A 69,088-nucleotide genomic window follows, 5' to 3' on the forward strand; every position below is an offset into this window, starting at 1 on the left:
TATCTGCTTAATAATTTCTACCTCCTGTATCAATATTGATGTGTAGAGGACAGAGCACAGGACTCACAATAACATCTTATTCAGAAAATCTTCCTTAAGCATCTTGAATAAGTCACTTAAACTCTGAGCATACATTTTCTGTTATATAATTATGGTAATTCTTATTTCGCTCTTGGTTGTGAGAATAAAATGTGATGATGGTGATGAGATGCTTAGCATAGTGCTTGATTGATATAAGCACTTTGTGAATTCTTAGAATCTAGAGGATGAGGTTTCCAAATTACAGTATGCCTGTGTCAATACCATACCAAAGCATCTAAATAAAAATATTTGCAAAATTTACTTAAATTTTAATCTAAATATTGGGGGTAACAGGCAACCAATATATTCTTTTTTGTACATTCTTAGAATGAATCGGGGTAAAATTAAGAACTGTAGTGTAATTCTGCAATGGGTTATTCTTGCCCACTTCCCAGAAAAGCCAGTACACTGAGAACAGCAGATTTTTTTTCAGTAGAGGAAGTTTACTTAACATAGAGCTAGCCAAATGAAAGGACAGGAGTTTGTTACTCAAATCAGCCTCCCTGAGAACTCAGAGGCTGGGGATTTACAAATAATCTGGTGGGCAAGGGGCTAGGGAATGGGTGTTGCTGATTGGTTAGAGACGAAATCATAGAGGTGTGGAAAATAGTCCTCATGTGTTAAGCCCAACTCTGGATGGGGGCCACAGGACCAGTTGAGTCATGAGTCATTCCTAGAGGTGTCAATCAGTTGCCAGAATGCAAAAGTCTGAAAAAATAAAACATTTCAAAAACCCAATCTTAGGCTGTACAGTGGCGATGTTATCTATAGCAGCAATAGGGCACGTCACAAATATTGTGACCTTTGGCCACATGAGTCCCCCGCTGTGAGGGATTATAAAAACTATGCCTATATATTAGCAGAACGCATGCCCCCTTCCTTAGTTCTAATCTCATGGCCCTTTGTGTCCGGAATTGGTGGGTTCTTGGTCTTGCTGGGTTCTTGGCCTTGCTGACTTCAAGAATGAAGCCACGGACCCTGGTGGTGAGTGTTACAGTTCTTAAACATGGTGTATCTTAAGTTTGTTCCTTCAAATGTTCAGACGTGTCTGGAGCTTCTTCCTTCTGGTAGGCTCCTGATCTCGCTGACAGGAGTGAAACTGCAGACCTTTGCGGTAAGTGTTACAGCTCTTAAACCCAGCATGAATCCAGATAGAGAAACCACAAGATTTTTGCAAAGCCTGAAAGAATAAACCTTCCACAGCCTAAAAGTGAACCTCTCGGCGTTACCGCTGGCTTGTTCAGGCAGCCTGCTTTTATTCCCTTATCTGGCCCCACCCACATCCTGCTGATTGGTCCATTTTACAGAGAGCTGATTGGTTTGTTCTGACAGAGTGCTGATTGGTGCGTTTACAATCCCTGAGCTAGACACAGTGCTAGACAGAAAAGTTCTCCAAGTCCCCACTAGGTTAGCTAGATACAGAGTACTGATTGGTGTATTTACAAACCTTGAGCTAGACACAGAGTGCTGACTGGTGTATTTGCAATCCCTTAGCTAGACATAAAAGTTCTCCAAGTCCCCACTAGACTCCGGATCCCAGCTGGCTTCACCTAGTGGATCCCGCACCAGGGCTGCAGGCAGAGCTGCCTGCCAGTCCTGTGCCGTGCACCCGCACTCCTCAGTCCCTGGGCGGTTGATGGGACTGGGCGGGTGCTGCAGAGCAGGGGGCCGTGCTCGTCCTGGAGGCTCGGGCCTCGCAGGAGCCAACTGTGCTGGGGGTCCGGGTGGGCGGGGAGGCATTCAGGCATGGCGGGCTTCAGGTCCCAAGCCCTGCCCCACGGGGAGGCAGCTGACGCCCTGCGAGAACTGGAGCGCAGTGCCAGCTGCCCAGCACTGCTGGGGGACCCGGTGCACCCTCTGCAGCTGCTGGCCCGGGTGCTAAGTCTGTCACCGCCCTGGGCCGGTGGCTCCGGCAGGCCCGCCGAGCCTGCGCCCCCACCCTCACCCGCGGGAACTCGCGCTGGCTGTGAGCGTTGGGTGCAGCCCCGGTTCCCACCCGCGCCTCTCCCTCCACACCTCCCGACAAGCAGAGGGAGCCAGCTTCCGCCTCCACCAACCCAGAGAGGGGCTCCCACAGTGCAGTGGCAGCCTGAAGGGCTCCTCAAGTGCCACGAGAGTGGTCGCCGAGGCAGAGGTGGCGCTGAGAGCAGGGCTGCTAGCATGTTGTCACCTCTCACTTTAATTAGTTTTACAAAGGTTGTTTTGGTCCCTGAGCAAGGAGGGGACCACTTTTTAGGGAGGGACAATTATCATCCTTACTTCAAAGTTAAACTATAAACAACATTCCTGCCATGGTTAGCTTGACCCACACTCAGGAATGAGCCAGGAAAGCCAGCTTGTGAGACTAGAAGCAAGATGGAATCAGTCATGCTAGACTTCTCTCTCTGTCATAATCTTTGCAAGGGTGGTTTCAATTGGCTTCAGAGAACTGGTAAGGAGACTGTATTAGTCTAATATAGCTGTATAACAAATTTCTACAAAATTTAATGGCTTAAATAGCACTAATATTATTAGCTCATATTTCTGTCAGTCAGAAGTTCAGGTCCTGCTTGACTAGAAGCCCTGCTTTAGAATCTCTCTGGATTGAAATTAAAGTGTTGGCTGGAATTATGTTTTTGTTTTTTTTTTCCAGGAATTTTATTTTATTTTTCATCTTTTAGTTTTCGGGGGCACATGTAAGTTTGTTACCTGAATAAATTGTGTGTTGCTGGGGTTTGGTGTAAAATTGATTTTGTCACTCAGGTAATGAGCACAGTACCTGATAGGTAGTTTTTCAATCCTTACTCTCCTTCCACCCTCCACCCTCAAGTAAGCCACAGGATCTATTGTTCCCCTCTTTGTGTCTACTCAATATTTACCTCCCACTTATAACTAAAAACATGTGGTATTTGGTTTTCTGTTTCTGTGTTAATTTGCTTAGGATAATGGCCTCCAGCTGCATCCATGTTGCTGCAAAGAACATAATTGCATTCTGTTTTTATGGCTGCATAGTATCCCATGTATATGTACCACATTTTCTTTATCCAATCCACCATTGATGGGCATCTAGGTTGATCTCATATATTTGCTATTGTGAAAAGTACTGTGATGAACATATGCATGCATGTGTCTTTATGGTAGAACAATTTTTATTCTTTTGGTTATATAACCAGTAACGGAATTTCTGGGTTGAATGGTAGTCTGTTGTAAGTTCTTTGAGAAATCTCTAAACTGCTCCCATGGCAGCTGAACTAATTTACATTCCTGCAGCAGTGCATGAGTGTTCTCTTTGCCTCACAACCTTGCCAACATTTGCTATTTTTTTTTTTTTTTTTTTTTAGTTATTAGTAATACTGGCTGGGAATTTGAGTCTTATTTGGGACTTGCAGTCCTCTTCCTAATCTCACTGATTATTGGAAGAATTTATTTTCTCAGTTGTAAGACCAAGGTCCCCATTTTTTGATAGCTGTTGGCCAGAAATTGCTCTAAGCCTTTAGAAGCCACCTTCAATTCCCTGAAACTTGGCTGTCATGGGCAAGTTACAACATAAATGCTTGCTTTATTCCAGGCCAGACTGAGTGTGTCTTTCTTACTTCCTCTTCTGCCACCAGTTGGAGAAGATTCTCTGCTTTTAAAAGGCAAGTGTGATTAAGCCATGCCACTTTGATAATCCTATTTTAAGGTCAATTGATTTGGACATTTGATTACATCTGCAAAATTCCTTCACAGCAGTACCTAGATTTGTGCTTGATTGAATAACTGAGAGAAGGTCTGTGCAAATCAGGAGCGAGAAATCTTGGGGTCATCTTAGAATTCTGTTTACTGTAGAATCATAATCTTAGTCTTTTTTTCCCCACATGTTCTACTGTTTTTCTCTGGGTAAATTTAGATAATTTTTTTTTTCCTTGGGTATTAGCCAGGGCTCTTTTAGATACAAGTGGCAAAAGAATTCCACCTCAAGAAAGCAAGGGAATTTTTGGACATTCATAGATTGGAAATCTAGATCTGTCATTCTGTTATGAACATGACACTATCCAGTGGTTCACACAGTGTCTTCAGGGCTTTGCCCTTGCCTTTTCTTTGCATTTGGCTTTTGTCAAACGCGTCTTGCAGATGCATTATTCCATGGGGCTAGGGAAGATGGTAGCTGGCAGCTAGAACTCACACTCTCAAAGGGAGAGAAACCTTCTCTCTCAGCAGGACTAATACAGCAAATTATAGGGAAGCTCTAGATTGGCCCAGTATGGAATAGATGCCCTTTCCTGATCCAGTATCTCTGCCCTGGGGCTAAAATACTCTGACTGGCCAGCCTGGGTCATTGTGCAGCCAGAGTTATGATTGGAGTGTGAGGCATAGTGGTAGAATTCTCAAAACCAGATGGAAAGAAGGGGAGTTTCCCAAAGGCAAAGCAGAATACTGTAATCTTGGAACTCAAATTGGGTACTTGTTGTGAAGAGGTTATCAGGGTGAGAATCATCAATATGATAGTGGCCTTTCTGAAGTAGAAATTATTTCAATTCCTACAAATGATGGATCCATCGTGGTTGGAATAGTCTTGGAAATGATAAACATAACTGGTAGATCTAGAGTTGGCAAATGTATGACTATAAAATAAACTGTCATTAACTATTATGCCCAAATTATAATGGCTAATGTAGCCATCCTTAATTTCTGGTCGTCAGTGCTCCTGCCCTCTCTCCTCTGTGAACTATTTCCCCAGTTACTTTTGTAATGGTAGTGGTTAGAAGTGGTTCCAATCATCTATATTTCACGTTTTCTTGCAACAGGTACCGTATGGCTTATTCTTCCTCTCCAAGTTTGTCTCTCTGGTTGATGTCCATGTCCATAAGCTCCCTAAAGGGGAGCTGTCCCTATGGGACATCCACTTGTGAGATCACCAGCATCCACATCACAGGGGCTGCGTCGCAACGTACCTATATTACCAGTTCCCAGGATACTAGAGCAGTGCTGGCTCTGTGCAGCTGTAGCAAAATGACCCCGTTGAACTGGACCCCAAACCACCCTTCCCTTAACTGTGCTGAGAGAGTTACAAATGCAAAGAGTTGGCTTCAAATCAAAGTTTTCTTCCTTTGATTGATCATGTTTCCAAAAATGATTTTCTGTAAACTTTAAACACGTGATAACAGCATGCCAGGAACTTTGCGATCTGGCCCCTTCCTGCCTCTCTGGCATCACCTCTTGATATCTGCTCCCTTCTTCTCCCTTTTCATATAATTAACCTCCTGTCATTCTGAACTACCTTGATATCTCTCCTTCTCTGCGCTTTTTCCTATCGTGATCCTTTTCCCTTAGCTTACCTCCTTTCCTTTCCATCCTCAGTTGCCTCGCTAAATATGTGAAATTCAAGATTCATATCAAGCATTATACTTTCCTGCAAGACCTCACCAACATCCACCTTCTCTTACCGTTTCCCCTCCACATCCTACCAGATTTTGTGCATTTTTTTTAAGGCTTTCAGAGCTAAGACAGGATATTGCAATGGTGAAAAAATACAGGCTTTGTGGCTAGACTGCCTGAATTGAAATCCTAGTTCTGCCATTTATTATGGGTATGACTATGAAAAGTTACTTCTCACTTACCTGTGTTTCCTTATTTGTAAAATGAGGACAGGAATAATACCTACCCCACTCGATTTCTTTTATATGCATTATTTTAAATTTCAGTGCTCAATTTTCCCCAAATTTGATCAGCAGGCAGGCTCCCTGTGTCTTTGAAATATGTCCATCAGCTTTTTAAAACCGTTTTATTGAGATACAACTTACATATAATGCAATGCATCCATCAGCATTTCATTTCTTTTTATTGCCAAATAATATTCTATTACATGAATGTACCACCTTTTTTTGTCCGTTCATTGGTTGATGAACATGTCCGTTGTTTCCACTTTGGAGATTTTGTGAATAATGCTTCTGTGAACATCAATGTACAGGTTTCTTTTTTTTTTTTTTTTGAGACAGAGTCTCTCTGTGTCGCCCTGGTCAGATCTCAGCTCACTGCAAGCTCCGCCTCCCGGGTTTACGCCATTCTCCTGCCTCAGCCTCCCGAGTAGCTGGGACTACAGGCACCCGCCACTGCCCCTGGCTAGTTTTTTGTATTTTTTAGTAGAGACGGGGTTTCACCATGTTAGCCAGGATGGTCTCGATCTCCTGACCTCGTGATCCGCCCGTCTCGACCTCCCAAAGTGCTGGTATTACAGGCTTGAGCCACCGCACCCAGCCAATGTACAAGTTTCTATGTGGAAATATGTTTTCATTTTTCTTGAGAGTATACTTACAAATGAAATTTTTGAATCATGTGGTAACTCTGTTTAACATTTGCAGGAGCTGCACCCAAACAGCTTTCCAGAGCAGCAGCACCATTCCATAATCCCACCAACAGTCTGTTAGGGATCTGATTTCTCCCATCCTTGCCAGCTCTTGTAAGTATCTGTCTTTTTGGTTTTAACTACCACAGTGGGTGAGAAATGGTATCTTGTGGTTTTTATTTGCGTTTTCCTAATGACAATCTGGAACATTTTTTCAGGTGCTTATTGGGTGTTTTCTTTAGCATCTTTGGAGAAATGTCTATTCAAATCCTTTGCCTATTTCTTAATTGGGTTACTTCCCTTTTTGTTTTGAATGTTAAGTGTTCTTTATATTTTTGGATGCAAATTCCTTATCAGATACATAATTTGTAAATATTTTCTCCCACTATGTGGTTGTTTTTCACTTTATCAATAATGTCCTTTGATGCACATTTTTAATTTTTATGAAGTCCAATTTCTCCATTTTTTCCTTTAGAAATTTGTACTTTCAGTATCATATCTAAGAAGGCTTTGTCTAAGCCAAGATCATGAAGATTTACTATTATGATTTCTTCTAAGAGTTTTGGAATTTTAGCTCTTACATTTAGATTTATGATCCACTTTATTTTTTATGTATGTTGTGAGGAAGCAACTTCATTATTTCATATGTGGATATCTAATTGTCTCAGAATCACCTTTGAAATTCATTTTTTTTGTGAGAATAACAATATTAATGCATTTAAAGCACTTAGAATAACACATGAGGATGCATAGCAACACTGAGTATATATTAGTTATTATTTTATCATTTATTACACTAAGTTGTCATTATATGTATACTTGTCTATCTTCCTCAAGACACTATTTTAATCTTTGTACCTATGTGCCTGGTCTAATGTCTGACAGATAGTATTATATATGGTGAGTAGGTTTTGTTGAATGAATGCGTGATGAATAGTCCTTCTTTGCTGAGGCAAGCAGTGGTAAGCACAGGGCAGATGCCAATCTTAATGCTGATATGCTACTGTGCTAAATTTGGGTTGCAACCCAAGGATCTCTCAAACATTAGAACATGTTAATATTGTCTAATTTTCCCAGTGAGCATAGCACACAACTCCTGGGTACAGATTATCCTGGAGATCTAGAATTTTTTCAGTATGTTTTTCATTCTGGTGTTGCCATGCTTACCTTTTTATTTTCTCTTTCCCTTGTCCCTGAGTATGAGCTCAGGGAATGGAATTCCTCTCTAGTATCAGTCTCAGCCAAATCTCCTTTGCAGGGAGGGTCTCTTGGTTTTCAACCCCCAAAAGTTGAAGGTGCAAGACTTGCTCTCAGCCTTTTTGCAGTCTCCATCTATGTTCTTTCCCTAGATGATCTCATCTAGTTTAATGGCTTTAAATACCATGTAAGTGTAGATGACTCCCAAACCTGTTCCTCCAGCTTTAACTCTTCACTGGAATCCAGATTTACATTTCAGTTGTCTACTTCATGTCACAACTTAGAAATCTGATAGACATCTCAAACTTAATATGACCAAAACAGATTTCGCCCATCAATATATTCCTCTCTCAGTCTTCCTCATCTCAGTAAATGGCTCCATAAAATTCTTCAGGTTACTGAAATTAAAAATGTAGAATCTGTCCTTGATTCCTCTTTCTCTCACCTCTCTTTATTGTGTAAATTCTATTGAATTCACCTTCAAAATATGTCAGCATCTTATCACTTTTCATGACCTCTAGCGCTTCCACCAGAGGACAAGCTACCATCTCCTTGTACATGGTCTAATGCAGTAGGCTCTACTGTTATCTTCCACCTTTACCTCTCCCTAGTTCTATTCTCTATATAGACAATAGAAGATCTGTTTAAAACCATAAATTATATCATGTTACTCCTTACAGTGGCTTATGCCTGTAATCCCAGCACTTTGGGAGGCTGAGGTGGGCAGATCACAAGGTCAGGAGTTTGAGACAAGTCTGGCCAACACAGTGAAACCCCATCTCTACTAAAAATACAAAAAATTAGCTGGGTGTGGTGGTGTGCACCTGTAATCCCAGCTACTTGGGAGGCTGAGGCAGCAGAATTGCATGAACCTGGGAGGCAGAGGTTGCAGTGAGCTGATATCACACCATTGCTCTCCAGCCCAGGTGACAGTGTGAGACTCTGTCTCAGACAAAACAAAACAAAACAAAACACCCCAAAACAACAACAAAAAACCCTCCAATACTTTCCATTACACTAGAATAATATCCAAATTTCTTTCTTTCTTTCTTTCTTTCTTTCTTTCTTTCTTTCTTTCTTTCGTTCGTTCGTTCTTTCTTTTTTTTTTTGAGACGGAGTCTTACTCTGTTACTCATGCCAGAGTGCAGCAGCACGATCTCGGCTCACTGCAACCTCCACCTCCTGGGTTCAAACAATTAATTCTCTGCCTCAGCCTCCCAAGTAGCTGGGCTTACAGGTGTCCACCACCACACCCGGCTAATTTTTTTTTTGTGTGTGTATTTTTAGTAGAAATGGGGTTTCACTATCTTGGCCAGGCTATTTTTGAACTCGTGACCTTGTGACCCACTGCCTCAGCCTCCCAAAGTGCTGGGATTACAGGTGCACACCACCACACCTGTAACAGCCCAGAATATCCAAATTTCTTATCATGATCAGCATGACTTGGTTGATCTTTCCCTTTAAGTAACAGATGGTAAAAGTTCAGATTTTTTTTTTAAACTAAGTACAACTATTTAATGATACGAGATTTCAAAGTGAGCTGCCAGTTCACTATATTCAGATTTTCAAAGGAAATGGACATAAACCTGTTTTATAACTTTTGAAACTCTTTGATAAAGTGAAAGAGTTTAGATAGTTGAGGAAAGAGAATTTTATGAGAGTAAATATTTAGAAAAATTCATGCTGTGTGTCCCATCTGATATTCCATTGAGGAGGATGAGAAATCTTTTCCCTTCACCGCAGGAGCTTCAGTGAGGCCACTCACGAAGCTTACCATGCTATTTCTTTAGTTGAGAGGCATAGTAAACTGGCATCTTGCTTCTTCCTGGCAGATGTAGAGGATGAAAGGCAGACTGACTAGCTAACTTTTGGGAAGAGGCAAAAGAATGTGGCTACATTAGGACTGTTGGAGCAAGGTGAGGAGACCAGCTGTGGGTCATTAGAGGGTGCTATGATCTGAATATCCCCACAAATTCATGTACTGAAACTTAATCATCAATGTAATAGTACTGAGATGGGGCATTTAGGAGGTGATTACGTCACAAGGACTCCACCCTGTTAGGTGACATTAATCACATATAAAAGGGCTGGAGAAAACTAGATAAAATTTTTTTTGCCCTTCTGCCTTCTACAATGTAAGACTGCAGCAAAGAGCATCATCTTTGAAGCAGAGAGTAGCCCTCAACAGACGCCAAATCTGTTGGCACTATAATCTTGGATTCCGCAGCCTCCAGAACTGTGAGAAAAATACGTTTCTGTTCCTTATAAATTATCCAGTCTCAGATATTTTGTCATAGAAGCACAAATAGACAAAGGCAGGGAGAGAGGGTATGTGTGAGGCTGTCTTGAGACTTGACTGATAGAAATGCCTGGTGGAGTGTAAAAGTTCCAGCAGCAAAAATTTCGTGGCATATGCCTAGGGGCTGAGAAAGGAGTCACAAAGGATCAACCCAAATAGAGATGCTTTCTCTCTAATGAATAGAACTGCAGGAGAGAGGGCGCAGCAGGAATCATCCAGAGCTCTGAAAATTTCACATGAAGGAGAAAGTCAGCACTAAATAATTACCAGGCCCAGAAAGCACAAAGCCATATTCTTTTTGTACTAGTCCAAGTGAGACCTTTCCTATCCCTTTTCCCATCTCCTTATGCATTAGCCAATCTCAGAGTGGTTGAAGCTACTGTTATCTTGTTATTTTGTATTCATAAACTGGACTGGAATCTCTAATTTTTGATTTGAGGCTGTTTTGTTACTTGAAGTGATCTTGTGGCTTGAAGTACTCTTGTAACAATCTATTTGATAAGAGTGAAAAAACATCACTCATCCTGCTGGAATTCTTATTCTTTAGCCTGAGCAGTTTCCCCTATGAATAAAGTTTGAAGGAATGGTGGAGGAGAATGAATAAAATTATGATTTGATAGTATTTTCAGGGAAATACATACAAGGCAAAGGCTCTAATTGCTCAACCCACATGTCGCCTCCTGAGAAAGCTGCTTTCAGCTCTCAGGTGTATGGGGGCAACATTTTCTTTTCCAGTCAGTCTCCAGAAATCTAACCCTTCTATTGTCTTCATAGAATTGATTATTATCTGAAAGTATCTTACTTTTGTTTTTGCTTATTGTCATTTACCTTCTATTGGACTGCAAGTTCCATAAAAGCTGGGATCCTGTCTGCCTAGTGACTAGAATAGTGTCCAGCAAATATAAATGCTCAATAAATATTTGATGAATGAATGAGTGAATGAATGAAAACAGTAAAAGAAATATACACCTGAAGTGAGAAAAATGCATATACATTCAACGTCAATGAGATCGCTCTCTCTCTCTTTTTTGTTTTGATGGAGTTTCGCTCTTGTCGCCCAGGCTGGAGTACAATGGCATGATCTCGGCTCCCGCAACCTCTGCCTCCCGGGTGCAAGTGATTCTCCTGCCTCAGCCTCCCAAGTAGCTGGGACTACAGGCGTGCGCCACCACATCTGGCTAATTTTTGTATTTTTAGTAGAGATGGGGTTTCACCATCTTGGCCAGGCTGGTCTCGAACTCCTGACCTCATGATCCACCTGCCTCAGCTTCCCGAAGTACTGGATTATAAGCGTGAGCCACCACACCCGGCAGATCGCTCTCTTTTTTTTTTGTTATGTGTTACTAATTTTAATATGACTATACATTTCTGCTGTGGTAGTAACAACTTTCACATTATTTGTATGACTAATTTTCTCAGTTGACTCTTTTATAACAAAGGCACAGTTCAAAACGATACACTAACTTTAAAAACAGTTTTAAACAAATGTGGAGAAAGAATATATTTGAAGTATTAAGTAGAAAACATTTAAATGTGGATCAACTGGAATGTATTTTCATTCAAGAAAATATTTTTGGAGCAAGATGGTCAACCAGGAGTCCCAATTTGTGTCTCCCTACGAAACAACAATTTAAAAACCATCCACTGATGAAAACAGGAGAGCTCTGGAATACTATGAAGAAAATGCAGCAACCTAGTAGAGCATAAATGACTAGGATGGCTACACAGAAAAGCACAGGAATCATTTTACCTTGTCAATCCTTCCCACTGCTTGGCACGGCGCAGTGCCAAAAGGGACATATTTACCTGCAATCTTTCCCCATTGGGGTAAAGGAGAGAAGGAGGATCTCAGCAACCTTCAACACTGAGGACTCCAGCAGCTTTTGCTGTAACCACAGACACCTGCAGCTTTTCCCAGCAAAGACCCTTGCAGTTTTTGCCAATGACGATTCCAGCTGATGGAGCTATCCAGAGTCCATATCATGTGATACTCCGCTCTTACACTGGGCCTGAATTTACCATACTACCTTGAAGCTGGAGCTACCATTTCTCCTACACCCATGTGGGAACCGCTGCATGCCACCCTGCCAGCACCCTAAAACCCACCCATATATAAAATTCTTTCTCCACCAAAACCAGTTTTTAGAGTTTAGAAAAGGTTACTGCTCCTTCAAGTGTGCAGTCATCAACACGAGGCTAAAAGGAACATAAAGAACCAAGGAAACATGACATCACAAAAGAAACACAGTAAATTTCCAGTAACCAACCTCAAATAATTGGATATATACAACCTACCTGACAAAGAATTCAAAATAATTATTTGAAAGAAGCTCAGTGAGCCACAAGATAACACAGACAATGCAACAATATCAGGAAAATAATACATAAACAAGTTCAAAAAAGATCCAGGAATCATAAAAAGGAACCATACAAGAATTCTAGAGCTGAAGAATATAATTAATGAAATGAAAAATGTAATGGAGAGCCTCAACAGCAGACTTAATTGTGGGAAAGAGAGTTTCTGGGGTGCCAGTTGAGTTGGTCTCCCCTGTGTGAGACACCCATGGGAAGCCATGGGCTGCCTCTGAGGAGAAAAGTCTCCTTATTGCCTTCATGTCTTTATGCCCTGAGAGCATAACCGCTCAGCGGCATTCCACAGGTTTCTCAGGGAGATAACACTCCCTGGAAGCAGTGGAGTATAATCAAACATCCTGGCTCCTCCTGAAACCTGCTGCCACCTGTTTCAGTCCTGATAAGTTAAAGATCTTAAGTAGTTTAGATACACGCCTTTGCTCAAGGAAATTCACAGAAACCGCCACTGCTATACATCTTATCGAATGACTCACAAGTTCTCCTTCACTGATTAATCCTTTTCCTCATCACTTCCTCCCCCTCCCATCTGCCCTAAGAACAAAGAGCTTGTAAGCCAATAAATTGGGCCAAGCCGAGAGCTCTGGGCGGTGAGCAAGCCTCCAACTGAGCAAGCCTCCGATGATGCTCCGGTCCCCTGGACCCGCCTTTTAAACGCTTATTCTGTCTCTTTCTAACTCCTTTGTCTCTGCCGGACTTGGGGTACCCGCTGGGTAGTGTGGGGCTGGTTTCCCCAACACTTAATCAAGCAGAAGTCTGCAAACTTGACAGATCATTTGAAGTTATCCAGTCATAGAAGAATATAGAAAAAAGGAATGAAAAAGAGTAAAGAAAACCCATGAGATTTATGGAACACCATCAGGTAAACAAATATATACAGAATGGTAGTCTTGGTAGGAAAATAGAGAGAAAGAGAGAGATGACAGAAAACATATTTAAGTAAAGAATGGCTGAAAACACCCCAAATCTTGCGAAGGAAACAGACAGCTGGATTCACAAAACTCAAAGAACACTAAAAAATTTTCACCCAAAGAGGACTACATGAAGACAAATTATAATCAAATTGTTAAAAGTCTAGGACAAAGAGAATTTTGAAAGCAGCAAGAGAAAAGCTATCATACTTAACAGTACACCCATAAAACTATCAACAATTTTCTTAGCAAAGGTCTTGCAAGCCTGAAGAGAGTTGGATATGTTCCATACACTGGAGAAAAATTCCAACTAAGAGTACTACATCCCACAAGACTATTTTGTTTTGTTTTAAATGAAGAAGAGGTAAAGTCTTTCTCAGACAAATACAAACTGCGAAGTTTCATCACCACCAGATCTGCCATACAGTAAATGCCTAAAAGAGTTCTTCAAATTGAAATAAAAATGTGCTACACAGCAATGAAAAAATATATGAAAACATAGATAGCACCAGTAAGGGCAAATATGTAGACAAATACAGAATAACATAACACTGTAATAATGGTATAGAAATTACTTTTAATTCTAATATAATAGTTAAAAGATAAAAATTTGTTAATGGATACACAATATAAAAAGAAGCAGGCTGGGCGCGGTGGCTCACGCCTGTAATCCCAGCACTTTGGGAGGCCGAGACGGGCGGATCACGAGGTCAGGAAATCAAGACCATCCTGGCTAACAAGGTGAAACTCTGTCTCTACTAAAAATACAAAAATTAGCCGGGCGTGGTGGCGGATGCCTGTAGTCCCAGCTACACGGGAGGCTGAGGCAGGAGAATGGCGTGAACCCGGGAGGCGGAGCTTGCAGTGAGTGGAGATGGCGCCACTGCACTCCAGCCTGGGTGACAGAGCGAGACACTGTCTCAAAAAAAATAAATAAAAAAAATAAAAAATAAAAAGAAGCACACTGACTACAAAGGCACAAAGTATGGGTGGGGGAAAGTAAAAATGTAGAATTTTAATATGCAATTGAAGTTAAGTTGTTAACATAAAATAGATAATTATAACTACAAGGTATTTTATATAAACCTCGAGTTATCCACAAAGAAAAAAACCTATAAAAGATACACAAATATAAAGAGAACATAAAAAATGAAGAGTTAAAGCAAATCACTACAAAAATCATCAAATGACAAAGCAAGACAGCAAAAGAGGAAGAGAGTAACAAAATAACAGCAAAACAAAGAATGATTATTGCCGTATTTGCTATTATTGCAAAAGGGTCCTCAGCTATCAATAATTACTTTAAATAAAAATGGATTAAACCACCCAATAAAAAGGCAAAGAGTGGCAAATCAATTAAAAACAACAAGATCCAGAGATAATGCTGTTTATAAGATATCACTGTAAGACACAAATAAGATGAAACTGAAGGGATAGAAAAGATATTTCATGCAAATAGTAACCAAAAGAAATCAGGAGTGGTTATATTTATACCCAACAAAATAGAATTTAACTAAAAAACCCTCTCTAGAGGCAAATAAGTCATTATATAATAATAAAAGGGCCAATTCAACAAGAAGATAAGACAATGATAAAAATATATGTGCTCAACTTCAGAATATATAAAGCAAATACTGACAGTTCAGACAACATTAATAGCAATACAATAATAGTAGGAGACTTCAATAACTGACTTAACATAATGAATAGAACATTCAGACAAAAATGAATAAAGAGTTTGCTTGAACAACACTATAGACTAAGTAGACGTTTTCACCCAATAACAGCAGAACACCCATTCTTCTCAAGGGACATGCAACATTCTCCAGGATAGGTCCCATGTTAGGTCACAAAATAAACCTTAACACATTTAAGAAGACTGAAATTATTCCAACTCTCTGTTCTGACTACAAAAATTAAACTAGAGGTCTATAACAGTAAGACAACAAAAAAATTCAGAAATACATGGAAACTAAACACATTTTGAATAATTATTGAGTCAAAGAGAGAATCAAAAGGTAATCTGAGAAGTATTTCAAGACAAATGAAAACAAAAACACAACATACCAACACTTAGAGGAATGCAATAGTAGAGGGAAATTTATAGTGATAAATACATTAAAAGAAGAAATAACTCAAATAAACAACCTACTTTTACACCTCAAGGAACCAGGAAAAGAACAAACTAAGCCCAAAGTTAGCAGAAGGAAGGAAATAATAAAGACTAGAATACAATTAAATGATGTAGCAATAAAAAACAATGCAAAAATGAAATAAAACTAATTGTCAGGTGTTTTAAAAAGAAAAACACAATGGATAAGCCCTTAGCTAGACTACCTCAAAAAAGAGAGAGGATTCAAATGAATAAAATCGGAAGGGAAGGAGGAGACGTTACAACAATTCATCAGAAAGGAAAAGGATGGCGGAGTTGCATTACCATCACGGTGGAAGAGAAAGCTCCTGACTCTCCCTCCACCGTGGATGCACCAAGTACACTTCTATCCACAGATCAGTTTCCTCTGAGAGAAAGTCAGACACCAGTTGAGTGACTTCTGTCCACTGGACAACTGAGAAAACATTCATATTGAACAGGTAGAAAAGCTGTAGGTACACTTGAGCACGGACCCCAACCAGGCACTGTGCCATACAATCAAGAAAGGAATCCCCAACACCCAGCTACTTTCTGTGCAGAGAAGGGTTTAGACTTCATATATGACACCTTAACTCTAAAGTTCTCTGTGGTTTGACTCTTAATTCACCAACTCTGTGAGCAGAGGGGACTAGACACACATGAGTCTCTCTAACCATGTGTTGATTTGATATGGGTACTCAGACATTCCAAGGGGCTTTACTCCCTGGGAACAGTGCAGAGACTGGGCTTTAAAAAAATGCAGTTTTCTTTTTCTTGTTAGAAGTGGTTTACAATATATTCTTTCAGTGGCTACTTGTTGGCCTGGCTTCTAACTAACTTGCACTGGGGAGTTAAAAAGGGAGACAAATATTAACCCACTGCTGCCAACCTGAGAAGTAGATATGTACTTGCTTCCAGAGTCTTCTCTCCTGGTTCACATCAGTGATAACTCCAGGTCTATTAGTCCTTCCTGGAAGAAATGTGTGTCTGTCCACACATTGAGTGTCCCAGCTTTTATAGATTCCATCCAAGGGACTACATTCCTAGCTCTGGGAGCAAGGAGATGGTCATATGCATGTTTGTGTAGACCACAGGAAAAAAGTGGCAGTTTTATGTGGGTGCACAAGCACTTACAGGCACTTCTTTCCTCAGGAGCAGTACAGAGAAAAGGCTTGAAAAATGCAGCCCCATTTCTCCCTGGAAGGGGCTTATGATAGTCTTTCAGTGGCTACTTGCTGGCCTGGCTTCTAACTAACCTACACTGGGGAGTTAAAGAGGAACCAAATGTTATTCCTCTGGCAGTCCGAGAAGCAGTTTGGTACTTCCTACAGGTCATCGGAGGGATAACTCCAGGTCTATTGATGTCTTCTGGAAGGAGTTTGTCCATACATTGAACACCCCAACTTTTACAGCTTCTAACCAAGGGATTGCATCCTAAACCTCTTAGCTCTGGGAGAGGAAGGGACTAGGCATATATGAGTATCCCTAGATTACAAAACAGAGGTGGCTTCAAACAGGCATACAAACACTTCTGGGAGCTACGCCCCCTTGGAGCAATGCAGAAAAGGAGCAGGAATGTGCCGTTTTCATTTTCTCCCCAGAAGGGGCTTATGAAACACATTTCCAGTGGCTATTTGATAGCCTAGCTTCTAAAAAAATTGTATTGAGGAAGTAACAAGAAACACTAAAATAGCCCTCCTGCAGCTGGAGCCAGAGCTTCACAGGCTTCTCTCTGGCTCCCCCACTCCCGTAATAAATCCAGACTTACACATTCTTCCTGGAAGAAGTTTGGTCTTACACTGAGTGCCACAACTTATATAGTTCTCACCTAAGGGACTGTCTTTTTAACAACCTCGCTTTGAAATTTGATGGAGCTCTGCATTTCTGAGTGACATTAGACCACAGAAAACAAGGAAGTGGACATACATATGATGGACCTGTTTCCAGCAGCTATCTTCGTGGGATCAGAGGGTGCAGCTTGAATGTGAGTACCGGCATTTGCCGTAGATTCTGTCCTTGACTTACTGCAGAAAGAGTGGGAGATAAATGCCTGTGCTTAGCTTCACCATGAAGATAGAAAGAACTGAAACACACACCCAATAGCCCAACCTTTCCAGCTACATCTAGAGAGTTTGGCTCCTACTTTACTGGTCTTGGGCTATAACCCAAGCCAGGGTTCATTCTTGGGTTCATTCTAAGCCCCAGGGGCCTACCAAACACAGAGATTTAAGAAATAGCTTAAAATATCTCTCCAGATGGATTGGTATTGTACTTCTACACAAGGCCTTTGTGATATTTCTACACAAGATACTTTTGACAAGACTTGGAGAGGTAGTTATCTTATCTAATGCGTAGAAACCAACAGAGAGTCATTGAAAATGAAGAAACAAGGAAATATATTCCAAATAAAAGAACAAAATAAATCTCCAGAAACTGACAATGAATGAAGGGAAATAAGTGATTTACTCAACAGGAAGTTCAAAATAATGGTCACAAAAATAGTCACCAAGATCAAGAGAGCAATATAAGAACAACTTGACAATTTTAACAAAGAGATAAAAACTATTAAAAAGAATCAAACAAATCGTAGAGCTGAAGAATAGGGTAACTAAACTGAAAATTTCAGTAGAGGAGTTCAACAACAGAATAGCACAAGTAGAAGACAGGATCAGTGAACTTAAAGACAGATCATCAGAAATCATACAATCTGAGGTGGAAAAAGAAAAAAAGAGTAAAAAAGGGTGAGGATAGTTTAAGAAACTTGTGGGACACCATCAAGTGTAACAACTTTTGCATTACTGGTGATTCAGAAAGAGAAGAGAGAGACAAAGAGACAGAAAACATATTTAAAACATAATGGCAGAAAACTTTCCAAGCCTCAGGAAGAAAATAGAAATCCATATTATGGAAGCCCACAGGATACCAAATGAATCTAAATAATGGACCAATATGGAGACATATCATAATAAAATTGTTGAGTCAAAGACAAAGTGTGTTTTGAAAGCTGAAAGGAAAAAGCAGATTTTTATGTGCAAGGAAATCCCCATATGATTATCAGTAGATTTTTCAGCAGATATGTCACAGACCAGAAGATGGTGAAATGATATATTCAAAATTCCAAAAGAAAATAATTGGCAACCCAAAATACTATACCCAGCAATATTAGCTTTCACAAATGAAGGGGTGATAATAACTTTCTCAGACAAACAAAAGCTGAGAGATTTTATTACCACTTGCTCTGCCTTATAAGAAATGCTAAAGGGAGCTCTTTGAGCTGAAAAAAAGTGGGCACTAATTAGCTACATAAAAACATATAAAAGTATAAAATTCACTGGTAAATATATGTACATTGTCAAATTGAGAACACTGTAATACTGAAATGGCAGTGGGAAAATAAAATATATCTCTATTATAATGGTTAAAAAGCAAATATATTAAAAATAAAGCTGTAATAATTTGTTAAGGATGCAGATTATTTTAAAAATTTAAATTGTCCACCAAAACACAAAATGTGAAAGGAGAAGGAGTAAAAGTGTAGAGTTTGTGTGTGAAATCGAAATTAAGTTGTCACCACCTTAAACTAGCCAGTTATCAGTATAAGATGTTTTATGTAAGCCTCAGGGTAACCACAAAGCAAAAGCCTGTAATAGATAGAGAAAATATAAAAATAAAAGGATACCACTAAAGAAAGTTATCAAATACAAAGGAAAAAAGCAAGCAAGCAAGAAACAAATGATCTACAAAACAAAAAAAAATTATAAAAAATAATACTAGTAAGTTCTTACCTATCAATAGTTACTTTGAATGTAAATGGTTTAAATTGTCTAATGAAAAGGCAGAGAGTGAGTGAATGGATTTTAAAAAGATACAACTATATGCAGCCTACAAGAGACTCACTTCACCTTAAAGGAAACTCCTAGACTGAAAGTGAAGGTGTAAAAAAAGATATTCCAGCTGGGCACTGTGGCTCACACCTGTAATCCCAGCACTTTGGGAGGCCAAGGTAGGTGGATCACGAGACCAGGAGATTGAGACCATCCTGGCCAACATGGTAAAACTCTGTCTCTATTAAAATACAAAAAATTAGCCAGGCATGGTGGTGCATGCCTGTAGTTCCAGCTACTCGGGAGACTGAGACAGAGGAATCTGTTGAACCCAGGAGGTGGAGATTGCAGTGAGCCAAGATAGCACCACTGCATTCCAACCTGGCAACAGAGTAAGACTGCATCTCAAAAAAAAAAAAAAAAAAAAAAATTATATATATATATATATATCTTCCATGCAAATGGAAACAAACAAAAAGAACAGGAGTAACTATACTTATTTCGGACAAAATAGACTAACTTTAGGTCAAAAACTATATAAAGAAACAAAAAAGGTCATTATATAGTGGTAAAGAGATCAATTTGTTGAGAGTATATAACAATAGTAAATATATATGCATCCAACATTGAAACACCTAAATAAATGAAGCAAACATTAATAAATCTTGAGGAGACATATAGCACAACACAATAATAGTAGGAGATTTCAATAACCCACTTTCAGCATTGGACAGATTATCCAGACAGAAAATCAAAAAGGAAACATTAGACTTGAACTGCACTTTAGATCAAATGGAACTAACAGATACACAGAACGTTCTACCCAACAACAATAGAATACACATTATTTTCAAGTGCACACAGAAGATTCTCCAGGAGAGACTGGATTGTATGTTAAGCCACAAAACAAGTCTTAACAAATTTAAGAAGATTGAAATTATATCAGGTATCTTTTCTTACCCCAATGGTATGAAGCTAGAAATAAATAACAGGAAAAATCATGGAAAATTAACAAATATGTGGAAATAAAACAATGTGCTCCTGAATAATTATTGGGTCAAAGAATAAATTAAAGGGGAAATTAAAAAATGAGAGAAATAAAAATGGAAACACAACATACTAAAATTTATGGAATGCAGAAAAAGCAATTCTAAGAGGGAAGTTTTTAGCAATAAATGCCTACATCAAAAAAAGAAAAAGAGTCAGGTGGTGATGATGTGTGCCTATCATCCTAGTCACTGTAGAGGCATGGGTGGGAGCATTGCTTGAGTCCAGGAGTTTGAGACTAGCATAAACAACATAGCAAGACTCCATTTCAAAAAGAAAAAGAAGACAGATGTCAAATAAACACTTTATTAGTCTGTTTTCACACTGCTATAAAGAACTACCTGAGACTGGGTAATTTATGAAGAAAAGAGGTTTAATTGACTCACACTTCCCCAGGCTTAACAGGAAATATGACTGGGAAGCCTCAGGGAACTTACAATCATGGCAGAAGGTGAAGGGGAAGCAAGCACATCTTACCATAATAGAGCAGGAGAGAGAGAGAGAGAAGAAAGGAAGTGCCACACACTTTCAAACAACCAGGTATCATGAGAACTCACTCACTATCATAAGAACAGCAAGGTGGGGAGTCCAGGGTTGGTGATTCAATCACCTCCCATCAGGCCCCTCCCCTGACATGTGGGAATTACAATTTGAGATGAGATTTGGGTGGGGGCACAGAGCCATAGCATGTCCACAACCTAATGTTACACCTCAAGGAACTAGAAACAGAATAACAAACGAAGCCTAAAGTTAGCAGAATGAAGGAAAGAAAATAACAAAGATCAGAGCAGAAATAAATAAATAGAGAATAGAAAAGATCAATGGAACTAAGAATTGGTTTTTTAAAAGGTAAACAGCTGGGCGTGGTGGCTTATGCCTGTAATCCCAGAACTTTGGGAGGCTAAGGTGGGTGGATTACTTGAGGTCAGGAGTTTGAGACCAGCCTGGCCAACACGGTAAAATCCTGTCTCTACTCAAAATACAAAAATTAGCTTGACATGGCAGCATGTGCCTATAATCTCAGCTACTTGGGAGGCTGAAGCAGGAGAGTTGCTTGAACCCAAGAGACAAAGGTTGCAGTGAACTGAGATTGCACCATGGCACTCCAGCCTGGGCGACAGAGTGAGTCTTCATCTCAAAAAACAAAAAACCCAAAAAATGCAAAAAACAAACAACGAATTTCCAAACCCTTCTCTAGACTAAGAAAAAAAGAGAAAAGAGTCAGATAAATAAAAGCAGGGATAAGAGTCATCACCATTAATAACATAGAAATACAAAGGATCATAAAAGACTACTATAAACAATGTATTCCAATGAATTGAGCAACCTAGAAGAAATGGATAAATTCCTAGAAACATATAACATAACAAGACTGAGTCATAAATAAATTGGAAATATGAATAGGCCAATAATGAGTAAGAAGATTGAGTCATTATTAAAAGTGTCCTGTCAGAGAAAAGCCCAGGACCATATGGCTTCACAGCAGAATTCTACCAAATATTTAAGGAGAGCTTTTAACAATCCTTCTCAAGCTTATTCAAAAAATTGAAGAGGAGGAAATACTTCCAAATTCCCTTTGCAAGGTGAGAATTACCCTAGTACCAAAACTAGACAAAGACAATACAAAAAAACTACAGGCCAATATCGCTAATGAACATAGATGCAAACATTCTCAAAAAATACTAGCCAATCATATTCAACAGCATATTCCAAGGATCATTCACCATGATGAAGTGGGATTTATCCTTGGGATGTATGGTTGGTTTAAAATACAGAAATCAATACATGTAATTCACCAGATTAATACAATGAAGGCTAAAAATCTTATGACCATTTCAATAGTGAGTCAGACAAAGCATTTGATAAAATTTAACATCCTCTCATGGTAAAAACTGTCAACAAATTAGGTTTAGAAGGAATGCTCCCACACCCGGCTAATTAGCCAGGCATGGTGGCAGGCACCTGTAGTCCCAGCTACTCAGGAGGCTGAGGCAGGAGAGTGGCATGAACCTGGGGGGCAGAGCTTGCAGTGAGCGGAGATCACGCCACTGCCCTCCAGCCTGGGTGACAGAGTGAGACTCTGTCTCAAAAAAAAAAAAAAAAAAAAAAAAAAAAGAGAAGGAATGCTCCTCAACACAATAAAGGCCCTATATTATAAGCCCACTACTAACGTCATACTCAACTGTGAAAAGTTGAAGGCTTTTCTTCTTATATCAGGAACAAGACATGAATGTCTTCTCTTACCATTTTTGTTCCACATGATACTGGATACCCTAACCAGATCAATTAGACTAGAGAAAAATAAAAAGCATTGAAATAGGAATGGATGTAGTGAAATTTTCTCTGTTTGCTGATGATACAATCTTATGTATAAAAAATCCTGCAGATACCACCAAAAACTATTAAAATGGAATGAATTTAGTAAAGTTGCAGGATATGAAATTAGCTTACAAAAATCAGAAGCATTTCTATGCACTAGCAATAAACTGAAAAAGAAATTAAGAAAAAATCCTATTTATAATAGCATAAAAAATAAAATACTTAGGAGTAAAGTTAACCAGGGAAGTGAAAGATCTGCATACTGAAATATAAAACACTGATGAAAGAAATTGAAGAGGACATAAATCAATGGAAAGATATCTTATGTTCATGGATTGGAAAAATAAATATTGTCAAAATATCCAAACTATCCAAAGTAATCTACAGATTTCATGTAACTCCTATAAGAATTCCAATATCACTCTTCACAGAAATAGAAATAAAATCCTAAAATTCATGTGGAATCACAAAGGACCCTGAATAACTAAAGCCATCCTGACTGAAAAGAACACAGCTGTATGTATCACACTACTGGATTTCAAAATATATTACAAAATGATAGCAATCAAAACAGCATGGTTCTGGCAAAAAAAAAAAAAAAAAACAGACACATTGACCAATGGAGTAGGATTGAAAACCTGTATATAAAACTACACATCTGTGGTCAATTGATTTTTGACAAAGTGACAAGAATACACAGTGGGGAAAAGATAGTCTCCTCAATAAATGAGGTTGGGAAAACTGGGTATCCACATGCAGAAGAATGAAATTTGATCCTCTTCTTACACCATATGTAAAGTTTTTTGTTTTTTTTAATTTTTAAAATTTATTTATTTATTTATTTTTTTGAGACCGAGTCTCGCTCTGTCGCCCAGGCTGGAGTGCAGTGGCTGGATCTCAGCTCACTGCAAGCTCCGCCTCCTGGGTTCATGCCCTTCTCCTGCCTCAGCCTCCCGAGTAGCTGGGATTACAGGTGCCCGCCACCTTGCCGGGCTAGCTTTTGTATTTTTTTTAGTAGAGACGGGCTTTCACGGGGTTAGCCAGGATGGTCTCGATCTCCTGACCTCGTGATCCGCCCGTCTCGGCCTCCCAAAGTGCTGGGATTACAGGCTTGAGCCACCGCGCCCATCTTATGTAAAGTTAAATCAAAATATATTAAATATTTAAATGCAAGACCTGAAATCATAGAACTCTTAGAAGGACACATAGGAAAAGAGCTTCTTGACACTGGTTTGGGTAATGACTTATAGAAAATTACACCAAAAGCACAGGCAAGAATTCAGCTAAATAAAAATAGACAAATGGATTGCATCAAAATAAAAAGCTGCAAAGCAAAGAAAACAACCAGCAGAATGGAAATTGGGAGAATTCCATTCTCTCAAATTCATAAACCACATATGTAATAAGTGTTAATTTCCAAAATATATAAGGAACTTTGGCTGGGTGCCCTGGCTCACACCTGTAATCTCGGTGTTTGAGGATGCCAAGGCAGAAAGATTGCATGAGCCCAGTAGTTTGAGACTAGCCTGGGCAACATAGTGAAACTCTGTCTGTACAAAAAACAAAAAAAATCTAACTGGGTGTGGCAGTGCATGCCTGTAGTCCCAGCTACCTAGAAGGCTGAGGTGGGAAGATTGGATCATCCTTCCTACCTTGAGGCTCCAGTGAGCTGTAATGGTGCTACTGCACTCCAGCCTGGGTGACATAGTGAGACCCCATCTGAAAAAATAAATAAATAAATAAAACAAATAAAAATATAAGGAACTTATTCAACTATATTGCAAAAACAAACAAAAAACCCAAATAACCTGATTTTAAAATGGGCAAAGGACCTGAATAACATCTCTCAAAAGAATACAAAAATTGTATGAAAATATGTTTAATATCACAAATCAACTGAGAAATGCAAATCAAAACCACAGTGAGATATCACCTTACATGTGTTAGAATGGCTGTTACCAAAAAGATGAAGGATAACAAGTGTTGGCACAAATACAGAAAAAAGCAACTCTTTCACTCTGTTGACAGGAATATAAATTATGGAAAACAGTGTAAAGATTTCTCAGAAAATTAAAAACAGACCTACCTTATGTTCCAGTAATTCCACTTTTAGGTGTATATTCAAAGGAAATGAAATTAGTATCCTGAAGAGATATCTGCACTCCCACGTTCATTGAAAATTATTCACAATAGCCAAGACATGGAAACAATCTAAAAGCCCATTAACAGATGAATGAACAAAGAAAATGTGGTGTGCATACACAATGGAATACGATTCAGTCTTAGAAAAGGTGATTCTGCCATTTGCAACAACATAGACAGAACTGGAGGACATTATGCTGTGTGAAATACTCCAGACAGAAATACATGTATTGTATGATCTCACTTACTTGTGGAATCTAAAAAAACAAACCCACAGAAGTAGAGAGTAGATTGGTGGTTGCCAGGGTTGGGGAAGGAGAAATGGGGAGATATTGGTCACGGGGTATGAAGTTTCAGTTATGCTAAGTGAACATGCTTTGGAAACCTAATGTATGGTAGTATGAGTATAGTAAACAATACTGCACTGTATACTTGAACTTTCATCAGAGGGTAGATCTTAAGTGTTCTCACTATACATGAAAAAACTGAAAACAGAAAGTATGTGAGGTGGTAGATATATTTTAAAAGGAAATACTTTTACATTCAACATGGTCTTATAGGGACCTCTTTTTGATGTTGGTGTTAGACTCACATATGCCTTGGGTACCTCAGGGTGGCAGACAGACTGTGAAGTGGCCCCGCCTGTCCCTCAACCCTGGTATTGGGCCTTTGTGTAACCTCCTTCTTCTGAGTGTTGTTGGTGACTGTGACTTGCTTCTAGCCAATAGAATATGGCAAAGGTGATAGACTGTCACTCCAGTGATTGTGTTATGTTATTTAAGACCCCGTCGTGTTAGCAGACTCCCTTTAGAGACTGCTGACTTGACGTGAGTGGCCATGCTGAAACAGCTCACTTGGCAGAGACTGTGAGAGGCCTCTAGGACCAGAGAGCAGCCTCCCACCAACACCCAGCAAGAAACAGGGGCTCTCAGTCCTGCTTTGGAAGGCCCCTCAACCACAGGATAAGGAATTCTCTCACTGGAAATACAAAACCCGCTTAAACCATTATCATTTACGTCTCAGGATTCATGGAGGATCTAAATAGAGATTTGGATGGAGAGGTAGAAGAGGTATTTGATTTTGAAGGGATTTGTGCGCAAAGGCAGCAAGGTAAGCGTGGATGTGTAACAGGGAAGTGCTGACACAGAATTCTTTGGTGTCACTATTTTTCCTAGGTATCTCCTATACTTGTCTCCATATTTAAAGTCTTGAGAATGTTCTGATGGGAAGAGGAGCGTTCATATGGCCTGAGGATAGAACTCAGTCACAGAGACCCAGACAAATCATAGACATTGATACTAACCATGGCAGCATGCAGGCAAAACGGGACAAGGCAAATTAGAGTAGTTTGCAGGCCTCGTGGTAACTGACACTAGGAGAGATTTGCATCCTGTCTGAGCCAAGAGCACACCTTTCCTCTTTAGCCTGAGCATCCTCCTCTTTAAGTGAGCTCTGGTTCAGATGCAGAGCCTGACCACTCTTTAGCACTCCTAGGAAAGATTAAAAGCAGGACTGTGGCTAGGGGCAGGGAGGAGGCCAGGGACCAAGGCACTCAAGTGGGGACTGCAGGAGGGGTCAGAATGCAAGCAGCACTGAGGGCCTTCTTCATGTTGCTCTTTAGCCTGCTGAGTCTTCTGGGGATTGCAGCGAATGGCTTCATTGTGCTGGTGCTGGGCAGGGAGTGGCTTCGATATGGCAGGCTGCTACCCTTGGACATGATCCTCCTTAGCTTGGGTGCCTTCCGCTTCTACCTGCAGTTGGTTGGGATGGGGCACAACTTCTATCACTCTGCCCATGTGGTCCAGCGCTCTGGGGTTCTCACTCAACAGTTCTTCCATCTACACTGGCACTTCCTGAACTCAGTCACCTTCTGGTTTTGCAGCTGGCTCAGCGTCCTGTTCTGTGTGAAGATCGCTAACATCACCCACCCCACCTTCCTGTGGCTGAAGTGGAGGTTCCCAGGGTGGGTGCCCTGGCTCCTGTTGGGCTCTGTCCTGATCTCCTTCATCATAGCCCTTCTGTTGTTTTGGGTGAACTACTCTGCATATCAACAATTTTTAATTAGAACATTTTCTGGGAACATGACCTACGAGTGGAATGCAATGACAGAAATTTACTATTTCCCGTTCGCGCAACTGGTCATCTGGTCAATTCCTTGTTCTGTTTTTCTGGTCTCAATTATGCTGCTCATTAATTCTCTGAGGAGGCATACTTGGAGAATGCAGCACAACAGCCACAGCCTGCAGGACCCCAGCACCCAGGCTCACACCAGAGCTCTGAAGTTCCTCATCTCCTTCCTCATTCTTTATGTTCTGTCCTTTCTGTCCCTGATCATTGATGCCACAAAATTTATCTCCATGCAGAACGACTTTTACTGGCCATGGCAAATTGCAGTCTACCTGAGCGTGTCTGTCAATCCCTTCATTCTCATCTTCAACAACCTCAAGCTTCAAAGTGTGTTCTGGCAACTCCTGCTGTTGGCAAGGGGCTTCTGGGTGGCCTAGATGGCATGGTCTCCTTATCTAGACCCCCGGAAAAGAAAGGTGAGGATGGCAGAGCTGTGGCCCACCGACATGGAGGTGTTTTCATAGGTAGATGAATACTGGGTCGTGCTATAGGGTTCCTCCTCTGGGAAGCGGAGGAGACAAGGAAATCTGGGAACTCTCAGCATGCTTCCCTTCTGTGGAATATTATTAAGATGCAATCCCATGGATTCCAGAGAGCCAGTCTTGCTCAGAAGTTCAGAAGATGTTAATACCATGCCATGCTATCTTTTTATGTTTGTACCCCTTTGTTATGTGGAAGGCTTCGGTTAAAAGTGTTGATTAACTGTGCCATTCCATCTCCACTGCCTTTCAGAAAGTTAAGAGCAAGTATTTGTCTCTATGGCTGAACTGAGATGTGGATAGGGAAGCGACAGCCTTCTTGAGGACAAATGTCATGGTTACTATGAGAGTCCCAAGGGACAGGCAGTTGTGGCAGGCAGTGGCCTGGGCTGTGAGTTCTGATTGCCCTTTACTGCACGAAGATACTTTGTCTCCACACAAACTGGGATAATCTGGTTTTAATTTTATTAAGTGTATTGGAAGATTTCTTTATACCACCCGGTCTCTTTTCTCATTAACATTTCTGACTTCAATTTTCTCTTCTCTGAAGTCTGAGTAGTAGCCAGACTTTTTTCTTGTTTATCATTCCTTTAGAGAAAAGACACATTGTAGCTTTCTTTTCTTCCTTAAGCATATGTCACAGAGTCACATCTGCATGGAATAAACATGTACTTTTCAATCTGAAAAACAGACTCAGGAATTTCATTAGACTGGGAGTGGTGACGTCTGTAATCCCAGAACTTTAGGAGGCTGAGGCAGGCAGACTGCTCAAGCTCAGGAGTTCAAGAGCAGCCTGGGCAAGATAGTGAGACCTCCTCTCTACTAAAAATTCCAAAAAAAAAAAAAAAAAAAAAAAGATCAGCCAGGCGTGGTGGTGGGCACCTGTGGTCCTAGATACTCGTGAGTCTGAGGTGGGAGGATCACTTGAGCCCAGGAGATAGAGGCTGCAGTGAGCTGTGATCGCAACAATGTACTCCAGCCTGGGCAACAGAGTGAGACCCTGTCTTAAAAAAGATCATTAGTTTGTATCTAAAAACTACTTAAATGTCGTTTTAAAAGGAACCACCCTGTTCAAAATTTTACGTTTAAATACTGTTTTAAAATAACTTTCTCCAATTACTATGCAAATGATTTTAGAAATAATTTTGGAAAAAATTTATTTACAGATGAGTGCCTCTAAGATAGCTTAAACGTTTTTGCTAAAGGACATCAATGTGCAAATTTCAGAGACTAGCTTGCAGCTGAATTCCTGTTAGAAAGAAATTGTAATTTCCTCTAAGAGTGAAGGTTTCCTTATTGATTAGGGGATGCACCGATGAGTGGATGAATACTCATGAACAGTAATCTTTGGGCACATGGCTCTACATTTTTAATTTAAGCATTTAGTTTTAAAAATAGGTAATATATTTTCATGGCTGAAAATTCAAAACCTATTGAAGAGTATGTATAGAAAATCTCCTTCCTATCTGTTCCATCCTGAGGCATTCTTACCAATTTTATGTCTATCCTTGCAGAGATATTTTATTCTATACTGAAAGCCACTAATGCTTAATGAACCAGTCAGCTAACTTATGCACTGGTATATTCTATACTAGTACCTAACTAGCTACCAGTCAAATAACTTATAATGTCTCCATCTTTCCACACAATGGTTGCAGAATACACACATTGCCTTGCTCCTTGCTCTTTTCACCTTATAACGTATCTTAGAGAGCTATGTATGTGGACATGCATAGTATTTCCTCACTTTAAAAATTTTGCACTGATATACCACAATTTCTTTAACTAGCCATGTGTTTGTGGTCATTTAGGTTACTTCCTGTTTTTTGTTGTTATAATAATGCTCTAATGAATAATCTTCTGCATATGTAATTTCGCATGTGTGCAAAATAACTATAGGATAAGTCTCATGAAATGGAATTACTGAGTTAAATGGAACGTGCATTTCTAATTTTGACAGATATCACCCTTTATTGGTTTGCATCAATTTACTTTTCCACCAGCAATTTATTAGAGAACTTTTTTCACACTTTTTGTTTTTTGCTAATCTGTTAGGCTAAAAAAAAAAACATATTAGCTGTCATTTGCATGACTCTTACTATGAGTGAGTGTTTATAATTATTTAATATGTTTAGAGCCATTTATGTTTATTTCCTGTGGACAGTCTGTATCTTTTTTGGATTTGATTTTGGCCTTTTTCTTATTGGTTTTGAGGAACCCTTTATATCCTAGAGGAATTAGCTGTTTATTTGTGATATAAGCAGCAAAGCAATTCCCTACTCCCAGTGTTTTTTATTTCATTTTTTTCTTAATTCTAATGTTAGTTTTAAAAGTTCTTTTATTTTGAAATAATGATAGACTCACATGAAGTTGCAAAAATAGCATAAATCTTCATCCAGCTTCCCCCAGTGGTGACATCTTATATAGCTGTAGTGTAACAAAACTAGAAAATTGACATTGCTACATTACTGTTAGTCTATAGACCTTATTCAATTTTCACTACTTTAAAAACTTACATCTGTGTGCTTGTGTGTGTAGTTCTGTGCAATTTTATCCTATTTAGAGACTTGTGTAATTACAATCAAGATAAAGAACCATTCCATCAAGGTAAGAGAACTCCTTCATGCTTTGCATTTGTACCTACTTCCTTTGCCATGTAATGTGGTTTGGCTCTGTGTCCCCACCCAAATTTCATCTCAAATTGTAATCCCCATGCATTGAGAGAGGGACCTGGTGGAATGTGATTGAATCATGGGGGTTGTTTCTCCCATGATATTCTCATGATAGTGAGTGAATTCTCACAAGATCTGATGGTTTAAAACTGTGGTTTCTTTGCTGTCTTTCTCCTGCTGTCATGTGAAGAAGGTACTTTCCTCCCCTTCACCTTCTGCCATGACTGTAAGTTTCTTGAGGCTTCCCAGTCACATGGAACTGTGAGTCAATTAAACCTCTTTCCTTTATAAATTACCCAGTCTCAGGTAGTTCTTTATAGCAGTGTGAAGATGGACTAATACAGGTAATTGGTACCAGGAGTGGAGTACTGCTCTAAAGATAACCTGAAAATTTGGAAGCGACTTTGGAGCTGCGTAGCAGGCAGAGGCTGGGACAGTTTGGAGGGCTCAGAAGAAGACAGGAAGATGTGGGAGAGTTTAGAATGTCCTAGAAGCTTGTTGAATGGTTTTAACCAAAATGCTGATGGTGATATGGACAATGAAGTCCAGGCTGACATTGTCTCAGATGGAGATGAGGAAATTCTTGGGAATTGGAGTAAAGGTCACTCATGCTGTGCTTTAGCAAAGAGAGTGGTGATATTTTGGCCCTGCCCTAGAGATCTGTGGAACTTTGAACTTGAGGGAGATAATTTAGGGTATATGCTGGAAGAAATTTCTAAGCAGCAAAGCATTCAAGAGGTGACCTGGCTGATTCTGAAAGCATTTCGTCATATGCATTCATGGAAATTATCTTAAACTGAAACTTTTATTTAAAAGGCAAACACAGCATAAAAGTTTGGAAAATGTGCAGCCTGATCATGAGGTAGAAAAGAAAAATCCATTTTCTGGGAGAAATTCAAGCTGGCTGCACAAATTTGCATAAGTAATGAGGAGCTGAATGTTAATAGCCAAAACAATAGGGAAAATGTCTCCAGGGCATGTCAGAGATTTTTGTGGCAGCCCTTCCCATCACAAGCCTGGAGGCCTAGGAGGATGATATGGTTTCATGGGCCAGCCCTAGGGCCCTGCTGCTGCTCTGTGCAGCCTCAGGACTTGGTGCCCTGCATCCCAACTGCCCCAGTTCCAGCCATGGCTAAAAGAGGCCAAGGTACAGCTTGGACTGTTACTTCAGAGCCTGCAAGCCCCAACCCTTGGCAGCTTCCACATGGTGTTGGGTCTGTAGGTGCACAGAAAGCAAGAATTGAGGATTGAGAACCTTTGCCTAGATTTCAGAGGATGTATGAAAATAACTGGATGTCTAGGCATAGGTCTGCTGCATGGGCAGAGCCCTCATGGAGGCTGCATGCAGAGCCCTCTACTAGGGCAGTGCAAAGGGAAAATGTGGGGTTGGAGTCCCCAAAGAGAGTCCCCACTGGGCCACTGCCTAGTGGAGCTGTGACAAGAGGGCCACTGTCCTCCAGACTCCAGAATGGTAGATCCACCAACAGCTTGTGCTATGGGCCTGGAAAAGCTATAGGCACCTGATGCCAGCCCATGAAATCAGCCACAGGGCCTGTACCCTGCAGAGCCACAGAGGTGGATCTGCCCAAGGCTATGGGAGCCTACCACTTGCTTCAGCATGCCCTGGATGTGAGACATGGAGTCAAAGAAAATCATCTTGGAATTTTAAGATTTAATGACTGCCTGCTGTGCTTTGGACTCGCATGGGGCCTGTGGCTCCTTTGTTTTGGAAAATTTCACCCATTTGGAATGGGAACATTTACCCAACGCCTGTACCTACTCTGTATCTTGGAAGTAACTCGTTTTTGAATTTACAGGCTCATAGGCAGAAGGGACTTGCCTTGTCTCAGATGAGACTTTGGACTTGGACTTTTGAGTTAATGCTATAATGAGTTAAGACTCTGGGAGACTGTTGCGAAGGTGTGGTTGGTTTTGAAATGTGAAAGGGACATGAGATTTGGGAAGGGCCAGAGGTGGAATGATATGGTTTGGCTCTGTGTTCCCACCCAAATCTCATCTCAAATTGTAATCCCCATATGTCAAAGGAGGGACCTGATGGGAGGTGATTGAATCATGAGGGTGATTTCCCCATGGTGATCTCTTAATAGTGAGTGAGTTCTCATGAGATATGATAGTTTAAAAGTGTTGTACTTCTTCCTTCACTCACTCTCTCTTTCCTGCCACCATGTGAAGAAGGTACTTGCTTTCCCTTCACCTTCTGCCTTGATTGTATAAGTTTCCTGAGGCCTCCCAGCCATGTGGAACTGTGAGTCAATTAAACCCCTTTCCTTTATAAATTACCCAGTGTCAGGTAGTTCTTTATAGTAGTGTGAAAACAGACTAATATGCCATCTGTATTTTTGTTTGTTTTTACTTTTATAGTAATGGCTTGTGATATACAGAAATTTTTGCTGATTTCATCCAAAAAAGTTTAATGACTTCTGGGATTTTGCCTCATAATTAGCAGGCAATCCTCATGTTCTTATCATAAATATTCTCTTTTATTTTCTTCTTGTACTTTTACATTTTCATTCTTACACTTAAATATTTTAAATCCTGATATAAAGTATATTTTTTTGATAAATTTTATTTTTTCAGATTATTAACTTGTTGTCTTAATGCTATTTATTGAAATTTTTTCTCCACTGATCTAAAGTGCTACTTTTTATGATGTATTAAATTATTGTGTATTTTGGCTTATTTCTAGACTGTCCATTCTGTTTCACTGCCTGGTGTAAGCATATGCTTTGACTATAGCATTTTAATTGTTTTAGGTTTAAAATATGTTTTAAATATCTGGTAAACTAGTCCTTCTTCATAAATCTTTTTCAGAAATTTTTTGATTATTATTTCTAGAATAATTTTGTGTGGTCTCAAAAATAAATTTCTTTTAAAAAATTAATTGGGATCCTGTTAAATGTGCAATTTAACATAAGGAGATGTATATCTCCATTACTTTGGCTCTTCCTATGTAAGAATTGGTCTGCCTTTCCATTTTTTCAGATTTCTTTTTTTATTATTTTCAGTAGATTTTAATTCTTTAAAAATGTAGATCTTGTAATGTGTATCCTTATAGGTATACATCATGCCTTAGTTTCCTGATATGTTAAATGGAGTAGCAGCTGTGAGGATGAAATAAATAATATATGTACATGACACATAAGTAGTGCTCATTATAGCTTTTTAATAGTAATTACTACTGAAAATTATTATTATTTTCCATATCTGCATCAGTATGAAGGGAGCAAAGAAACCACAGTTAGGCAATAGCTTTTCTAGTGATTCTAGACTAGGCTAGCAAAGACTAGTTATTCTTTTACTTTTTCTTTCTCTGATATATTTTTTCCCCAATTTTTTCAGCATTTTCCAGTTTTTTTCAGTTGTCAAACAAGGCAAATATACTGTATATGACTGAGATAAACAAAAACCACTCATGATGGATGAGTAATCACTGGGCAGGAGTTCTGACACTGAAATCAATCTGCAGCTCAGTAGAGGTTTACTTGAGGGTGTGGTTCTAAGAGAGTAATTCACTTAAGTCATATTTTTATTTTATTTATTTATTTATTTATTTTTGAGACGGAGTCTCGCTCTGTTGCCCAGGCTGGAGTGCAGTGGCTGGATCTCAGCTCACCGCAAGCTCCGCCTCCCGGGTTTAGCCATTCTCCTGCCTCAGCCTCCTGAGTAGCTGGGACTACAGGCGCCCGCCACCTCGCCCAGCTAGTTTTTTTTTTTTTTTTGTATTTTTTAGTAGAGACGGGGTTTCACCATGTTAGCCAGGATGGTCTCCATCTCTTGACCTCGTGATCTGCCCGTCTCGGCCTCCCAAAGTGCTGGGATTGCAGGCTTGAGCCACCACGCCTGGCCGTCACATTTTTATATCAGCTGATGGATGTGAGAGAAAAGAGCCAAGGTGGTGGGTTTTGTTTTTTTTTGTTTGTTTGTTTGTTTTTTTTTTTTTTATTCTTTGAAGGAAGGGTAAAGGAAGAAATTATAGGAATATTATGAGAGTTATTAAATTTCACCTAGCTATTATCTTTAAACTTTACTTTCTGTCATGTTTTGTGAGGTTGCTATATTGAACAGTTACACTTAGGAAAGAAATGGAAACACTAAAAATGCATTGGAAATCACATTAGATCAATGGTAAATCAGGTTTACTGATGGACCCTGACCGTGGGCTAGAAGCTCCACTGCCCTCTTCTGGTAGAGTTGCCTAATGGCAAGTCCAGTTCCTGGGTGTCTGGAAGGCTTATCTAGAACACCTGCCTTATCAATCAACACCAAATATCACAGTTGACTACTAAAGGTTTTCAAAAAGACATTTTATAGGATATGAACAGACACTTCTCAAAAGAAGACATTCATACAGCCAACAGACACATGAAAAAATGCTTATCATCACTTGCCATCAGAGAAATGCAAATCAAAACCACAATGAGATACCATCTCACACCAGTTAGAATGGCAGTCATTAAAAAATCAGGAAACAACAGGTGCCGGAGAGGATGTGGAGAAATAGGAACACTTTTACACTGTTGGTGGGACTGTAAACTAGTTCAACCATTGTGGAAAACAGTGTGGTGATTTCTCAAGGATCTAGAACTAGAAATACCATCTGACCCAGACATCCCATTACTGGGATATACCCAAAGGATTATAAGTCATGCTGCTATAAAGACACATGCACACGTATGTTTATTGTGGCACTATTCACAATAGCAAAGACTTGGAGTCAACCCAAATGTCCATCAGTGACAGACTGGATTAAGAAAATGTGGCACATATACACCATGGAATACTATGCAACTATAAAAAAGGATGAGTTTGTGTCCTTTGTAGGGACATGGATGCAGCTGTAAACCATCATTCTCAGCAAACTATCGCGAGAACAGAAAACCAAATACTGCATGTTCTCACTCATAGGTGGGAACTGAACAATGAGATCACTTGGACACATTAAGGGGAACATCACACACTGGGTCCTATTGTGGGGAGGGGGTAGGGGGGAGGGATAGCATTAGGAGATATACCTGATGTAAATGACCAGTTAATGGGTGCAGCACACCACCATGGAACATGTATACATATGTAACAAACCTGCACGTTGTGCACATGTACCCTAGAACTTAAAATATAATAATAAAAAAATTTTATAAAATGTAAAAAAACATATTCATACAGACCAGTTTGTAAATCAGAAGGTGTTCACCACAGATTGTTTGAGAACGGATTAAGTTAACAGTACATTTAAAAAAGAATTTCGATAGGGTTTTGGGGAACAGGCAGTGTTTGGTTACATGGATAAATTCTTCAGTGGTGATTTCTGAGATTGCGGTGCACCCATCACCCAAGCAGTGTACACTGCACCCAATGTGTAGTCTTTTATCCCTCGCCTCCCTCCCACCCTTCCCCTTAAGTCCCCAAAGTCCGTTATCTCATTCTTATGTTTTTGCATTCTTATAGTTTAGCTCCCACTTATAAGTGAAAACACACAATATTTGATTTTCCATTCTTGAGTTACTTCACTTAGAATAATGCTCTCCAACTCCATCCAGGTTGCTGCTGGAGTTTTGAGTGATTATGTGAGGGCAATTCTCTATGCTGGAAATAAAGCGGTGACCATCACAGGCACAGCCTCGACCCTGCTGGAGTTTGCAGTCTTGTGGGGAGTCAGGGATGACGCATCTAGTCATACCGGTAAGCCTATTGTTACAAACTGGGAAAAGTCTATGAAGGGTAAACACCGAGGTCTGTCAGTGTGTATAACAGGAAGCAATGGCGTTATTTGGCAGAATCTTGGAGTGAGGACAAAAGAGTCAGATTCCCTTAGGAAGTGGTGAAACTGTAGATAAAGTAACATTTTAAAACATAATTTCCGTAATCCGTATGCTGAAACCTATGAATAGCTCTAGGCCAAGAATCCCTGCTCTCTATAGTGGCATTTTTTGGTCCTGTGATTTATGTGGAACCAAGTACGCTATGTGGGGAGATTTTGCTTTGGATAGAAGAGGTTGGGTTGATGCTCTCCTGCTCTCCTGGAGGAGCAGCGGGGTCCTGCTGTCAGGGAGCCCCTACATGTGAGTTCCCAGGCATGTTCAGAGCGGCCACGGGATGCCGTTTTGTCATACCCATTTGCTTTCTGCCTCGTCTCTAAGATTCTAGAGCCAGTCTCCTAATTCTACTTCCTACTCCCTTCCTTCCCTTCCTTTATTCTTCAGAGGACTGAGCCATTACTCACTGTGTGAACTTGGACCCCGAGTTTTGCTCTCAGGGGTATCATGCATTGATTTATTCTTCATTTAAAAAGAAAAAAAGATTTGAAGGCTTTCCCAGGCTAGTGCCTTTGGTGAGGTTTAGACTTTGTTTTATGATTCAATATCAGAAAAGCCAACTCAGAGTCCCTCCCTAACCAGGATGGGACCTGTCCAACCAGGGGTTTGCCTTTTGAGATGTGGCAAGAGATCAGACATGGGTTGATATCACAGATGACACTTACAGAACACACCAAGTAAACTCTGTTTATTTTTGAGGAGTTTTCAGAGTGTTACTCAGATGGCATGGCATCCTCTTGCCTTTAAAACAACAGCAACAAAAAATGAAACAGGAAAGTAAAAGGCACTTTGTCTACAGTTACACCCTTTGTCCAATTCTCAACCTCAATATCTGTTCATTCATTTTTACTTCTAACATTTCTCCATGTTCTAAATAACTTCCCTTGTAGATACTCTGGCTTCCAGCTCTTTAGGCTTTGAACCCTACCTTAAGCTCTGCCTGGTCTACAAAGTCTGCCTTAATTACGGAAAGCTGCATTATAAATAGTTGATTCCCTTACTCCTCCCACTTAAGCATGAATTAGTTAATTTTTGTCTCAATTAGTCTAATAGGTCTGGTAGAGAGAAAGAGGATAGCTTCTAGAACACTGTATTCAATGTGCTATTCCCCGTATAAAAAACCCTGCTCTCTTGCCATTGTAGCTTCCTTGACTTTGTTTTCAAAGCCCTCTTTCCAGACAGCTCATTTTCATAATGCCTCAAAATAAAATCTTTGTTCTAACCAAACTGGTTTGCTTACTCTTCCCCAAATATACTTTCCTTTTTTTTCCACCTCCTCCTGGATTATGTCATTCCCCCATTTACCAGGAATGAATTATTTCTTTCTACTCTCTCACCTATCCAAATTTTACCAATTTTAAAGACCCAATTTAATTTTTTTCTTCCCCTTTAATTCCTTTGCAAACCATATTGATTTCTCCCCTCTGTAGGATAATTCTATGAATTCAATAGGGCTTCTAATCTGTTTTATATTTAGAGATTAATCAAATTTTGCAAACACTGTACTGTTTTGCGTTGTTGGAGTATGTCATAATTTTTTTTTTTTTTTTTTTACTTTTTGGTGTTTATCTCTTATTTTTCCAAATAATCTCTTGGTTGTGGGGAAGGATCTCCTATTAGATGTCTTGTGTCTCTTGCAGCACCTGTCACAGTGTATTGCTTCATGGGACTCGACACAATTTGTTTACTGATTGTTACTTCTTTCCAAGATCTGCATGATATCCCAGCCTCTAAGATGCTTTCAATACTTATGAAGAAGGCAGTTGACACTGGAGATAATGGGAAACAGGGTTGAGTATAGGAAAAAATGTTCATTAAATGTGATATTTGATTGATTTCAGATGATGAAACTGATACTTAGGACAATGATAGCAATGATTATGATAAAAATGCTTATGTTCACTCAGTCAACAAATACTTAAAATTTCTGATAAGTGTAGATTGCTATTGAATCTTGTTGGAACAAGGCTGGTGCCACCAAGAATATTCCAGAATCATAAACAAAGTCTAAGACATTATTTATTAATTTCTTCAAAAGCAAAGAGTACATCTTTCCAACATGCGCACAGAAACAGACATACACACACACACACACACACACACACACACAGATGTACACTTGTACAAACACTTTATCTCTTAGTATGTTTTTCAATGTACTGCTATGTACTATGGGGGAAAACCTTCTGTTTTCACTTCTGAGTTCTTATGTATTTTTCTCCTTCTAAAACTGAGTTATTACCCAGCATTCAGCTCAGGGCACAAGCAGCCACTACTACACTGGAACCCACCATGACAACCTGGTGAGCATGACATGCTCACAGGCTATATAGTTCTGCACGTTGTGCCTGCAGGTGGGCAGGTGCATGGTGACTGCTGTCTCTGTAGCAGAATTAGCCAGGCTCAATAGCCAAGAGACAGCTGCCAGTGCCATGCGGAGCCTTGGACTCATCACTGCCATGTAATGCAGGGGGTCACAAATGGCCACATAGTGGTCATAGGCCACTGAGACAAGCAGCAGGAACTCGGCCCCCCCAGAGGCCAGGGAGAAGAAGAACCGGGTCCCACATTGGGCAAAGATGGTCTTCTTCTTTAGGAGGAAGTACACCAACTCTGAGGGGCCCTGCTGGAGGTGTAGCAGATGTCCATGAGTGAGAGGTCGCAGAGGAAGATGTACATATGTAGATGGAGCTGCACATCCAGCCAGATCAGAAGAAAGATGAGCCCATTTCCCAGTAGGGTCAGCAGGTAGGTGGCCCCAGATAAGACAGAGTCCAGCCTGGGTCTGCCTGTCATTGGAGAGACCCATTAGTGTGAACTCATTTACCCACGTCACCTTGTTTCTTCCCATGCAGGAGGTGGGTCAGGCTGCTAGGGAAAAAGGTGGATTAGAGAGGCCTAATCAGAATCAGAATTCACAGTCTGGCACTGAACAAAGGGCTGTGAAGAGGACAGCAAGTACGTGTATACTGTCTCCATTAGCTTGTGAGCTCTTTGAAGTCAGAGATCTCTTCTGATTTTTAAAATACGAAGATTCCCATCAAGTGTTTCACAAATAATGTTTGTTGGGTCCATAAATATAAATGTTTAAAGTGTTTTTGAGGATTATTCTCTGATCTCAATATGTAAATGTGTGTCCGGAAATTCACCCTTGTTCTCATTACTCAGACTGAGGCCAGTGGCTCTTCCTGCTTCTCCCGTAATCCAGGTTGGACCAATGATAGAGAGAATTGCTCACTTGGTTCTCAGTATACTGATCAATCAGGTTTAGTTTTAGGTTGATAAGATCAGGACCTCATTGTAGAACATTATATCATCTATAATTATGTCCCAACTTCATAAGATAATGCTGCTTCCTTGGTGAAATGTTGGCATTTGTTTGAATTTTAAAGTAAGTAATTAATAAAAGATGAATGCACACATCACTTATTTGCAGTGACAACACTTGGAAACTGATGTCGCCCACGGATGAAGTCAGTAAGAGAGTGCCTGCGCAATCCTTTGAGCTTCGTTCTGGGTAAACCCTTCTGTCACAGCAAAGACATGTTTGCCTTTGGAGCACCTCCCTGTTTACTTCACTTGTCTGCAGCCCCTCTCGAAAGATATAGATGTCATTTTTTTTCATGTGCTAAGAAATTTTATAGTTTTTATTTCTTTATGAATAGTAAATTCCCATAGCCCCATTTCAGTATTCACCTTGTTTCTTTGCAACATGGTGGGAGAAGGTAGTGCTGATGATTATCATGAGAATAAAGAGAGACCACAGGGATGCAGAGAAGAGTCTGACAGGTGGAATAGCCCATTTGGATGCTCATTAGGGGAGGATTGAAAGAGAAGGAAAAAAACTCCAGAAATTAGGGTCGCCTCTGAAAATCCCAATATGGATACCAGATCAGAGCTTTCAACATTGGTTGCACATTAAAATCACATGGGAAGCTTTGACAATTTTAGATGCCCAGATTACAGTCCAGAGACATTAAGCCACCATCTCAGGTGGGTAAAACCCAGATATTAGTATATTTGTAACTTTTAATGTTTCTCAGGCAATTATGATGTGAAGCTAAGTTAGAGGATCACTGCTTTATTTTAATCTTTCAATTTTTGAAGCAGCCGCACGCTTTCTGGTGTGGAGAGAATCACTGCTTTTGAGGGAACACTTAACCTTATTTTTGAAGACTTAAGACATGGTTTTTTGAGAGAGGAATATGTGTTGAGCTAAAGCTAGAAGAGTCTTTGAGAAGGAATGATCTTTTGGACTGAACTCCTCATTCTTCATTTGAAAAAGTTAAGGCCAAGAGAATTTAAATAATCTGCCCCAAATTACATTGTAAATCGGTGAAAAAATTATTCTGGATATCTTGCCTTCGTGTGCTGGGAACCTCTTAGCCTTAGTTACTTAAAAAAAATTGTTTTTTCAACTTTTATTTTAAGTTCTTTGGGACATGTGCAGGATGTTCAGGTTTCTTACACAGGTAAGCATGTGCCATGGTGGTTTGCTGCACAGATCTTCCCATCACCCAGGTATTAAGCTCAGCATCCATTAGGTATTCTTCCTAATGCCGTCCCTCCTCCTACCCTCCACCCTCCAACAGGCCCCAGTGTGTGTTGTTCCCTACCATGTGTCCATGTGTTCTCATCATTCAACTCCCACTTATAAGTGAGAACATGTGGTATTTGGTTTTCTGCTCCTGCATTAGTTTGCCAAGGATAATGGCCTCCAGTTCCATCCATGTCCCTGCAAAGGACATGATTGCATTCCTTTTTATGTCTGCATAGTATTTCATGGTGTATATGTACCACATTTTCTTTATCCAGTTTATCATTGATGGACAGTTAGATTGATTCCATGTCTTTGCTATTGTGAATAGTGCACTGCAAAGGATATATCGCATTCCTTTTTATGGCTGCATAGTATTCCATGGTGTATATGTACCACATTTTCTTTATCTAGTTTATCATTGATGGGCATTTAGATTGATTCCATGTTTTTGCTATTGTCAATAGTGCTGCAATGAACATATGCATGCATGTATATTTATAGTAAAATGATTTACATATTTTGGGTATGTACCCAGTAATGGGATTGTTGGGTCAAATGGTATTTCTGCCTCTAGGTCTTTGAAGAATTGCCACACTATCTTCCACAAGGGTTGAACTAATTTACACTCCCATCAATATTGTAAAATCATTCATTTTTCTCTACAACCTCACCAGCATCTGTTGTTTTTTGACTTTTTAGTAATAGCCATTCTTAATGGTATGAGATGGTATCACATTGTGTTTTTAATTTGTATTTCTCTAATCATTAGTGATGTTGAGCTTTATATATATATATATATATTTTTTTTTTTTTAGCTGGATGTATGTCTTCTTTTGAGAAGTGTCTGTCTGTGTCCTTTGCCCACTTTTTAGTGAAATTGGTTTTTTTTCTTGTCAATTTAAGTTCCTTATAGAAGCTGGATATTAGACCTTTGTCAGATGGATGGATTGCAAATTTTTCTCCCATTATGTAGGTTGTCTGTTTACTCTGTTGATAGCTTCTTTTACTGTGTAGAAGCTTTTTAGTTTGGTTAGATCCCATTTGTCAATTTTTGCTTTTGTTGCGATTGCTTTTGGTGTCTTTGTAATGAAATCTTTGCCCATGCCTATGTCCTGAATGACATTGCCTAGGTTTTCTTCTAGGGTTTGTATAGTTTGGGGTTTTACATTTACGTATTTAATCTATCTTGAGTTGATTTTTGTATATGGTGTAAGGAAGGAGTCCAGTTTCAATTTTGTGCATATGGCTAGCCAGTTCTCCCCGCACCATTTATTAAATAGAGAATTCTTTCCCTGTTGCTTGTTTTTGTCAGGTTTGTCAAAGATCAGATGGTTGTAGGTATGTGGCCTTATTTCTGGGTTCTCTATTCTGCTTCATTGGTCTATGTGTTCTTGTACCAGTACCATGATGTTTTGGTTACTGTAGCCCTGTAGTGTAGTTTGAGGTCAGGTAGTGTGATGCCTTCACCTTTGTTCTTTTTGCTTAGAGTTGCCTTGGCTATTCAGGTTGTTTTTTGGCTCCATATGAATTAAAAAAATTTTTTTTTCTAATTCTGTGAAGAGTGTCAATGGTAGTTTAATGGGAATAGCATTGAATCTATAAATGGCTTTGGGCAGTGTGACCATTTTCACCATATCGCTTCTTCCTATCCATGAGAACGGAATGTTTTTCTGTTGGTTTGGATAATTTCTGATTTGAGCAGTGGTTTGTAGTTCTTCCTGAAGAGGTCCTTTGCTTCTCTTATTAGCTGCATTCCTAGGTATTTTGTTCTTTTTGTGGCAATTGTGAATGGGAGTTCATTCATGATTTGGCTCTCAGCTTGCCTGTTGGTGTGTAGGAATGCTAGTGATTTTTCCATATTGATTTTGTATCTTGAGACTTTGCTGAAGTTACTTACCCTTCAGAAGCTTTTGGGTTGAGACAAGGGGGTTTTCTAGATATACGATCATGTCATCTGCAAACAAAGATAGCTTGACTTCCTCTCTTCCTATTTGAATAGTGATATGGTTTGGCTGTGTCTCCACCCAAATCTCATCTTGAATTGTAGCTCCCGCAATTCTCATGTGTTGTGGGAGGGACCTGTGGGAGGCAATTGAGTCATGGGAGTGGGTCTTTCCCATGCTGCTCTTATGATAGGGAATGAGTCTTATGAGATCTGATGGTTTTATAAGCAGGAGTTTCCCTGCACAAGCTCTCTCTTTGCCTGCTACCATCCATGTAAGACATGACTTGCTTCTCTTTACCTTCCACCATGATTGTGAGACCTCCCCAGTCATGTGGAACTGTGAGTCCATTAAACCTGTTTCCTGTATGCATTACCCAGTCTTGGGTATGTCTTTATTAGCAGCATAAAAAGGGGCCAATACAAATCTTTTATTTCTTTCTCTTGCTTGACTGCCCGGGCAAGAACTTCCAATACTACATTGAATAGGAATGGTGAGAGAGGACAACTTTGTCTTGTGCTGGTTTTCAAGGGAAATGCTTCCAGTTTTTGTCCATTCAGTATGATATTGGTTGTGGGTTTGTCATCTACGGCTCTTATTATTTTGAGGTATGTTCCTTCAATACCTGGTTTATTGAGAGTTTTTAATATGAAGGGATGTTGAATTTTACCAAAGGCTTTTTTTTTTTTTTTTTTTTTGCATTTATTGAGATAATCCTGTGGTTTTGTTTTTAGTTCTGTTTATGTGATAAATCACATTCCTTGATTTGGGTATGTTGAACCAGCCTTGCATTCTGAGGATGAAGTCTACTTGATCATGGTGGATAAGTTTTTGATGTGCTGCTGGATTTGGTTTTCCAGTATTTTGTTGAAAATTTTTGCATCAATGTTCGTTAAGTGTATTGGCCTAAAGTTTTCTTTTTTTGTGAATCTCTGCCAGGTTTTGGTATGAGGATTATATTGGCCTCATAGGATGAGTTACGGAGGAGTCCCTCCTTTTCAATTTTTTGGAATAGTTTCAGTAGGAATGGCACCACCTCTTCTTGGTATCTCCGGTAGAATTCAGCTGTGACTCTGTCTGGTTCTGGGCTTTCTTTTGGTTGGTAGGCTATTTATTACTACCTCAATTTCAGAACTCATTGATCTATTCAGGAATTCAAATTCTTCCTGGTTCACTCTTCAGAGGGTGTATGTGTCCAGGAATTTATCAATTTCTTCTGGATTATCTAGTTTATGTGCATAGAGGTGTTTATAGTATTCTCTGATGGTTATTTGTATTTCTGTGGGGTCAGTGGTGATATCCTCCTTATCATTTCTGATTGGGTCTATTTGATTCTTCTCTCTTTTCTTCTTTATTAGTCTACCTAGTGGTCTATTTTATCAATTTTTTAAGAAAACTAGCCACTGAATTAGTTGATTTTTTGAAGGGCTTTTTGTGTCTCTCCTTCAGTTTATCTCTGATCTTGGTTATTTCTTGTTTTCCTCGTTATTTTCGTTGTGATGTTAGGTTGTTAACTTTAGATCTTTCTAGCTCTATGATGTGGGCATTTAGTGCTATAAATTCACCTCTTAACACTGCTTTAGCTGCATCCAAGAGATTCTGGTGTGTTATATCTTTGTTTTCATTTGTTTCAAAAAACAAATGATTTCTGCCTTAATTTTATTATTTACCCAAAAGTCATTCAGGAGCAGGTTGTTCAATTTCCATGTACTTGTATGGTTTTGAGTGAATTTTTTAATCTTGAGTTCTAATTTGATTGCACTGTGGTATGAGAGAATGCTTGTTATGACTTCAGTTCTTTTGCATTTGCTGGAGGAGTGTTTTACTTCCAATTATGTGATCAATTTTAGAGTAAGAGCCATGTGGCAATGAGGAGAATGTATATTCCGTAGTTTTTGGGCAGAGAGTTTTTTAGGTATCTGTCAGGTCCACTTGATCCAGAGCTGAGTTCAGATCTTGAATATCTTTGTTAACTTTCTGTCTTGATGATCTATCTAATATTGTCTGTGGGGTGTTACGGTCTCCTACTATTATTGTGTGGGAGTTTATAAGTCTTTAGGTATCTAGGAACTTGCTTTATGAATCTTTATGTATTGGGGGCATATATATTTAGGACAGTTAACTCTTCTTGTTGAATTGAACCCTCTACCATTATGTAATGCCCTTCTTTGTCTTTTTTGATCTTTGTTGACTTAAAGTCTGTTTTATCAGAAACTAGGATTGCACCCTGCTTTTTTCCGTTTCCCATTTGCTTGGTAAATTTTCCTCCATCCCTTTATTTTGAGCTTATATGTGTCTTCGCATATGAAATGGGTCTCTTGAGGGCAGCATAGTGATGGGTCTTGGTTCTTTATCCAGCTTGCTATTCTGTGTCTTTTAATTGGGGCATTTGGTCCATTTACATTTAAAGTTAGTATTGTTATATGTGGATTTGATCCTGTCATCATAATGCTAGATGGTTATTTTGTAGACTTGTTTATGTGGTTGCTTTATAGTGCCACTTGTTTGTATACTTCAGTGTGTTTTTGTAGTGGCTGGTAATGGATTTTCCTCTCCATATTTAGTGGTTCTTTCAGGAGCTCTTGTAAGGCAAGTCTGGTGGTCATGAATTCCCTCAGCATTTGCTTGTCTGAAAAGGTTCTTATTTCTCCTTCGCTTATAAGGCTTAGTTTGATTAGATATGAAATTCTGTATTGGAAATTACTTTCTTTAATAACATTGAATATTGGCCCCCAATATTTTCTTGCTAGTAGGACTTCCACTGAGAGGTCCATGGTTAGTCTGATGGGCTTCCCTTTGTAGGTGACCTGGCTTTTCTCTCTGTTTGCTCTTAATATATATTTTTTTCTTTCATTTTGATCTTGGAGTATCTGATGATGATTATGTGTCTTGGGGATGATCTTTTTGTGGAGTATCTTACTGGGGTTCTCAGCATTTCCTGAATTTGAATATTGGCCTGTCTTGCTAGGTTGAAAAAGTTCTCCTGGATGATATCCTGAAGTATGTTTCCCAACTTGGTTCTGTTCTTCCCATCTCTTTCAGGCACCCCAATCTGTCACAGATTGTGTCTTTACATAATATCATATTTTCAGAGGTTTTATTCATTTCTTTTCATTCTTTTTTTCTATTCTTGTCTGCCTGTCTTAATTCAGAAAGCCAGTCTTCAAGCTCTAAGGTTCTTTCCTCTGCTTGGTCTATTCTGCTATTAATACTTGTGATTGAATTGTGAAGTTATTGTGGGGTGTTTTTCAATGAGTTATGTTCTCTCCAAACTGGCTATTTTGACTGTCAGCTCCTGCATTGTTTTATCATGGTTCTCAACTTCTTTGCATTGGGTTATGATATGCTCTTTTAGCTCAGTGAAGTTCATTTTTATCCACATCCTGAAGCCTAATTATGTCATTTCAGCCATCTCAGCATCAGCTTAGTTCTGAACCCTTGCTGAAGAGGTGTTGCAGTCATTTGGAGGAAAAGGGCTGCTCTGGCTTTTTGAGTTTTCAGCATTTTTGTGTTGATTATTTCTCATCTTGCTGGGCTTGTCTACATTCAATCTTTGGGGTTGCTGACATTTGGATGGGTTTTTTTGTGGGTTTTCTTTGTTGTTATTGCTTTCTGGTTGCTTGTTTTAACAATTTGGCCACTCTTCTGCAAGCCTGCTGTGGTTTGCTGGGGGTCTGTCCAGCTGCTAGTCACCTCAGCTTTTCCTATACCTGGAGGTATCACCAGTGAAAGCTGTGAAACATCAAAGATGGTAGCCTGCCCTCTCCTCTCTGGAAGCTCCATCCCAGTGGAGTACTGACCTGTTGCAGGCCCTGAACGCACCTGTAGGAGGTGGCTGGAGATTGCAGTTGGAAGGTGTCACTCAGTCACGATGAACAGGATCAGGGACCCACTTAAAGGAGCAGTCTGACTGCTTTTTGGTACAGCAGCTGTGTTGTTTTGAGGATCCCTTCAGCCCCTAGTTGGTTTGGGCTCTCCAAGGCACACAGGCTGGACTGGTTGAGATGCCCAAAAGCCAAGGTGAAGGCCTGCCCCAACTCATGGGCACTCCATCCCAGGGAGAAATTAGAACTCTGTCAGCTATAGAATATGGGTGAGGGTGGCTGGAGGCTTCAGCTAGGAGGTCTCCCCCAGTGAAGAGAAATGGATCAGGGTTCTATATAAAGAAGCAGTCTGGCCACACCTCAACAAAATAGTGTGTGGTGTGAAGAACCACCTCTGCCCTATCAGCTTGGACTCTCCAAAGTCTGCAGGCTAGAGTCTGAGTCTTCCAAACAGCAAAGATAGTGGCCCTCCCCTTCCCCTGGGGGCGCTGTCTTAAGGAGACAGCAGAGCTCTGTCCATAGAATATGGGTAGGAGGGTTGGCTGGAGTCCTGGGTGGGAGTGACTGGAGGCCCTAGCAGGGAGGTCCTCCCCAGTGTGGAGGAATGGATCAGGGTCCCACTTAAAGAAGCAGTCTAGCCACCTTCTGGCAAAGCAGCTGTGCTGTGCTGGGGGGACCCTTCCTCCCGGACCATTTTGGCTCTCCAAAGCCCACAGGCTGGAATGGCTGAGTTGATCAAACAGCAGAGATGATGGCTTGCCTCTCTCTTGGGTCCTCCATCCCATCTCAGGCAGACACTACCCTGTTGCTGGTGGTTGGCTGGAATTCCAAGCCGGTAAGTCTTATCTTATGAGGTGCTGTGGAAGTGAGACCTACAGACCGACGTTGCTTGGTTCCCTGAATTCAGCCCCCTTCCTAGGGGTATGCACTGGCCTCTGGCCTTGCCTGAGCTGCAGACACCCTTGTCAGGGATCCCAGGGCCGGAGTATGTAAAGCTCTTGGGTCTTTGTATGTGCCTGAGCAGCTGCTCTGCAAAGACTTCACACACCTCTGGGTTTGGACCCAAAGCCCAGGTTGTATGGGCCCATGAGGGGGCCTCCTGATCCATGTGTTGCAAAGATCCATGGGAGAAGTGCGGTTTCCCAGAGTCACACCATCACTCACTGATTCCCTTGGCTGGTGGTGGGCAGTTATTTTCAGTCTGGTCCAAAAATGATGTTTTAATATATCTTAGACCGAAGGTAAGAACATTGTAAACATTAGTGAGTATCAAATGAGGTAATGTGTAAAAAAACCCTTCATAAACACATTATCCAAATGAAAAAGCTTTGTATGAAGGATATGAGAGATGGAACACAGAATCTAATGAAACACACATGACAACAATTTAACCCAAGTCTTTCTAATGGGTTTGGGAGGATGTGACTGCAGGGCAGAGCAGTTGGATGCCATCCTCTGGCTCTCTGGTTGGAACCCTATCCTTCTCTTTTTTTCATTTCTTCTGTGGCCAAAAGGAGCCACTGTAGAAATTGCCAAGAACAGAAGCTGGCTGTTACCTACCTAGCTGTTGAGTTCCTGAGCTCTGCACCTGGGAGCCCATGACTTTCCACAGAGCCTGTATCTTTGATCAGCACTGTCAGGAACCAAGCTTTGGTGACTCCTGAGTACTCCTGGTAGTCTCACAACTGAAAGGAGGAAAATGCAAAATAGAATCATAGGAAAGAATAAAACCTGGACGGAACTTTTAGGATTATCATTTCAACCTTGTCATCTTCCTCAAGAAATGAGGAAACTGAGGCTCAGAGAGCAAGGGTGATTGACTCAGGATTATTGGCTAGTTAGGAGCAGGACTAGAACTGCTCTGGAATCTGAGGATCACAAGACCCATTTTCTTCCTGCGACATCCCACTAGGTGATCACTCATGGGCATGGGGTATGTGTCACGGTGGCTAGTGAGGGCAGCACGGGACAGGTTTGACTTTTGGATGGGGAGGAGGATGTCAAGAAAGGCTTAGAGTTTGGGATATCTTTCCAGGGGGTCCAGTGGGAGGCCTTGGACTGACACCACACTTTGTAGGAAACCAGGTTGAAGAGTGCTTGGTAATGGCCAGTGGCCTGGAGGTCCAGTTCACCAAATGAGCTTTCCTCTTTTAGTTTTATCTGCAAAAGGGAAACATCCACCCCATAGTTTTAGTAAGGGTATGAATCTCACACACCCAGACTTTCCACTTTTTCTGCAGCCAGGAGGTAGAACTGGAAAAAAAAATCTGTACCAAGTCAGACTCCTTTGCTTCTCTTTTCTTACTTCTAACAAACTAACTGAAAGGTAGAGAGGGCGTTTTCTCTTTTTATTGTACCCTTTTCTAGTTTCTCAGCTGAGCCTGATATCTAGAGTTGGGGGACTAACTGACTGACTGAACATCACACTGAGTGTGCCTCTTAAAATTCATCCTCTCATCTAGGTGGTGAGGGAAGCCAAAGAACTATAATTTGTGAGGGAAACGGGGTGGGAATCCTCAGGAAATCCTTTCTCTTATTGGCCCATACCTTATCTGTTCCCAGGGTTTGCATTCCCTTGTGCTGAGATCTCATTCTGAAAGAAGTGTCAGCCAGCACATTCTACAGAACATATATTTTAAAAGTTTATTCTTATTTTTATGAAAGTAGTATAATCTTATTTTAAAAAATTATAAACAGTACACAAAAATTTAAGGAAAAATGAAATGCCTCCGTCTTTCTTCATTCTTCTCTCCATTATATATTTTACCAGACATAATCAATGTTAATATTAGTAATTGATTAATATTAGTTAATTGGTAATATATGATACAATCATCCATATATTAAAATATACTTTATGGGATGGGATTTACACAATTTTTTTTCATTTATGGTTCATGATTTTATATCTACCTTAAGAAATCTATGCCATCCTAAGATCACAAAGATTTTCTCGTTGTTTTTCTTGAAGCTTTCTGGTTTTACCTCTTACATTTAGGTTTTTTATCCATTTCATGTTAATTTCATATATGAAGTGAGGTAAGGGTTGAGGTTCATTTTCCCCCCTTTATGTATATACAAATGTTTTAGCACTGTTTGTTGAAAAGACATACCACAAATTTTGATAGACAGTATTGTGTTTTCATTTTTATTTAGTTCAAACGATTTTCCAATTTCCCTTTTCATTTTTGCTTTGGCCAATGGGTTAATCAAAGAAGTGGTGTTTAATATCTAAATATTTGTGAGATCTTCCAGTTATCTTGCTGGCATTAATTTCAAATTTAATTCTATTGTGATTAGAGAACATAATCTGCATGATTTCAGTCTTTTAACATTTCTTGAGATTTGCTTCATGGCCCAGTGGATTATCAGTCCTGATGAATGCTCCATGTGCCCTTGAAAAGAATGTGTGTTTTGCTGATGTTGGATGGAGTGTTCTATAAATGTCAGCTAGGTCAGTTAGTCGATAGCATTGTTCAGGTCTTCTACATGCTCTGTATCCTTACGGATTTTCTGTCTAGTTGTTCATTTACTGAGAGGCAAGTGTTGAATTATTCTACTCTAATTGTGCATTTTTTAATTTTAATTTTAATTTTTAGACAGAGTCTGGCTCTGTCATGCAGGCTGCAGTGCAGTGGCTCAATCACAGCTCACTGCATCCTCTGCCTCCCAGGCTCAAGCAATCCTCCCACCTCAGCCTCTGGAGTAGCTGGGACCACAGGTACGCACCACCATGCCGGGCTGATTTTTTAATTTTTTGTAGAGACATTGTCTCACTATGTTGCCCAGACTAGTTTCAAACTCCTAAGCTCAAGTGATCCACCTGCTTTGGCTACCCAAAGTGCTTGGATCACAGGCGTGAGCCATTGGGCCTGGCTTGATACCTTTTAAAATTTGTGTCCTTTTTTTGCTGCATACGTTTTGACACTCTGCTGTTGGAAGCTTATACATTCAGGAGGTCAAGCTTACTATTATTTTATTTTACAGTGCCCGAACTATTGTTAATTGCATCTAGTGAAATTTAAATTTTATGTATTTTATTCTTCATCTTTACAAGTCCTATTTAGTTTCTTCTGTTTCTAGGCCTGTGTTTGTTGACTGATCTGTTGCAGGTTATGAATCTTATTTTCCTGTTTTTTTTAAGGTCTAGTAATTTTTTAATTGAATGTTGTATATTAGAAATCTTAAGTTATTTAATACTTGGTTCTGTTGTATTCTATTGAAACATTGTAGACTTTTTCTGACAGTTACTTGTAAATTAGTTTGATGCTTTTGATGTTTTAAAAAGTGAATTTAGGGTAGGCCTATGGTAGTCTTTTTCTAGGACTAATTTTGCTCAACTTCTAAGACATAGCATCTTTGCAACTCATATGGAGTGCTTTGTATACTCAGTAACGTTTCTTCGCTCTGGCCAAAGAGTGCTAAAATGAATCCCGGCCCCGGAGGAGTTCTGGAAATTGTTTGTTTTATAGCACTCCAGCAATTTTTCTTTCTTTGGAGGTTGTTTTTTTCTCAGTCTTACAGAGTTTCACACTACTTACATAAGGATTGGTGTTTAGCCAAGGACTCAAAGACTGATTTCTGGAACCATTTTCCTGTGTAGCTTATTTTTCCCTCTAATCTCTGGATCCTTCACTGAGCAAGATTTCCAGGTCTGTTTAAATTCCCTCTCTTTGTGCTACAGTCTGGATATTGCCTCCTGGCAGAAAGTCTGGCTGATTGTAAGAATCACCTCATTATTTTTCCTTCTCACAGGAATCATGGTTTTGTGCTGTCTGTTTTTTAATATCTGAAAACAACGTTTTTAAACTGTTTTCCAGTTTTCTAGTTGCTTGTGGTAGCTGGGTAATTCTGTCCTGTTACTTCTTCACGTCTGGGAGTAGAAGGGCTGTATTATTTTTAAATCCCTATTATTCTATACTCTTAGAGGGTTCTTTCACTTTATCTTTCTACCATCTTACTGATTTTTAAAAAAAGATTTCAGCAATAAGAATGTTCTGTTTAGCCGAGTGCGGTGGCTCACGCCTGTAATCCCAGCACTTTGGGAGGCCGAGGTGGGTGGATCACGAGGTCAGGAGATGGAGACCATCCTGGCTAACACGGTGAAACCCCGTCTCTACTAAAAATACAAAAAATTAGTTGGGCGTGGTGGTGGATGCCTGTAGTCCCAACTACTCGGGAGGCTGAGGCAGGAGAATGGCGTGAACCCAGCAGGCGGAGCTTGCAGTGAGCCAAGATCACGCCACTGCACTCCAGCCTGGGCGACAGAGCGAGACTCCATCTCAAATAAATAAATAAATAAATAAATAAATAAATAAAATACATTAAAAAAAAAAAAAAGGAAAGAAAGAAAGAATGTCCTGTTTACATATAGGAAGGAAGGACTGTGTAGTAACTGTGGATTTACTCTGCAATTGTGTAGGTGGGACTATGTTGGGATGAGTTTTTGTCTTGGATGAGCAGTCTTACCAGCATTGTATGCATTTATGTTGAGGATAAATTATGTCAAGTGGCAGACTTCACTTTAGGATGAGCAGGGAGGGAATTGATTAGAAAACTACTGGTTTCTACAGCGCCATAATAGGTGATATTTACTTGGTGAAAACAACACCAACACTACAGGTTCTAGCATTTCCCAGAAATTTCATCTTATGTGTTAGAGAAAAAAAAAAAGCCCCCCCTCCTTTTTTTTTCTTTTTTTTTTTCAGAAGATAAAGGCTGAGGTGTTGATTCTGGTGGCAGAGAGTGGTAGAGGAGCTGATCTGTGCAGCTAAGCACCTTCTATCATAAATGCCAAATCAGAATTTGTAACATCTCCCGAGTTCTAATAATTAATCAATTGCTCATTCAACTATAGCTTTCTGTTTCTATATTCTAGTTGTGACAGCCTTCTTTTTATCAATATGGTTTAACCTTATATTCAGGTATTTGTTGAACTCTCTAATTCAACATAATCTCCTGCATTCCCTTCAATTTTATATTTTAAATTTGTTTTTATTTTCCTGTCCTTTAAAGAAGTACAAAAATTGACTCGACACAGTTGAGCCGTGCATATAAGAAAGTGTCTGCTTGTTTAGGTCATACTTTAAGGACCGTTTGGCTGGATGTAATATTTTTGGATTATACTTTCTTGCCCTCAAAACCTAGTAGAAAATTATTTCATTACTTTCCTGTCATTCCTTACTGTGCATTATTGTAGAGGAAACGTTCCACACCAGCCTGACTGTTGGTTTTCCTTGGGGAATCTACTATTCTTATGTGTTTGCTCTTGGAATTTTTCATATATACTTAAAATTTAAAATTGGTTCAGGATGTGTTCACATGTGAGTCACTTTGAATGATTATATTTTTCTAAAACCTCTGGTGAGCCCTTTCCTTTTTCCTTTCTTACGTTCTTTTTCTTTTTCTTTCTTTCTTGTTTTTTTTTTTGGAAGCCGAGTCACTCTAGCCCCTGCTGGAGTGCAGTGGCACCGTCTTGACTCAGGAAACAACAGGTGCTGGAGAGGATGTGGAGAAATAGGAACACTTTTACACTGTTGGTGGGACTGTAAACTAGTTCAACCATTGTGGAAGACAGTATGGCGATTCTTCAAAGATCTAGAACTAGAAATACCATTTGACCCAGCCATCCCATTACTGGGTATATACCCAAAGGATTATAAATCATGCTGCTATAAAGACACGTGCACGTGTATGTTTATTGTGGCACTATTCACAATAGCAAAGACTCGGAACCAACCCAAATGTCCATCAACGATAGACTGGATTAAGAAAATGTGGCACATATACACCATGGAATACTATGCAGCCATAAAAAAGAATGAGTTCATGTCCTATTGTGGGGTGGGGGTAGGGGGGAGGGATATCATTAGGAGATATACCTAATGTAAATGATGAGTTAATGGGTGCAGCACACCAACATGGCACATGTATACATATGTAACAAACATGCACATTGTGCACGTGTACCCTAGAACATAAAGTATAATAATATTTTTTAAAAAAACAACAAACAACGAAATACGCAAGTTCAACTCTCACCTCTTCTACCTTCTGGTGGTATGGCCTTTCTCAGAATAATTAAATGCACCATGTTATATTATCACCCCTCTTCTCTTATTCTTGACTGCCCTGTTAGTCTCTTGAGAATTGCTTTCTCCAGTTGTTTATGAGATACAGTCTGCAGAGCAATGTCTCAGCTGCCTCAAAAAGCAGAAGTCCAAAGTAGAAGGACAAGTGTTATGTTCTTTGACTTGGGTTTCTGTAAATTATTTGGATATTAGGAAAAAGTCCTCTCAGGATATAGTAATTCACTGGATGATTATCTTTTAAACATTTTTAGAAGTGCTTATCTTTCTTGGCGTTATCACATAGCTTGTATTAGAGTTAAGATCTTTCTGGGGGATCAGATGCCATTTTAATTAAAAGTCGGGGCATGAATTTTTTTAAGATTATTTTTGAGTCAAGGTCTAGCTATGCAGCCCCGGCTCAAGCTCAGTGGCATGACTGCAGCTGACTGTAGTTTGAACTCCCGAGTCAGGCAGTCCTCTTTCTCAGCCTCCTGAGTAGGTGGGACTGCAAGTACGCTACAACACCTGGCTATTTTTTGTTTTTAGACCAGGTCTCACTCTATCGCCAGGCTAGAGTGCAGTGGCACAATCTCAGGTCACCGCAATCTCTGCCTCCCAGATTCAAGTCATTCTCCTGCCTCAGCCTCTCAAGGAGCTGGGACCACAGGCACTTGTCACCACATCCAGCTAATATTTGTATTTTTAGTGGAGACAGGGTTTCACCATGTTGGCCAGGATGGTCTCGATCCATCTGCATCAGCCTCCCAACTGGCTAATTTTTAAACTTTTAATTTTTAGAGACAGGGTCTTGCTATGGCATTACGATGTCCAAGCTAGTCTAAGGCTTTTGATAAGTATAATTAAAGTATCCACTGTCAATATTTTCTTTGTGAATTAAATAGCTTAATATAGCTTATTATTTTAGTTTGTATTTCTTTGTCATTGAGACTATTTTTTCATATGCTAAATGTTATAAAACAAGTTCTACCTTTGTATTTATTTTATTTCTCCATTTTTCTGTTTGCATGTTCACCATTTTCCTATTGATTGGTAAGTGCCCTTTAAATTAACATATAGTGAAATTGACTTTTTGGGGTGTATTAGTTCATTTTCATGTTGCTGATAAAGACATGCCCGAGACTGGGAAGAAAAAGAGGTTTTATTGGACCTACAGTTCCATTTGGCTGGGGAAGTCTCAGAATCATGGCAGGAGGCGAAGGGCACTTCTTACATGGCAGCAGGGAGAATGAGGAAGAAGTAAAAGCAGAAACCCCTGATAAACCCATCAGATCTTGTGAGTCTTATCAACTACCATGAGAACAGCATGAGAAAGACCAGCTACAGTCAACAGAACTGAAATAGTAAGTTTGATGAGGCTGTGAAGAAATTGGAATCCTTGTTCATTGCTGGTTCTTTGCTAGTGGGAATGTAAAATGGTTCGGCTGCGGTGGAGAACAGTTTGGCAGTTTCTTTAAAAAGTTGAACATGCAATTATCATATGACCCAGTGCTTCCACTTCTGGGTAAATATTCAAAAGAATTGAAAACAGGTATTCAAAAAAATTTATATTTGAATGTTCATAGTAGCACTATTCACAATAGCAAAAAGGTAGAAACAATTCAAATGTCTGCTAGCTGATGATGTGTTATATCCATACAATGGAATATTATTCAACCATAAAAAGAAGCGAAAGCACTACTACATACTACAATATGGAAAGACCTCAAAAACATGCTAAGTGAGAAATTAGACACAAAAGGCCACATATTGCATGATTCCCTTTATATGAAATGTCCAAAACTGGCATATCCATAGAGACAGAAAGCACGTTAGTGGTGGTCAGGAATGCTTAATGAATGTGGGGTATCCTTTTGGGGTGTTGAACGTGTTTTGGGGCAGATAGAGATGAGGTTGCACAACACTGTGAATTCATTGACTAGATGTCAATGAATTATCCGCTTTAAAAAGGCAAAAACTGTGAATCATGTGATATGTGAGCTATACCTCAATTAAAACGTTTTAATAGCAGTTTTAAAGGGTGCTCTTCATTTCCTGTTTTTCAGCCCTTTAGCTTTGTTGCAATAGATTGAGTAAAAGTTTGAACTGTTCTCAATTTATGTTTTTTGTTGTTGTTATTGTTGTTTCTTTGCTTGTTTTGGTTTGTTTGTTTTCTTTTGTGGTCAAGACAAACCAGAGATTCATAATATTTAGTTAAGGAGATGTTTTATTTAGTCTGACTTTAAAAGATTATTTTAAACATTTTTCAGAATAAATTATCACTGCTTTGCTTTATAATCTAGGATTTTAGAGCTCAAAAATTTGTGTATTAAAAGAGCAGAACAAAACTATCCCCAATGAGGAAGCAGGATTCTTTCTTGGCTGAATCCCATGGCTCACTCTAATCATGCATAGCATGGCCTCCCAGTCAGGATGAGCTCTGAGCATAGCCCTCAATGTTCACAAGAGGATATCCTTAGATCTGATTGTGTACAAGATGTTTGTTTGAGGTCCTGCACATCTGACTTTCTGGCCAGCAATTTGCCACCACTGCAAATTTGAAAGGGAAACAAGCAGAGGGACACTCATGTGACTGGCACACAGCCCAGTCATACTTATCAGAACTGAGAGATCATTACTGTGACTTTGGCTCCAAACCCATGGGTGAATCCACCACCCTAGTGAGCCAGGCTGGACCATGTGTGAGTTACTGGGGTGGCCTTTGCATCTCTGACCTAAGGCCTGTTTGATCTCATGGGCACAGTGAACTTTGTAACTTAAAGCTTTTTTCCCTCCTTTTCTCACTTACTACAGAAACATGTATTTAAATATTTTTACCAAGAAATAGACTTTTTTGGAGTATGTTTTGTGCACTGCCCTGACTTCTAATTTAATCTTTCTTCCTAATTCATGTACACTGGTATGTCTTTTCTCCTCCCTCCCCCTTCCTTTCATTTAAGAAAACGAATATATTTCATTTAACTTTCTGTAGGGTGCATGTATTTTTAAGTTGTTGTAACTCACATTGGGAATAAGGCATGGGCCAAAGATAAAGTCTGGATAAAATCCATTTTTCTATTACCTCAGAAGAGAGTAGTACAGATTGTGGTCCTCCCACTTGTTCCCTTACACACACACATACACATACACACACATGCAGATGCACACACATACACACACATGCCTACACATGTTATACTGGAGAGCACAGTCCAATGCCCACTGTCTCCAGAGTGAGGCCCTCTCGTTACCCAAACCACTCTCTAATGTTTTAATTCAGAGCTTGTCATCAGAACTCGACTCAGAGCTGCCTTCACATCCTTGTTCCGCAGACTGTATATGAGAGGATTCAACATGGGGGTCGCCACAGTATAAAAGAGCACCACTACCTTTTCCTGCTCAGCTGAGGCCATGGAACGAGGCTGCATGTAGGTGAAGAGGGCCATCCCATAGGATATTGAGACCACAGTGAGGTGGGAGGCACAGGTCCCGAAGGCCTTGCGGCGCCCCTGGGTGGAGCGGATCCGCAGGATGGCAACTATGATGTGGATGTAGGACAGTGAGACCAGGCAGCCGGGCACCTGCAGCACCACCACACTGGAGGCCACTATGACCACCTGATTGAAGGTGACGTCCACGCAGGCCAACCTGACCAGTGCCAGTGTCTCACAGGCCACATGGTTCAACACGTTGTGCCCACAGGTGGGCAGGTACATGGTCAGTGCCGTCTCCATAGCAGAATTAGGCCCACTAGCCAAGAGACAGCTGCCAGTGCCACGCAGAGCCTTGGCCTCATCACTGCTATGTAACACAGGGGGTCGCAGACAGCCACATAGCGGTCATAGGCCATTGCGGCTAGCAGCAAAAACTCAGTCCCTCCGAGGGCCAGGGAGAAAAAGAGCTGGGTCCCACATTGGGCAAAGGAGATGGTCTTCTTCTCCAGGAGGAAGTGCACCAGCATCTGCGGGACCCCGCTGGAGGTGTAGCAGATGTCCACAAGTGAGAGGTGGCAGAGGAAGAAATACATGGGCAGGTGGAGTCTCACGTCCAGCCAGATCAGGAGCAGGATGAGCCCGTTGCCCAGCAGGGTCAGCAGGTAGGTGGCCCCAAATAAGACAAAGAGTCCAGCCTGGGTTTGCCTGTCACTGGAGAGACCCATTAGGATGAACTCACTCACCCAGGTTACGTTGTCCCTTCCCAATTGGGACATTGAACCTCACTTCTTCAATCTAGGTGGTTAGGAGGGAATGCAAAGGTCTTGGCGGAAAGGACATTTGGTTTCTGACACTAAACCAAATTCTGAGAGATTCTGAAGGACAAAGTCCCCATTTTGGCCATCCTTTCACATCTAGGACTGAGCAGTTACAGTTGTGTAGGAGGTAATCTATCAATGTAGAAAGAATGATAGAGAAGAAAGGATGAGAGAAGGAAAGAAAAACTAAGGAAAGACAATAGAAAAATGGAAAAGGAGGGAAGGAATATGGAAGATAGGAAAGAAAGGAAGGATTCTTCACCGTGGGGTAGCGGTGGGTAAAGTATTGTAATCAGACACTTGAGAACCATAGGGATATCCTGGGCTTTCTCAGCTCATTTCTTAACTCTGGATTGGGCTGCTCTTCATGCTTCTTCTAGGGCCTACTAAGTCCAGACAGGAATCCTCTCACATCCTTTTCATTTCTCCCACAAGTCCAGATAAAGCTGAAGTCCTTGAAACCAATATCTACTAATCCCCAGCTGGTGTGCCAGGGTCTGTGCCAGGCATTGGTTACCTGCCTGTGAGCAAGAAAGATAGAAACATGGGCCCTTGTTTTCTTGGTTCTTATAAATTTATCTAGGGACACACAGATTACATCCATAATTACAAACAATTAATTAAGTATAATTGTACTAAGTGCTATGAAGGAGAAGAAGAACAAGGTTAGTATTTGGCTAATTAAATTTGGAGCTTTGTAATTAAATTACTGTGGTAGTTATGCCTTACTCCTTAATAACATGCAATTTATATAGTGAGTTTCAGGCATTTATTTAGATGTTTAAACAAGTGGTTAACAAAGTAATGTGATGCAAGCGTTTGAAAACCAATGATAGTCATGTGTTACTACTGAGTATGAGGTCATGGAAACCCCCTGAAACTTTTCAGAGTGAATTCTCTCTTGTCAGCTAAGGTTGTACCAGGTCATCTCTCTTCTACCATGCTGACTGGTCCTCTTGAGAAATAGAATTAAGTGCCATCACTTTTTCTTAATAGAAATATAATCTCCAGGTATATTTCCTGCTCTTAAAAATATTTAATTAATAAACTAATTCATTTATTAGCACATTATTGAGTATATCAGGTACTAAGCTTTCAACCAACCTCTAGGAAATTCTGCCTTTCAATATTAGGAATTTGCATTTAGAAAATCAGCCATGCCAGAGGATCAAATAATAAATAAAAAAAGTGGATTTTGATCAAATCTGAGAATCTAATGAGAGCATGTTTGTGCAAGCCACTACAGCCAGAGGACAAATGCTGTACATCAGCATTAAGAAAACCAGAGCAGAAACGTAGAGTAAAATGCAAGAGAGCTGAAATGCATAATTCAATTTATATTTCTTTTGGCTGGAAACATTGGTGGAGGGAGAGAGCAGAGAGGACCTGGATGGAGTTGGCATCTTGTCTCCATTCGGCCCTGGCCCTGCAGTGGCCAGAAGGTGTCACTGTAGAAACTGCTAAGAATAGAAACTGGCCTTGGGTTTGCAAGGTTGGAGGTCAGTTTCTAGGGTCAGAGCCAGGGGCTGGAATTTTGACTACTGCCCCAGGGAGATGGTTCCCTTGCATCAGCAGAAGAAGTAACTCAATGCTGATCTACTGTGATCGGTAGGCTGCTTGTTACTACAGAGAGAATCTTCACCTTCAGAGCTGGCCTCATGGATTGAGATACCCTCCGGAAGGTAACCACAACTGTTTAAAAAGAAAAGAAATATAGAGGCTAAGTGTTTCATTCCTTTCATTTTACAAACAAGGAAACCAAGGAATAGGGCTAAGGTGATTTACCCAGGTCTCAGATCTACCTGGAGACTACGCTGGAACAAGGGTCAGGGTTGCCCTTCACATCTAGCTCTCTCCAAGCCCGTGAGTGAAGGGCGGGAAGGAGTTCTGAAAAGCTGTGGTCTAGGAAGCGAGGCACCTGAGTAACCTCAATTGGGAAGCTCAGGACAGCCATCTATCCTTGAAGAGAAAAACATGTGGTGTGTGGGTAAAACTTTAAATGAGAAGTCAAGGGGTCTGAGTTTGAGTTTGCCTCTTCCATTAGTCTGCTATGTGCACCTTACTAGACCTCTCTGAGCCTCAGTTTCTTCATTTGAAATGCATGAATAATAATAATGCTTTTTTATTTATTTTTTTTTTTGAGACGGAGTCTCGCTCTGTCGCCCAGGCTGGAGTGCAGTGGCGCCCTCTCTGCTCACTGCAAGCTCTACCTGCCGGGTTCCCGCCATTCTCCTGCCTCAGCCTCCCGAGTAGCTGGGACTACAGGCGCCTGCCACTGCGCCCGGCTAATTTTTTTGTATTTTTAGTAGAGATGGGGTTTCACTGTGTTAGCCAGGATGGTCTTGATCTCCTGACCTTGTGATCCGCCCTCCTCGGCCTCCCAAAGTGCTGGGATTACAGGCGTGAGCCACCACGCCCGGCCAATAATGCTTATCTCACAATATGTTAAGTAAGATCAGATGAACAAATGAATATAAATGTGCTTTGTAAAGTGCTAAGTAATCATAAGTGGCTGTTACTATGCTCAACAAGTCCAAATTACAGAGGTAAAGTCTATCCAGTGCCATGGGGACAAGAAACAATATGAATATGTGCTATAAAGGTCAGAAAGTTAACAGAATGTGGGTCATAAAGCCCCTTGAAATAAATTATATTGCTTAAACCAACTAAATACAGAGAGCTTATTAAATATATTGAAGAATCAAAGTAGAGGATTCACCCGTACTCAACGGGTAGGTAGTGCGTGCTCTGCACACAGTGCGAGCTTAGTACTATTTTATTCCAATACATTTTGGTGATGTTTTTAGATGATGAAAAACTATTTTTATTGATAGGTGGCCTTGTTCTTAGCTTTTTGGGACAGAGAATTTTATTCCACTTTTCTCACCTTGGTAAACATGTACTGCACTGATCAGTGCCTGGTCCAGTGGAAGGTACTGCGATAACAAATCAATCGGTCTGGTCTCCCTCTTCAGAACTCAGCCTGCAGGGAGACTAGAAAGAGTGAGTCATCATGACCTTATCAGAGAGTTTTCAGAGGAAGCTTGATGAAGACATCTGGTGAGAGGAGACATAGAGTCTGGCTAAGTAATCAGCTCAGCAGATCTGTAGAAATAATAAAGTAGAAACAAAAAAACAAAACAAAACAAAAACAAGAAATAGTGCTCTTGCCTCTTGAAAAAGTAGATGAGGTTTAAGGCATGCTAAGATTCATATAAGGAGGCCTGGGCTTCAAGCTGTATCGGTAAACCATCTACGTATCCATTGGGTACATTGCTACATTTTAAAGTCACAGTTTCTTCATCTACAGAATGAGCAAGTTAGATTAGGTTAGATTTCTTCCAGCTCTAAAGATTTGTGATAAGTGAATATACATAATCTGTAGTTTAAAACAGTATAGAAGGGAAAAATAGATCCTTTGGTTTTTGGTTGCTCTAAGCGTGCATAGCTAGTGGGACTGTAGGCAATGAGATGAGTTAGTGGGTTTTGGGTTCAAAGGATTCAGATTGTACACATAGCTGATTGGGGAGGTGTCAATGAACGGGACTAATTGACTCAAAACCAGAGACTAAGGAAACGGGGAAGAGGACTACACCAGTAGAAATGGCAAAACTACTTGGGCCAAGGCTGAAAGGCTAGTAGCCTTCTGATATGTAAGCCTCCTTCCAAAGTTTGTCCCTGGTAATTCCTGGATTGGGATGACCCTTAACACCAAGTTTTCTGCCAGATCTGGGACCAAACTTGCCCTAGTTCCATAGGGATTATGCTTCCCGATGGTTGAGAATATTCACCATCTTCTTTATCAAGAAAAGATGGAGGTCTCTATATATCTTTGGTTCTTATACCAATCCTAGCCCTTCTCTATTCCTTCTTGTCTCCAACAGAATAGAAATCCTCAAGGACAAGAAAAGAGCCTTTTGACTTCCATTCTTTAGTTTTTAAAATGTGTATCTACATATATTGAGCACTTCAGTTTATGCTGTTGATTTGATGACTGACAAGAACTAGGATTCTATCAAGTGGCTTGAAAACACTGGTATGCGTCATCTAGGTCCTGGGAAGAATTCAAAGAGCCTCCAACTACAACCAGTGAGAAAAACACAGTGGAGGATCACAAAACAGTCCCGGGTGCTCCCAGGGATTTGGGCTTTATCCTCCCACTACCTTCTCTTAGCCTTCCTTGTGGGTGACTCACCAAAGCTGAGTGCTCAAGTGCTCACTTCATGCACAGGACATATTGAGTGTGGAGATGTACACCTCTTGGAAAGTCCTTGATACAGTTGTTCATCCTCTTCTTGGGGATGCAGGTTTTACTTTGTCGGTTTTAGCGGATAACTTTTCAGAATTTAGGCATCCCCAGAGGGCAATTACTTGCTCTTGGTGTGTTTCTTAGTCATTCTTCTCCACAGCTACTTCTCTGCAACCACAGCTCCCCTCTCTGCTAAGTTCCCTGTGGAATACATATTCTAAAAACATTTTATTTCAACTTTTAATTGTCCTTCTAGTTCCTAGCATAATGAGCCATTCTCTGACTCTTTTATATCTTTTACTTCCTTTCAATGCTGTGGCATCACTGAGGACTTTTGGTAGAAGTTGAGAGACAGAAACATTTACTTTCCTGATCTGGTGGAAGAGACTGAAAGTAATTGAGAAAGGAAAGAGAAGCTAAAATTTTAGAACCTGGTCCCCTTCCTAAAGGAAGAAAATGAAAGCACCTTTGCTCCACCTCCCACACACCTAGTTTTAGTGACAGTGACATCTGGTTTTAGAGTAGTGAGGACGCATTGCACATTAGAACCATCACATCCATGGCCTGGGAGCCATTGAGAAGTCCCAAGTTCACAATCATTAAAATAGTTCTGCAGGTTCCTTGATGGTCTCCCACATCACATTTCTGTTGTGTTTCCTTTGCATATTTTGATATTACTAGAAGTTTTTTTCTTTATCAGCTTTCCTAATACTGATCTCCCAGTTCTTGGCCATCTTCCACAAAGTTTTAATTTCTTCACTGAAATTGCTAGAAGGAGCAGAGGAAACAATGGGTCGGGATGAGGTTTTATTCCCAGTATTTATCTATTCATTTCTATAGTAATAGAATATGGGTCTTTGGTAAAATGGGGAGAAAAAAGAGAGACATCAGTGTGTAACCCACTAAATTGCTTTTAATAACAGTTGGCCAATATTGCAAGATAAAGGTTTACTTACCTGGAAGATTTGTCATTGTAATGACAATGGACTAGGGAACTGTTGTTTAACTTCATGCTCTTCCCCTTTGGGCAAGACCTGAAGAATCTTGGGTTTATCTCTGCTGCTTCCACTGCCCAGGTAAACTCAGGACCTCAAGAGGCCTGAAGCTTTCTCCACCTCAAGGTCTGTGGTTAGAAAAAACTGCTAGAACTTCTGACTGAGAGTTGTAGCCAAAGGTTAAGAAGCAGAGCAGCAGTAAAAAGAAAACCAAGGGCACCATGAGGGGGAAGAAGAAGAGAATGACACCTGAGAGGTGGGACCCCTGATGCACTCCAAAGGCAGACTCGGTATGAGCTGACACAGGCAACTCCAGTGTAAAGGAAAAGAACTGTTGGGAACCATCCTCTGCACTACCTCCTACTCATCTAATAAAAATGTTTCCCTGCTGGTAAAAAAGAAAAATGCATCCTTCTTACTTTTCCAAGCACTAAGGTTACAGATAATAAATATGTAACTAGTTATTTTTTTTCACAAAGTAGGTTAGAAAATAGTAGGAAAAATAACATATATACAGTTGGATGTATATAAAGATTGAAAAGTAGAAAAAGAACAGGTAGGATGACCAAAAATGTCAACGGGTTAATCTCTGGATAATAGGATTATAGATATTTTTGTTTTCTTATTTTTAGCTTATCAATATTGATATGGCTTGAATTTGTGTCCCCGCCCAAATCTCATGTCAAACTGTAATCCCCATTGTTGGAGGAGGGACCTGGTGGGAGGTGATTGGATCATGGCGGCAGATTTCCCTCTTGTTGTTTTCCAATAGTAAGTAAGTTCTCACAAGATCTGGTTGTTTGAAAGTGTGTGGCACCTCCCTACTCTCTCTCTTCCTCCTGCTCCGGCCGTGTAAGACAAGCCTGCTTTGCCTTCGCCTTCCACCATGCTTATAAGTTTCCTGAGGCCTCCTCTCCATGCTTCCTGAACAGCCTGTGGAACTGTGAGTCAATTAAACCTCTTTTCTTTATAAATTACCAGTCTCAGGTAGTTCTTTAGAGCAATGCGAGAACAAACTAATACAAATATTTTTAAATGTTTATAATAAACACATATTTTTCTCTAATAGGAATCCAAATGAAATTTTTAAAATTCACATATCTGATAGAGACATAGCACACTGAGATTGTGATATTAGGAAATCAACTTGCTGTCTTAATGCCTGGCACTACTGAATAGCCTTTGGGCAACACACGTGAGCGTTCAAGGGTAGAGGAAATATACAATTAAAATTGTATCTCAGCAAAGTAGATGTAACTATAGGTTTTGGACTATTTATACCATAAAAGATAAATCTGTAAATATCCTATAGTGGCAAACACCCTGGACTAGAGGCAGGACAACGGGTTTTACTATGGCTTTAGTACAAATAGCTCTATGACTTTTGACAAGTCACCTAATCTCCCTGGGTCTTAGTTTCTTAGTTTGTAAAACAAAGTGGTTGGTTTGGACCTAAAGGTCCTGCAGTTTTGGAAGTCTGTGTTTTTCAGTGTGTACATTACAACATTTTCCTTTCGTTCTAGATTCTAGATTCTGAGGTCTAAGACTAAAGTTATTCCACCACGAGTTCCAAACTGGACTTAAGGAGACAGAAAGAATCATTTTCTTTGAGATTGACCAATACCAGGAGTTTCATTGAAGAAGGCAATGAAAGACCCACAGCCTTGGACATAATTGATTTCCTGCGATATCTCTGTGGGCCCAGGCCTGCTGCTTACCTGGATCTTTGCCCTCTTTCACTCCTTTGGAACTGCCCCACCACTGCCTACTTTCCTGCTCTCTCCTTCCCCACCCCAATATCTCCTTGCCAGAAGACTTTCCTGTTTCTAGCAATAGTTTAGTTCACTCCCAGGGAACTACTATATCTGGTTCTCAGTTACTAACCTTTCCATTCAGTTCTTTCCATTCCATTTTTTACCAGAATTAACGTTTCTTCATCTTTCTCCAGTGAAATGTAAAAGGTACCTTCTGGGAAGCATTTTGCTGGGACTGATGACTGCTATGCTTGACAGCAGCTTCAGCAGCCTCAGATATAACTCATCATGAATTAGCTCTGCCATGACTGGGTTAGAATACCCTTCTGTTTCCTATCTCTACATGTAGGAAAAATTTAAAGTGGCGTTTCTATGCTTTGGTCTTTTCTCTGTACATACCCAATAATGACTTACGGGAAAGCACTTAAGTGATAGTGATGGGGATGAGTAACTAAAATTCAATGAACACTAAAAGCTTTATAAGAATCATCTCATTGAAACTTTACATAATTTCCTTATTATGTATTAACATTGACTAGGCACTATACATTCCATTCCTAGAAAAGAAGTCTTTCCATAATAAATTACAAGTGCAAACATGAGGTCCAGGACAATTTTTACTTCAAGATCAACTTGTCTATATGCTGGGATAATGAATTTGAATACTCTTTACTGGTATTCCCTGAAGACATAGCTATTTTCTTTTCTATAATAATCTTACCTTCTTGAGTCTCCATTCTGTTGGGTACTATAGAAAGAAGACAAAAAGCAAACCATATAATATACCAATTAAAGCATATCTTAAGTTTTTTTTACAGTATAAATGGTCTCTGTTAACTTAAAATGATCTTTCCAGGTAAATATTTAATTAATTTGAAGTTCTACCTTATATCAGAGTGGTTTATTTCTTTTTCTTCTTTATCAACGGGGCTTCTGGGTATAAGACAAAACCTGATAGTACTGACTCGTGGGGCTTTGGACGGATGTGTAGAATCACTCTTATTCAATGCCGGTCCTGGTGCTGGTTTCTGCAACTGGACAACCACTCTTATCTTTGCATATTCACTTGGCAGGTTTCTGTCGAGACACAGTTTATGTGGATCCAGCCTATGTCATCCACTGCTGGAGGCTGTGGCCAAGGAACCCATGGACTGTTTGTTGTCTTGGCTTTGTCAGGACTTGGTGGCCATCTTCTTGTTGAAATGGTCTCACTTCTGGTTTTCCAACGCTGTGATTCCCCCAAACACACACACATCACCTCCCAGACATGACTGATTTCTTCTGGAGCCCTGAGTTGGGAAGTCCATTCTGTAGCCCTTAGTGATACGGCCACATTTTCTCCGCCAAGTTGATCCCATCTGGCACGTTCTTTGATTGAGCTTCCAGCTGCTTTCTGTATCTGTACCTCACATTTGAGGCAAACAGGAGCTTGAGGCATGCATTCCATAGTCTAGGGAGCCAGGAGCATGCTCAGATTGACTTGCCTGCCACCCTCCTTCACTGCTGCTTTTCTATCGTCCCTCAACACCTGCGGAGTTTCTGGGTCACCCTGAACAACAGTCTCTTGGTAGGACTCTGAATGGTGATCAGGAAAGTATTTCTACCTTTGGCCTCTTTTTATCCTACCTCTTCATCCTCATGGCCTCAGTCCCTTGGAGGGCTGGTTAGAACACATATATTTGATTGTCTGTTTCTTCTACTTTTCTCTTTCTTTATTTATTCCCAAGCCTGTGTCAGAAAGAGGTTTTGCCCCCTAATGAAATGGAAGATTTCCCTTATGTCATATCCTGAGCTTCCTAGTTTATCAAAATCTCAGTGTTCAAATCCAAAGCTTGTGGGTTTTGAGGTAGGTGCCTCAGGACTTCAGAAATTTGGAATTAATAAAGAAAAAATAGATTGATCTATTTTTCTCTAAGTGTTATCCTTGTGCCTGCAATTCTCCATATGGTGTCCATCTTGGACAGGGAATTGGGCATCTCTTCTTTTTGTTATTTAGCTCGTCCTGCTGAAACACAGCCAGGATAGGGCACACTGCAGCACCAAGCAGCTACAAGGTAATCAGATTCTGAGCACTAAACACAAGGCACATGGAATATTTTCCTTTCCTTTTCTTTCTTTTCTTTTTTAAAATTTATTTATTTTTTTGAGACGGAGTCTCACTCTGTCAACCAGGCTGGAATGCAGTGATGCAATCTCGGCTCACTGCAACCTCCGCCTCCTGGGTTCAAGTGATTCTTCTGCCTCAGCCTCCAGAGTAGCTGGGACTACAGGCACCTGTCACCACGCCTGGATAATTTGTTTTTATTATTATACTTTAAGTTCTAGGTTTGTTACATATGTATACTTGTGCCATATTGGTGTGCTGCACCCATTAACTCATCATTTACATTAGGTATATCTCCTAATGCCATCCCCCTCTCCCCCCACCCCATGACAGGCCCTAGTGTGTGATGTTCTCCTTCCTGTGTCCAAGTGTTCTCTTTGTTCAATTCCCACCTATGAGTGAGAACATGCAGTGTTTGGTTTTTTGTCCTTGTGACAGTTTGCTGAGAATGATGGTTTCCGGCTTCATCCATGTCACTACACAGGACATGAACTCATCCTTTTTTATGGCTGCATAGTATTCCATGGTATATGTGGCACATTTTCTTAATTCAGTCTATCATTGATGGACACTTGGGTTGGTTCCAAGTCTTTACTATTGTGAACAGTGCCACAATAAACATACGTGTGCATGTGTCTTGATAGCAGCATGATTTATAATCCTTTGGGTATATCCCCAGTAATGGGATGGCTGGGTCAACTGGTATTTATAGTTCTAGATCCTTGAGGAATCACCACACTGTCTTTCACAATGGTTGAACTAGTTTGCAATCCCACCAACAGTGTAAAAGTGTTCCTATTTCTCCACATCCTCTCCAGCACCTGTTGTTTCCTGACTTTTTAATGATCGCCATTCTAACTGGTGTGAGATGGTATCTCATTGTGGTTTTGATTTGCATTTCTCTGATGGCAAGTGATGATGAGCATTTTTTCATGTGTCTGTTGGCAGCATAAATGTCTTCTTTTGAGAATTGTCTGTTCATATCCTTTGCCCACTTTCTGATGGGGTTGTTTTTCTCTTGTAAATTTGTTTATTTGTAGGTTCTGGATATTAGCCCTTTGTCAGATGAGTAGATTGTAAAAATTTTCTCCCATTCTGTAGGTTGCCTGTTCACTCTAATGGTAGTTTCTTTTGCTGTGCAGAAGCTCTTTAGTTTAATTAGATCCCATTTGTCAATTTTGGCTTTTGTTGCCATTGCTTTTGGTGTTTTAGAGATGAAGTCCTTGCCCGTGCCTATGTCCTGAATGGTATTGCCTAGGTTTTCTTCTAGGATTTTTATAGTTTTAGGTCTAACATTTAACTCTTTAATCCATCTTGAATTACACCTGGATAATTTTTGTATATTTAGTAGAGATGGGCTTTCATCATGTTGGCCACGCTGGTCTTGAACTCCTGACCTCAGGTGATGGGCCCATCTTGGCCTCCCAAAGTGCTGGGATTACAGGCTTGAGCCACCGCACCTGGCCAACGTGGAATATTTTTCGAAAGCAGCCTGTTTGATTCTTTTTGAAAGGTCCTTCTCAGTTTCCCCAGCCTGATACGAGCTCAGCTCTAAAGACGGGACAGAATCTGTGTCATGTCTCAGGAGTGAGGAAAGGAAAACGTTGTTCTGTCACATTCAGAACAATTCTGCAAGGTGGACAGAGGCTGGGCCACAGATAGACAGCTGGTAAAGAGCCAGTCAAGATGGCATATGCCTGATGTCAAATTTCAAATATTGGACATTTTTCACTAGATCATGCTGCCTCTCACATTGCTTTATAAAAGAAAGTGGTTGCAAACGGCTAGGCACGGTTCCTGACACCTGTAATCCCAGCACTTTGGGAGGCCAAGGTGGGCAGATCATGAGGTCAGGAGATCGAGACCATCCTGGCTAACATGGTGAAATCCCGTCTCTACTAAAAATACAAAAAATTAGCTGGATGTGGTGGCATGTGCCTGCTGTAGTCCTAGCTACTTGGGAGGCTGAGGCAGGAGAATCACTTGAACCCAGGAGGTGGAGGTTGCAGTGACCTGAGATCATACCACTGCACTCCAGCCTGGGAGACAGAGTGAGACTCCATCTCAAAAAAAAAAAAATGTTGGTTGCAGTGGAAGAAGGCGAAGGTCTCTTCATGCTCTGGCATTGTGGAATTCCACACAGAGGCTTGCAAAAGCAGAAGCAGTGTCTTTCTGCTGTCAAGATCTTTTCCATGACTGAATTAAGCAAAATGACATATCTTAATATTCAAAAGGAGCAGAGAACAGAGTTCTGGCTGGGTGTTTCCTGCTCTTTAGATACAGTTTGCTTCCTGGCTTTAAGTTAAGGAAGCTGACTCGCTTTTATTTCTAGAACCTTCTGGCTCCCCTCCAGGCCTAAGCATTTGCCTCAATTATTTCCTAACATTTTGGACCTGGTGATAGGCTGAATAATGGCCCTGCACATGTGTCCACCTTCTGTCCTAATATCCCAAGTCTATGACTGTTATCTTCTATAGCAAAAGGGATTTTGCAGAGGTGATTAAGTATTTTGAGATGGGGAGATTATCCTGGGTTAGCCAGGTTTGCCCAATATAATCAGGAGGGTCTTCAGAGAGAGAGAGGCAGGGGCATCAGCATCAGATCTTTCTGCCTCCGTCTCCTC

At 40.3% G+C, this 69,088-nt stretch overlaps 1 protein-coding gene and 1 pseudogene across 1 annotated transcript; one reads left to right on the forward strand and one right to left on the reverse strand.

Moving 5' to 3' along the window:
• Positions 1-26,205: 26,205 nt before the first annotated feature.
• Positions 26,206-27,129, forward strand: TAS2R41 (taste 2 receptor member 41). Its single transcript, XM_001092228.3, has one exon. The coding sequence runs from the start codon at positions 26,206-26,208 to the stop codon at positions 27,127-27,129; it is 924 nt and encodes a 307-aa protein (XP_001092228.3).
• A 29,245-nt stretch (positions 27,130-56,374) lies between these two features.
• Positions 56,375-57,321, reverse strand: LOC100430462 (olfactory receptor-like protein OLF3; annotated as a pseudogene).
• Between the last annotated feature and the right edge of the window lie 11,767 nt (positions 57,322-69,088).

Source organism: Macaca mulatta, chromosome 3 (genome assembly GCF_049350105.2).
Source record: "Macaca mulatta isolate MMU2019108-1 chromosome 3, T2T-MMU8v2.0, whole genome shotgun sequence".
Lineage (NCBI taxonomy): Eukaryota > Metazoa > Chordata > Mammalia > Primates > Cercopithecidae > Macaca > Macaca mulatta.

Excerpts from the sequence above, each read along its gene's own strand:
- TAS2R41 (XM_001092228.3), top strand. The coding sequence starts at position 26,206 with ATGCAAGCAGCACTGAGGGCCTTCTTCATGTTGCTCTTTAGCCTGCTG.